The sequence below is a fragment of the Benincasa hispida genome, chromosome 8 (genome assembly GCF_027475165.1).
Source record: "Benincasa hispida cultivar pf3 chromosome 8, pf3_genome.v1.1, whole genome shotgun sequence".
In the NCBI taxonomy this organism is placed as follows: Eukaryota; Viridiplantae; Streptophyta; class Magnoliopsida; order Cucurbitales; family Cucurbitaceae; genus Benincasa; species Benincasa hispida.
Genome location: NC_143485.1, coordinates 13,167,147 through 13,239,235, shown reverse-complemented (window position 1 = coordinate 13,239,235; position 72,089 = coordinate 13,167,147). Strand labels below are relative to the sequence as shown.

At 34.6% G+C, this 72,089-nt stretch overlaps 3 protein-coding genes and 1 pseudogene across 4 annotated transcripts in view; 1 reads left to right on the top strand and 3 right to left on the bottom strand.

Moving 5' to 3' along the window:
- Nucleotides 1-2,445, top strand: part of LOC120083806 (Protein kinase superfamily protein) — a 3,439-nt gene extending 994 nt beyond the window's left edge. Inside the window, exons 2-5 of the mRNA XM_039039686.2 lie at nt 1-256; nt 777-966; nt 1,052-1,443; nt 1,858-2,445. The exon at nt 1-256 is cut by the window's left edge and continues 10 nt beyond it. Of these exons, the coding sequence (XP_038895614.1) occupies nt 1-256; nt 777-966; nt 1,052-1,443; nt 1,858-2,163 (1,144 nt within the window). The 3' untranslated portion in view covers nt 2,164-2,445. The remainder of the gene's footprint in view (nt 257-776; nt 967-1,051; nt 1,444-1,857) is intronic.
- A 1,333-nt stretch (nt 2,446-3,778) lies between these two features.
- LOC120083925 (uncharacterized) lies at nt 3,779-7,650 on the bottom strand. The gene is made up of 4 exons (XM_039039831.2): nt 6,761-7,650; nt 6,547-6,637; nt 5,349-5,891; nt 3,779-4,091 (listed from the first exon to the last, which is right to left on the bottom strand). The coding sequence occupies exons 1-4, from the start codon at nt 7,648-7,650 to the stop codon at nt 3,981-3,983; spliced, it is 1,635 nt and encodes a 544-aa protein (XP_038895759.1). The 3' UTR covers nt 3,779-3,980.
- Nucleotides 7,651-16,466: 8,816 nt separating this feature from the next.
- Nucleotides 16,467-63,086, bottom strand: NRPC1 (nuclear RNA polymerase C1). Of its 2 annotated transcripts, none has more exons than XR_016531199.1 (28): nt 62,529-62,920; nt 62,320-62,449; nt 57,651-57,800; nt 57,383-57,560; nt 50,736-50,899; nt 50,442-50,551; nt 50,128-50,227; nt 44,132-44,347; nt 43,674-43,822; nt 43,439-43,580; nt 43,210-43,350; nt 40,816-41,004; nt 39,385-39,598; nt 39,040-39,133; nt 36,892-37,126; nt 36,405-36,596; nt 33,315-33,413; nt 31,839-32,042; nt 31,435-31,740; nt 30,984-31,131; nt 30,712-30,863; nt 22,248-22,326; nt 22,051-22,167; nt 21,862-21,947; nt 19,269-19,473; nt 18,983-19,185; nt 16,851-16,949; nt 16,467-16,733 (listed from the first exon to the last, which is right to left on the bottom strand). XR_016531199.1 is itself a non-coding variant. In XM_039038390.2 (28 exons), exons 1-27 carry the CDS (start codon nt 62,600-62,602, stop codon nt 16,898-16,900), a joined length of 4,206 nt encoding a protein of 1,401 aa, XP_038894318.1. In that variant the 5' UTR covers nt 62,603-63,086; the 3' UTR covers nt 16,467-16,733; nt 16,851-16,897. The 2 variants fall into 2 exon arrangements, 1 of the variants encoding a protein (XP_038894318.1); XM_039038390.2 differs by having other exon boundaries at nt 22,248-22,403; nt 62,529-63,086.
- Nucleotides 37,629-38,095, bottom strand: LOC120082951 (uncharacterized; annotated as a pseudogene).
- Nucleotides 63,087-72,089: the final 9,003 nt, after the last annotated feature.

Genomic DNA, 72,089 nt, shown 5'->3' with positions numbered 1-72,089 from the left:
AATAAATTCAAGTTTGGCAGTGAAAAGGGATTCTGATGTGAAGGTTGTTGTGTCTAAAGATGACCAATTGGCTTTAGATGTTAAGGAATTGAATTTGAAAGATGAGGTTTCTGAGGAAGGAGAATCCAACGGCCGTGCCAAGACTTTTACATTCGAAGAACTTGCAGCCGCCACTGGAAATTTCCGGTCAGATTGCTTCTTGGGTGAAGGAGGATTTGGCAAAGTTTACAAGGGATACTTGCAGAAAGTTAATGAGGTAAGTTCAGTGAAAATTTTTAATGTTTATGTGCAGAGTCATCTTGCATTTCTAGAGCTCTCTTTTATAAATGTAAAACAAAATTCGAACTGAAAACAATTATAAACCGAAACTGCAATTTTCACATACGCTAATAGTATCAAGGTTAAATTGCAAATTTGGTCCCTATAGTTTGGAGAAAGAATTTAGTCCCAATGGTTTGATAAAATTATCATAGAGAGTCCCTACGGTAAGGACTATTTATGGGGATTTTATCAAACCATAGGGACCATCTATGAACATTTATCAAATCATAAGGACTAAATTCTAACTTCTCAAACAATAGAGATTAAATTCTAATTTTAACCTATGGGGACCAAATTTGCAATTTTACCTAGTTAATAGCTAGCTGGATGGTCATATAGTAGTGTTCTTTCTCTTTATCTCTCTCTTTAAGAGAATTTGTGCTTCTGTTTGATTTGTAAAGTTATTAAATGGCAATGCTTTAGTTACCTGACCCGTTTTTTTTGCCTTGGTCTAGGTTGTAGCAATCAAACAACTTGACCGCAATGGACTTCAAGGAATTCGTGAATTTGTTGTTGAAGTCTTGACTTTAAGTCTAGCTGATCATCCTAACCTCGTCAAACTTATTGGCTTTTGTGCTGAAGGGGATCAGAGGTTGTTGGTTTATGAATATATGCCATTGGGATCGTTGGAAAACCATTTACACGGTACCTAATTGATTGACCCACGAGTTATAATTGTTTTACCTACTACACATTTACAATTATTTTACATGTTCTCCACTCCTTGTAGATCTTCGACCCGGTGCAAAAGTAATTGATTGGAACACAAGAATGAAAATAGCAGCAGGTGCAGCGAGGGGATTGGAGTATTTGCATGAGAAGATGAAGCCTCCGGTTATATATCGTGATCTGAAATGCTCAAACATTTTGCTTGGTGAAGGATATCATCCAAAGCTATCTGATTTCGGGTTGGCTAAAGTAGGTCCTAGTGGGGATAAAACCCACGTTTCAACCAGGGTTATGGGCACATATGGGTATTGTGCTCCAGATTATGCAATGACAGGCCAGCTGACATTCAAATCAGATATTTACAGCTTTGGTGTTGTTTTATTGGAACTCATCACGGGCAGGAAGGCGATCGATCATTCAAAACCTCATTCAGAGCAAAATCTTGTGGCTTGGGTAATATAGCTCGACTATTTTTTTGTGTAGTCTAGCTCAACTTATACGATTGTATATTTGTTTCTTCATGAAGATTCATGCTTCGAAAATATTATTTATAAAACTTCAACATTTGGCTGGGTAGCACAACACTTTGATGATTTGTGCATGTGCTTGAGCAGATCGTTTCAAACATTCGGTGATATAAACACCATCTGAATTACATAAGACTTCTAGTAAGCTGCTAGATGCTTTTTTTGGTTAAGGCTCAGAAAACTTCAAAAATGTTGTCTTATGCCTGATGAACATCTGCAATTTCAAATTCATGGCATGATAAGAAGATGCTGGGTGTATTTATTTGCATATTTTGAATTCTGTGAGGCACATAAACATTGGTTCCGAATAAGCAAGCTTATGGTGTGTCTGATATTGCAGGCACGACCCTTGTTTCGAGACCGGAAGAAGTTCTCACAAATGGTTGATCCAATGCTCCAAGGACAATATCCTGTGAGAGGATTATACCAATCTCTAGCCATAGCCGCAATGTGTGTTCAAGAGCAACCAAATATGCGACCGGTTATATCTGATGTGGTAACCGCTTTAAACTACCTAGCGTCCCAGAAGTACGATCCCCAAACTCAACCAAACCAAAGCTCCCAAAAGAGACCATCTTCTCTTAAAATGGAACGGGACAATGATACGAGGGAAACTTCAGACAACGACAGGTCAGAGAGAGAGTGAGGCAGGAGAGGATACATTGTAGAACGGAGCTGTTCAGAAGCATTCTTATGAAGTGCCTAGTTATCAATTTTTGTGTCATAGATGATAACAGGTACCCTGCTAAGATCCTTGATCTTTCAGTAAATTGGGTCATAAGCTGAGAATTTGTGCCCTTCTTTTTTGCTCTTTTTTTGGTCCTCCAATGTAAATGTGAGCCGAGGTTCTTTTGTATGTAAAATTGCCTCTTTAGGGGAACCATGTTCCAAGTTATATAGTTATAGCCAGAAATTCCTTTCCCAATAATGACTTGGACTTTGCTTCTCTTTTCTTGCTTTCTGCAATATAAATACACACTACTAACACAGTTGTCTATGGAGCTCTTCTGTAAATTGTCAAGAAGATTTTTTCTTTAAAAAACATTTTTTGGGAGTTGGAAAATATTCCGTTTCAATCGGTGATTATCAAACAAATCAGAAAATGTTATGAAATTCATATTAACTACATCTAGTATAAACTCAAGGCACGTAAGGGTCCTAATCATATTTCGGCTTGTGATCAATCCATAGATACCAACAGGAAATAAATAAGCATTTATAACAAGTACATGTTCAGCATGATTGATCAACTCGTTATCAATTCCAGTTCATTTCAATATATTATTGGCCACTTTCATTTTAGTGACTCTTTTCATTTTTATTCCAAATCCTCGAATTAATTGCTTTTGGGTAAAACTTCAATTGTGCAGTGTTCTTATCGAGGATGTGGAGCTTGTTTATGTGAATTGTGTTTGTTTCTTAAAGGGACTAATCATACATTTGAGATTGGTTTTGAAATGGTTAAAATTGTATTTAAAAATGGTTAAAGTCACTTTTATAATATTCAAAATTACTTCCAAACATGTTTTTTATTATCCAAAATTAATTTTAATTGTGTGAAAACCACATCTAAAAGAGTTTGAAGTTAGATTTTATGACAAAAGTGATTTTAATAATCAATTTCTAAAATTCACTATTCCAAACCACAATATGGGCCAAAAGATTGTCCGTTTGGTAATCATTTTTGTTTTTCTGTTTTTATTTTTGAAAATTAAATCTACAAACACTATTCTCACCTTCAAATTTCTTACTTGTTATCTATTTTTTTTACCAATAGTTTAAAAAACTAAGCCAAATTTGAAAAACTAAAAAAAGTAGATTTTCAAAAGTTGTTTTTGTTGTTGGAATTTGGCTAATAATTTAACAAAGAAAGATACATATCAATGTAAGAAATGAGGAGAAAATAAACTTAATTTTCAAAAAGCACAAACAAAAAACGAAATGGTTACTAAATAGGATATAAATTATTATATACTAAAGTTCAATGACTAAATTATTACCTTCTTGTGAACGTTTTTATTTCTTCCAATCTTTTTCTATTTCTTAGAAAACTTCTTTTATTTTCTTTTCAAGTTTTGTACACAAAGCCAACTATTTCTAAAAACTCCTTGAATTCTCTAGCTATTTGAAAGAAGAACAATTCATTTCTTCATGTCGTCATTACAGTATTTCATCACTTTTCTCCCTGGCCCCTGCTCAGACATAAAAATATAAAAATAAAAATAAACTACAAAAAAAAAAAAAAAAAAAATCCTATAGCATTCTAGTTCCGATCTCTGTGTTGGAAATAACACTTAGAAAGTTAATCCAAATAGACGTTAAAAGCTAACAAATTTTGCTATTATGAGCATGGATTATCACCTAAATGAATTTGAAAAACTCTTGTGAAGTTGAGGCAAATTATAAAAAAAAAAAAAAGAAAGAAAGAAAGAAAAAAAAAAAGTCTTTGATTTTGATGGGTACTTATAATTGATCAACTTCACTAATTTCAGCTCCACGGCAGTTGCCGACTGATAAGTACAATGTGGAGGGCTTATGTGATGGAAGAACTCTGCAACAATCCCTTCTTGGTGACTGCAAATATTCAAACATTGTAATTCAGTTAGAGTTGAGGGACTAGACTGCAAAAATATACGTGTGTTTTAGTCTCTAATGGCTTGGCGTTTATTACATTTCGGTCCCTTACGTGATGATATAGCTAAAGTGTACATAACTCAACTAGGAGTGTTCATGGGTTAGGTTGGGTTAGGTTGAATGACTTTTTAGACTCAATCCAATTGTTCGGTTGTAAATTTTTTCAACTCAAATAACCCTTATTAAAAAATGAACTCAACCCAACCATGAAATATTTTGGTTAGGTTGGTTCGGGTTAATCGGGTCATTTATTTAAAATTTTATTCTATAAAGAAGCAAAACGTAAATATGTAAAAATCTAATTTAATTATTTTCATATAATGAATTAAGATTAACAACTCAATTTCAATTTATATAGTGAAAATTTTAAAGTGCAAAGAAACTAGTTGTTGAAGAATAAATTATTAAAAAATATTGGAATTAAATAAAATTAAAATCAATATATGTATAAATAATTGTGTTATAAGTAATAAGAAAAATATATTTTAAAGTTAATAATAAACTTGGGTTAGTTCGTGTTGATTTGGGTTATATTACGTGAACCTATGAATCAACCCAATCCATCAAATTTTCATTTATTTGAAACCAAACTAACCCATAAAATTTTTATTTATTTGAACACAACCTAACCCAAATGAGTTGATAACCCAACCCAAACCGTACGGGTTGAGTTGGGTTGATCGGTTTTTTCGAATCATCGGATTTTTTGAACACCCCTAAACTCAATTGATAATCTCAAGGTTAGAGGTTCAAAATCCCTCCTCACTTATTGAACTTAAAAAAAAAAAAAAAAAAGGAAAGATGATACTTGTGAGTTCATAAAATTAAGGAAAGTATGCAACTTCTCTTCTTGGAAGTTTCAAAAACTTCGATTTTTCTCTCTTAGATGGCTTATTCATCCTCTAATAATTATATCTTTTTGGTCAAAGCGAATATAAATGATACAACTAAAATGTACATAACTCAACGAATAATAACATATATACTATCAATCTTGAGGTTAGAGGTTCAAAACTTAGTCATCTATAAAAGAAGATGTTTTCTATCTTAGTTGGCTAATTCATCCTCTAAAATTTGGTCGGCTCACTTGTGTAGTGCGTCGTGCAATATAGGTATATTGTCATCAACCAATATTAAAGAAAAGAGGCTAAATTAAAACATGAATTATTGAGTGGAAATATTGGAAGAATGAATTACCTTTTGCCATCGGTAAGGATCGGGCCTCTTCAAAACAATGATAGAGTCGATTTTATCTGGGGAACTCATTTTCCAACGACAAAAAGGGTGGCGAGATTTATGACGAATATAAATACCAACGGTCTGCTTTTTGGTTCGATCGTAACGCGTGGTGGCCATGTAAAATATGAAGGGCTTTTGACAAGGGTGCTTGGTGACAGGCCTAGTGTTGAAAGCATATGCAGTGTAATCAGCTCTTCTGTACCAATTGAGAAAGGTTCTTGTCGGCATTTCCAACTCCCTGGGCGATATTACACCTCTTAAGATTTGAACAACATAACCCCATGATACAGAAATTGACCAGTAACGTTTCTTATCGTAACAAATAGACTGCTGCATTATGCTTGATGAGTCCAGTCTTGTGGATTGGAACAGACGTTCAAGGGCTTTCACTCGTGTCATTCGAGGGAAGATTGGTTCAACTACATCCAGGTGGTGTAGTGATAACAATGGAGTCACTGGATGAGCTCCTAAAAGTCCCAGTAGATCTCCATATACATCATACTACACAACAAATTACCTCTAATTAATTCTTCTCATCAATATATATTTACTAATTAAACACTCTCTTTTCTTCTTTAAATAGTTTCTTTTTACTCCCCGACTTTTTTTTTCCCGGTAAATATCAATTTATACTCTTTAAATTCACACTCAGATAAAATCAGTAGTCAAATTGTCTAAGTTAATGAATCCCTAGGTAGAACATTTAGTGGGAGGTACTTGACTATATGATACTTTACTTAAATCTCTTCACGTTTCTTCCTAATGTTTACACCGAACTTTAGGTATTGTATCAATTTAAATCCTAACTTAAATCCCAAACTAATGATTGTATCAATTTAAACGCTTAACTTTTATAAGTGTATTAATTTAAACCCTGAAGCTTTTTTATTTAGATACACTTATGAAAGTTAAGGATTTAAATTGATATATTTATGAAAACTTAGGGTTTAAATTCATACATTTACGAGACACGCTTATAAAATTTCAGGGTTTATATTGATACAATTAGTAGATTGGGGTTTAAATTGATATAAAGTCCAAAGTTCAAGGTTTAAATTGATACAATTCTTAAACAACTTTTGGGATAATAACAAGACAAAAGATATCTTTCTTTTGAAGAAAATGTATTATAGTAATAGTTATAGTATTTAAATACCTGATGAAATCCAGGTTCTCTTGTGAGTGGTACCCCTAGCTCAGCCATACAAGCTTGAATTCTATCATCACTCCCATACAATCCAGGGTACCTATCAATCGAAATATATCGTCTTAGTAGATAAGACACGTATATTATTATTTCAAAAGTTGATACGGTTAGATCTTCGATGTCGAAATTGTTAAACTAAATAGAGAAATAAAAACAAAAATACCTTTGAATACATCTATCTTGCATCTTCTCCAACTCTTTGGCCAATGGATAACTTATAGCAAATCCTCCCCCACCATAAGCCATTGCATAAGAAAAATAAATATTTTGAACATGGCTTTCAGATGAGCTCCCAATGTAATAAAATTGCCTATGATCATATTTAGACAAAACCCTCACAACATTTTCCACCATAAAAACTGTATCATCATCTCCCATCACAAACCATCTCACATCCTTCATCCCCAACCTCAATGTCTCCGAAACAACCCTCGAAATCCGCAAAGCAGATCTTTGTCCTTGTCGGTTCGTGTACTTGAACCTTGACGTGTCGCCCGAAATCCGAATTTCGGGTAACCCTTCGTTTTTTTTAGTATAAACTTTTTTATCTAACCAAACAACCCCTCTAGTTTCTTTTGGCCTCCACCATAATTTTATGTACTCTTTCCTCTTCGCCCATAAATTCGAGGACCCCGCGATCCCGAAAACGATGTGTTTCAGTTCTGTGTCATAGCGTTGCGATTTTAGAGGAAGAAGTGGCTTGATGATCATTTGTTCTTCCTCCTCTTCATCGTCAAGTTGGAGAAATTTGCTGGTGTTGATGTTGGTTGAAGAGGTGTTGGTGAGTGCTTGTATATGTTCTTCGGTCGAGGAGTCTAAGGTCGTTGAACATTCTTCGTGGCGATCGACGGTGAGGATGTTGGTGGAGTACAAAACATAGAGAATGAAGACAATGAGGAAAATCCAAACAGCAGTGTTTTTGAGTCCTAGAAAAGTTGTCAAACGTTGTTGTTGTTGCTGCTGCTGCGAAGTGGCTCGAGACCAAGGTGAAGAGCCAGATTTCTTTTCGGAATCTTCAAGTTTGTTCTTGTTATTGCTTTTGTTGTTTCCCATAGTTGTGGAGGTGGTAAAGAGGAAGTTGGATCTTGAATTTGTTTAATTGGGATCAAGAGAGTGAGAGGAGAAGATTAAGGGAGTGAGAGTTTTTTGATCTCAAAACCATTTGAGTTTGGACTTGGTAGTCTGAAAACAACCTATTTTGGATGCTGATAATATGGAAAGAAATTTGTTTTAAGTTTGTGGCAAGTGGCTATCTTTTGAGTCATTACATATGTATACCTACTAATAATAGCATTGTATGGTTTATAAAATTATTGGAAATAGTTCAAAAGAAAAAAAAAAAAAGTTGGAGCTTTTGTAAAAAAGGTTGGATGGTATATAAAATGATTAATAATCCCTAATGTTTTAAAGTAATATTCTCAATTTTGTGTTTAATTAATCTTTTAATATGCTCATCTCACACAATATTTCTAAAACTCTTCATTTTGTTTGCAAAAAACATTCATCGACAAGAAAAATCATCACACATAACGTCGTTAAAAGGAAATTGTGATGTTTTCTATTTGATTTATACAAGTTATTGTCTCTTAGAGTTAGAATATTTAGAAGGAACTGATGAGAAAAGCGTTGACATCATAAGAAAATAGGACAAAATTGCAATATTTTTACGACGTTTTATGCGTAGTTGGCACAACTTGTGACTATTTGTTGAATTGTTGTATAATATTGCAATGATATATACGAACCATTACTCTAAAAAAAAAAAAAATTATCGGGATCCAAGAAAATATATGCATAGGATAAACATTATATTGTAATAAATAACAAAATTAAACAAAGATAGAACCAATGTACACATTTACTAGTTTGAAAGTTATAACTTAAACATCCTTGATGTATTATAGAATTATATATTGTTATATTGACATATCTTTATATGTGCCACATGATGCTCGAGTAATTTTATTTCCAAGTGGCAAGCTTATGATTTCAAGAATTTTAATGCAAAAAGTTAGGTTGTTGGTCCTTCAGGTTTGGATAATGTTTTCATTTGGTTTTTAGTTTTAAATTTCTTACATATTTATTTATGAGATTTAGAAAATTTGTTCTATTTTAGTCCTTCGCATTAAATTTTTTTAAATACAACAAGTGGAGATATGAAGATCTTAATTCTAAATCTCGAAGAAGATTTTACATACCAATTAGAAAATAGGTTTTTTTTTTAAAAAAAAAAAATACGCAGAAGAAGAGAAAAAGAAGAAAGAAGACAGAAAAGTATGGTTGTAACCAACAATGATTGATTTGAGGAAGAAGAAGAAGGGGAAAGGAGGGAAAGAGAAGTGAGGAAAAGGAAACAAAAGTAAAACATATATATAATTTTATTTTAAAAATCATAAAACATTTTCTATTATAAAAAATAAAGAAAACTATATATTTTTTAAAAATATAGAATAGATGTTATTCCTGTCTTCTATTTAGAAATAATGTTATTTTAATATCTTGTTATGGATTAATAGTAAACTTAGTGGAAGGACCAATAGTACTATCAAATTTAAAATTTAAGGGCTAAAATGTCACACTGAAAAATTAAAGGACCCAAATACAACTAAATTCAAAACTTTGGGACAACATATATTTTTCTTTTTTTTTTTTTGTCCCAAATTTTATATATTTGTTTTTAAAAAAGTTCTTATTCGTTGGAGACATTGTTTTTTTTTTTTTAAAGGTCCCTAAATCCAAACAAATACTTATCTTGAAAACATTGAATACAAAAAATAAATTAAGCAAAAATAATAGAACCAACGTACACATTTACTAGCTTAAAAGTTACAAGGATAGCTGTTATTCGGGAAAAGGGGCTATATACATAAAAGACCTTAAAAATAAGCCTATATTACATAAATGATTTGAACAATCTATTTTTACAAAAAAAATAAAAAAGAAAAAAGAAAAAAAAGGTATATAACACTAATTACACTTTCATTGGGAGAAATAGCAAACCACGGAATTCTTTTGAAATATAACAATTTGCGTGATACACAAGTGGGTTAGCTTTTCGTTAACCCTAAAATACCCTCACTAGCCGTTTTAATTCTACAGTAGTTAATTCTCCATCTTTTTTAATTATACTATAATTAATTTATCAAATTTATAATGCAAACTCTATTGATTTTTTTTTTTTTTAGATTTTCACAAGATTTCATACAAAAAAACCTTGGTATAAATTTCGTGATTTAATTTAAAAATAATTAAAATTTGTATCTCAATGAGCTTCTATCTTCAAAAAAATATTTTGAATTTTTCTAAATTTTTTTCTAAATTGACTTTTTTTAATTTATATTCTACTTTCTCTTAATCCTAACTAAATCATCTATTTTCTAGATTGTTTTTATGATTATCTTATTTTGATGTTTCAAATCTTATACTATATTAATTTTTCTAACTAACATTTGGTATTCATTTTAGATTTTACGTTAATCCTAACTAAATCATAAGTTTTTAAAATTGTTTTAAGATAATAATATAATTTTGTATTAACTGTAAAATATTTGAAAACATTTTTATTTATTAGACTTATTTTAAACTTTTGAATCATATTATTTTTTTTTTTAAAGATTCCGTTTAGGAAGAATGACAAAATAGAAATTTTATCAAATTTATAGCAAATATACTCTCACTCATATGTTCTCACTTTTTTTAATCCTAAAATACTCTCATCTAGATTTTCAGTTACATTGTATCTAATTCGTGCCCCTTGCAGATTTTTTAGCATGAATATTGATTTTCTCCTAACTTATCTTCTACACTTCTCAAATTTTAAAAATCGAATCTAGTCTTCTTTTTCAAAAATCATATTTGATCTTATCTTCAATTTCAAATTTTATTTTATTTAATTTTTCATTTTTTTTTTTTACTGATTTTGTTTTTTGTTCTCAATTGACAATAATTGTCTATTATGGAGGCTTGACTTATTCAACCAAATCCACTAGTGCATAGATGAAAGACTAGCCTTAATCGACTATTGACCAAGAGTTCAAGTCGCAAAGTCTCTTTTTCCAAAGTGATTCCAAGTCTCTTTTTCCAAAGTGATTCCAAGTCTCTTTTTCCAAAGTGATTCCTATCGAGCTATTGTGAAAAGATAGGCCAAGCATATGCACGATGTTGGTATTAACTAGCCGACAGATTCAAGAAGGATGTGCCATAATCGAATATTGTTTGTTTTTGTTCTTTCATGAGATCTCTACAATTGAAATCAACACCACATCATCATAATTGGTTAGTAATTTTTATTGAAGATTTTTAATTGAGATTTTCATAGTCCAATCTAAATCGGTTTCTTTCTTCACAAATAATTATTTTGATAAAGTCTTTATCAATTCTGCCCTCACTTTCTAAACTAATATTTTGGGTCTAGAAAAAAAAATATTGTTACGGAATTTTGGATAAGTTCAAGAGCGATGGTTTGGTCAATTGATTTTCAATTGGCGTACTTTAGAGACAAATTATAGTGTATTTGTAAATTACGCAAATATCTCATCGGAAGTATCGTCAAGAACTTTCACAAGACCTTTTATGACTACAAAACCCTCGTTCCAAATTACAGCGTAACTAATTTTTTCTTTTGTACATTTCTTTTAGCATGGATCTTTATTTTCTCCTAAAATATCTCCTGTTTTAAATTAAAATCATATTGTTATTTTTTTTTTCAAATAACAAAACTAAACCCATTTTTTTTCATATATCATTTTATTTAAATTGTTTTGATCTTTTAATCTTTTTTCAACTTATTTTATGCTTTTGCATTTTGATTTTTTTAATTAGTTTAAAAATTTTATAAAAAAAGAAGAAGTTATATATATATATATATATATATATATAATGTGAGTTATTTTTTTTTTCCAAAAAAACTTAAGTTATTTTAACCCAACAGTGTTGCCGCCATCCCCTATTTCTTCTTTGTGTCGATGGATTCCTTAAAGTAGTGAGTGAAGAGTGAAGGTAGACCAATCACAATTTAAAGTAATAGAGTTGAGGAAATTATGGATGCAATGATAGATTTAGAGAGAGTGATTCTATTCATGATAGAACTATTGCTAGAGGTTGAGGTTGGCAACGGAGCCTGTGTCGAATGAGTTGAAATAGAAGAAGATGGAGCTAGAGTGATCACGGGTGGCTCCGAAGGAGCAATAAATGGAGCCAGTGAAGAAGGAGCCGAGGCTCATGATGAAGTTTTGGTGGAAGGAGAGGGAGCCACGCCTAATGAAGCAAGGGATGAAGACAGAATTGAAGTCGAAGGTATCGCCACGGTTGGTGGAGGAGCCGATTTTGGAAAGAAAAATGACGGCGAATTGGTTGGAGAAGAGGTCGATGCAAATGATTTGGTCTTATATATATATAAAATGTTTAGTCTCTCCTCTCCACTAGCTTCTCTCCCCTCGCTCCGGTTTGCTTAGGTGTTTTGGTTGAGGAAGCAATGCTTTTTGAGTCTTTTGTTAACTTCATACGGAAGGAACTTCAACTTCATTCATCTATTGAACTTTCAGTTTCATTACTCCGCTTGGGCAACCGCACCTGTCACCAGCCATTGTCGCCACCTCCCACCGTCATGGGTTTATTTGTTTGGTTAGTTTTTTTTTTTTTGCAAGGGTAATGTAATTAAAGTGTGAGTAGGAGAATCGAACGTCAGACCAGGAGGTTGATAGTATGATATGATATATACACTTATTTATATATACCTTTGTTTCAAAATTGATTTTTGGCTACTTGAATAGAATTTAGTCCAGTCTTAAATATTTGCAAACATCAAAGAGGTGGGGGATCGAACCTCAGACTACGAAGTTAATAGTATGAACAATGTGTCAGTTGAGACAAAGTCAAATAAGTCAGACCATCATATATATCAAACATGGGAGGAATATATTAGAGGCATACATGCGATACTTAATTTGAACTGCATACATATCAGAATACCTATTAAATATATCATATAATACCAAAAATCAAACGTAAAAAAACGAAGATGTCAGAAACCAACAAATTGTCGTGAAATGGAAAATAAAATTATATTAAATATATTTTCTCTCTTCAATTGAAAATGAAAAAAAAAAATCATATTAAATGTATTTTCAATCTCTATTATTAAAGGAGCTTTGTAAATATAAATATATATATATATATATATATATATATATGTAAAAATCTTAAAAAAAAAAAAAATATGCCATTCATGTCTTTCACTGTAATATGAAAACCCTAAAACCTTGAAAATTAGAAACTCTTTGGTGACCTGAACCTATAACTATAAATTTCTACCATTCCCAAAATCAATTAAGAGAAAAATTAAATATTGATTACCTTTTGATTAAAGACGAAAAGGTAATAAGAGTTAGAAATGGATTAAATTTTAAAGTTCATAATTATATTAAATAAAAAAATTGTTTAGAAATAAAGTATGTCACGTTATAAATTCAATTCATTTCTTTATCATTAAAATATATATTATTTGATGTATTATAAATTAAATAATATTATACAATTTTTTAAAAACATAAACATGCTCATAAATAATTTAATATTAGTTGATTGTTGACTAATCTTTTTTTATGTTTTCATTGTATTCAAATTTGAATTTAAAATTTTAAAATGTAAACTTGTATTAAATAAAGATAAAAACATTCACAAATACAATATGTCATGTTATAAACTCAAATCATTTTTTTATAACTAAAATATGTATTATGTAATGTATTATAAACTAAAAAATATTATACAAATTTTTTTAACATAAACATGTTCATAAATAATTTAATATTAGTTTATTGTCAACTAATATTTTTATGTTTTCGTTGTATCCAAATTTGAATTTTAAATTTTAAAGTGTAAAATTATATTAAACAAAGATAAAAATATATACAAATACAATATGTCATGTTATAAACTCAATTCATTTTTTAAAAAGTTAAAATACGTATTATGCAAAGTATTAAAAATTATATAATATTACAAAATAATAATTATACAAATTGTTTTAACATAAAACATTTTCATAAATATAATAGTTTATTGTCAACTAATATTTAGAGGGCAACTACGATTGATTTTATATTTTATAGATTAGTTTCAAACACATTTTAAATATTATTTAAATTACAATCTACTTTCTTAATATGTTACCAAATACATGTCTTAAAACGTAAAATACAACTTTAGCCTTGTTTGGATTAACTAGATAAAAAAGTGTTTTTCAAAAAAATTATTTTTATTTAAAGTCTTTTGATCAAAATGGTTTAAAATACACTTTAAAAATATTTCAAATGTTATTTTGAGTGATTGTCAAATACTTCAATTTTTTCGGAATGTTAAACTAAACACACCATATGTTTCCATTAAATTCATTATTTTTTAATATATGTTTTTTAAAATTTCCTACCAAGTAGACCCTTTGTTATTGCAACTTTTCCAAGCAAGTTGTCTAAGTTCTTGAATTGGCAAAGTTATTTATTTTTCATAAGCCCGTGATCGAATTTACAATTGATTGTGTTATGGGTAATTTTGGACCAAAAAGATAAATCTAATAAATAAGAAAAAAAAATGGGACCATAACCAAGACAAGATCATGACAGACAAAGGGAGAAGAGTCAGACCTTTGGGGCCAACTCTCCATCAGCCTCGACTTTCAAGGCCGAGAAGCCGAACTTTTGCACAGGGTTCTCCCGGCATGCCCCCAAGCCCAAGAATCCTACATAGGATCTGATCAAGGGAGAAGAAGACCTAGGTGAACCTCCTCTATAATTACATCATTATAACTCTATACATTGTAACTTGAATCCTACTCTCAAACTCCATAGCTTCTACATTCTTTTACTATCTGATTTAAGTATCGGAGTTTGTATGCCAAATTGGTGTACAAGTTTTCTCTTTTACAGGCCACACTCTTTTTCCCTTCAAATAAACTCATTATTGATATCACGTGAAGGTCATGTGTGTTTCCTCTGTCGAAATTAGGGCATCAACAAAGTAAGGCCATGTCATTAAATTGGGAGTTTGGTAAAATTGCCCATTTCACCTGGGTTTGTAATTTGCCTTTCCCATTTCACCTGCGTTTGTAATTTGCCTTTTTGTTTAAATTTGTTAATTTTCAATAAAAACCAAACACCCCTTTTCCCTTAATTTACATAGAAATTCTATGTAGGATGATATTTGAAAGCGTTGTTGTAGGATGATATTTGCAAGTGTTGTTTTCTTTAATCCAACAGGAGTAGGGAGATTCAAATAGACTTTTTGGTCGCTAATACATTTGTATATCAATTGAACTCCCTTCACTTTGGCGAGAGTTGGTCGAGTTTTTGTGGAAATTAGTCGTGCATTTGTTCGAGTTTTTATGGAAATTAATCGTGCATTCTCAAATTCAGTATAATTTATCTTAATATCGTGGTTTGAATTGACATTTAAATCAAATTATGATCAACTGTGCAATTTGTTTCAAATCAACTTATATGACAAGCTCAAATTACTCTAGCTTTAAATCAAAAGTCAAAAGTTGGATGAACCTCACATTTCATTTGAATCAAATTACCACGAGAATTTGTTATCAAATTTGGGCATACTCCAAATTTAAGGTTAGAACTCCAAATCCCATTTGATAACTCTTGTTTACAATGGCTATTTGGCTCTAAACTCGAGCACGTATTTTCTCCTATGATGTGTTAAATGAACTAAATTAAGTGTAAAAAAGAGTCATTTTTGAAGTACTTCAAGTATTTTTCATGGTTTTGTGCAAAATTCGCGAAACTGCCCAGTTGCAACTGCAAAGCATGCATAGCTCTATTTGGGAATTGCAAAGCATGCACAGCTCTATTTGAGGTTTATAAAAGCTATAATTCGAGAAGAAAAAGAAAAACCATGGAAGCCACTCAAGGAGCGAGAGCCCTATGATTTTGCTCATACCTTATTTCAACAACCAACCTAAATGAGAGTTGGAATTGTAAAAACTCGATTCTCCTTGATGAAGGCAGAAACGAGATAGCTTAGAGAAAATTTCTGAGTCTTTTAGCTAGTGTTTACTTTTTCTATTCTTATTATTTCTTTGGCTACTTTGTAATCATGACATTCATTTCAATGAAGTATTTTTCTCTTCCTACATTCATTATGAGTTAAATTCATGCTTATTATCTTCCTTGATTACCATATTTACCTTTTCTCAATCTCAAGTGTAGTTTGGTTTTTACTATTTTTCACCTCCATTGTTAACATAATCTTGTCATTTAGTTTTACATACATAGATAAATTCAAAATGGAAAAGATAGAGCAAAATACAAATTTCATAAAATCAATATGATAAAAAAAAAAAAAACAGAGCTATAAATACTATTTATTTATAAATAGAACTTTGTCATATGCCCCAACATAAGTTATTGGCTATAAAACCAAGATAATGGTTTGTAATCATCAAAATTCTAATTAGATGTACTGTGTTTAGAAAGATTTTAAAATCATCACAATCATTTTGTCATTTTTAGAATCACTCTTAATGAATCACTCAAATTAGTTTTAGATAAAAAATTTTACTTTTAAAAGTAATTTTCACATCAAAATTAATAGCGGATCAAAAACTTATTTCATAGTAATTTAGAAATAATTTTAACTATTTTAGGATTTCCCAAACATGCCCTAATTTTATATTACTTTGAACTCTGATTCACGGCACAATATTATGCAGTAATCATACGGACAAAACTAGATGAATTGCATCACCATTCAAGTTCAAATAATAAATTTTAATGTAGGTTAAATTCGACTAAACTTGAAATTTGGAATTAAGGAAAAACAAATTCAAACATGGACAATGTGTCCAAACTGACAGATATGAGTTTACCAAAATCAGTAATCATAAACTTATTATTAATAATTAATAACAAATTTCAAAAAAAAAAAAAAACACACACACACACACTATCAACAGTTACCATTATCTATCTCTCGCACCTCAAGACATAATTAATAATGTCAAAATTTTGCCCTACCACAACACTAGTTTGATAGGGTAATATGTTAACTATTTGCTCATAAGTCGAATACAAACCAAAACTCAAACTATATACAAACCTCAACTTGAAAAAGCCGAAAGCCATCAATTCCTGATTGCAAAAAACAAAATAGTAAGAGTTTGCTAAACCAAGTAACTCTTTGAAACTGAGCAAAACAAAAATAAATCGTTTTAATTTCTACATTATATTATATAAAATACACTGCACCTGAAAGGCCATGCAACTCGACCAAATCATACTCGATGTCGATGAACTCAAGCTAGAATTGCAGGTGGTCCATAATGCAATTGTTGTGGCAAAGAAACTCTGTTAAAAATAAAGCTCGATTAGCTTCAACATATGAAAAATCTCACTCACTCTGGATATCACAATGTTTGAACTTCAATTTAGGATGTCGTGACATTAAATAAGACATTGCCAATGATATCAACTCTCAAAAATAATAAAAAAAAAAAAAAAAAAAAATACATTTTTAGTTCCTAAGTTTTAGGTCTAGTTTCCATTTGGTCCATAGATTTCAAAATGTTACATTTTCAATCAAGTTCTGAATTTGATTTCAATTTAGTCCTAAAGATCAAAATGTTACAATTTTACCCTTACAACTTGAGTTTTGTTTCAATTTGGTCCTTAAATTCCAAAATTTACACTTTTAACTTCCAAATTTTTCACGTAATACTCACTTTCAGTATTTGGCATTAATGTCAATTAATTAATTTATAATAATTCTGGAGCAAAATTTCAAATTTATTTTAATAATGATAAAAAGGTGAAGATTAATTATAATTCTTTAAATTAATTAATAGACATTAAATTCAAATTTAAGGTTAAAAAGTGGAAATCTTGAATGTTTAGATCCTCTTTATTGCTCTTTTAAGTCTTTTTTGTCAGGAGGCACAATGAAAGTTCAAATCTTGAATGTGAACATTGAAAGTTCTCCATTTTCTTATTATTCTCTTTCTTATAGTCAGACAAAAAAGTAGTAGTCATCCACAAAAGAACATTTTGAATCCACAAAAGAACATTTTGAGTTCAATTCAGATATTTTGGAGGAATCTTGTACATGTCTCCTACTAGCTGATTCACAAGCGATAGACAATCCACATCCTTTGCCTTATAGTTCGATCTTTAGCCGATCAGTCATTAAAGTTTCGAGATAAGATATTTCTTTTGTAAAAAGAGTTTATAGTCATCCATCTCCTAAAGACACTCCTTCTGGTTACGATTCTAATGGTGGTTCAGATGTTAGTTTAAGTAGTGAGGATATTTGGATTCTCTAGCACAAGTTGCTTTTGTTGAGGATACTACAAAGGTTTACTTTGCCGATGGTTTTGATACTTTATTTGAACTTGATGAGCAAAATCCGCTAACGGAAAAAAAAATAATTAAAAAAAAGAGCTTTTTTTTAATGGTGAAAATGTTCAAGTCGAATTGTCACCCATAATTCATGCCAAGCTCTCCGCTTTGATTGAAAAATGTGGTTTTCAGATGGAATCAATCCCTCCTTGTTCTCCTTCAGTTAAAGCATAGCTTGGTCGTTTGGTTGTTTGGTCTAGGAATTGAACTATTTTTATGGATTTCTTGTGTTTATGCGCTCAAGCCTTAATTGTTGTCTTGAAGAAGTGTTTTTTTCTCTTAGTAGTTGTATTCTTGGAAGTGTCAATTTAGAAGTTGTTTTATGGTTTGATCCTCGCACTTCCAGCCTTATTGGACTTCTTACCTCGTCGGCTGATCGGATTTCTGTCGGCCTTGACTTTTTAATTTCTGTGCTCTCTAGTTTTTCTTTCCTTTATGGAGGAGGTTTATTAGGTTTTAAGAGTTTGCTTTTTGATGTCTTCTCCTCTTTGTATCTCAATAGTATTTTTTTTCTCCTTTTGTTTTTTTGCATTTCCTTCATCCTCTTGAAGATTATTGTATCTTTGAGCTCCCTCCAAAAAAAAATTATTGTATCTTTGAGCATTAGTCTCTTTTCATTTTATCAATGAAAAGATGTCTTCTTTTTTTAAAAAATGGAAATCTTGAAACTTAAGAACAAAATTGAAACAAACTCAAATCTCAAAGATAAAATTGTAACATTTTGAGACTCATGGACTAAATTGAAACCAAACTCAAAACTTAAGACTAGAAGTATAACATTTTGAAAACCAAAGACCAAATAGAAACTAGACTCAAAAGGCCAAAACCTTGGGACTAAGAGGTATTTTCCCCTAATAATAATAGAACCCTTGGGGTTACTAAAATGGAATTCAGGTTAAAGTACAGAATGGTTGGTGAACAACATAGTTAACATTTTACCACAATAAAATTAATTTAGCTCTGTCCCATAAGGAGGAGATTCATACCTTTGTCTGACTTTTAACATGCCAGTGCCTAGCGGCATTGGTATACCCATGATTACGCATTCACTAACTCCTTCAATTTTGTCATCCCTTCCATTCACAGAAGCATTAAAAAGATGATCCGCGGTTTTCTCAAATGAAGCAAGCATCAGTACACTTTTATCCATTTTTTGAATGCCAAATCTTGTGATTCCAAGAACTTCACCCTGTCACGCAGCCAAAATATTTAATTGCCTCAACTTATACACAACGCACGTGAATGTTTTGTAACCCAACACAACTTACTTACCCTGAATGTCATCAAATCTCCTAAAAGCATCATATGACGTATGTCTATGCTCATTCCATGACTTTCCATGGTATATTTGATCTCTTCAATAATACATTTCCTTGCAGCTTCAATGCCAAGTACTTGTTGCACTTCAATGATGTGATTACTCTTTGTGTTACACCCATCAACTCCCTCAGTGCCCATAACAGCTTGAAGTCCCGTTCTGATAAAAGATAACATATATATAGATTACCATTATATCAATGAAAAGTTTATTTCCATTTTTAAAATATGTATGTATATATATATATAAATCATCGTACCCTTTGCTCCGTAGTTATTGGAAGTAAGAAGGCTACTAAGAACCATGTAGACAATAGAAAATTAACAATATCAAAAACAGTATCATAATTTAGAAGATATCATAAATTGCACTTAAAAAGAGAAGATGCCTTCTCTTATCAATAGTACAGATGATAACAAAACCCATCAACAGCATAACAATAACTTCTGTGGATTGTAGATTTGAGAGTACAAAGGTTACATATAGTAATTACTAGCAAAGTAGGAATTGGGCTAAAAAGGGCAGTGGAGTGGGGCCACTATGGTGAAAGAGAAGGAGGTACATATTGCGAGGTCAAAGTAGAACCTTAAAGATCCATTGAAATTACAACTACAAACGGCAGGGACTTTTTCAACAAGTCCACATAAGACTATTACCATTAGTTGAATTAAGTACTGCTCATCAACGATGCAATGCATAAAGATCAAATTTCCGTCCGAGTTCCACAAATCAACTAAACTTAGACAAGACCCCTCAATTTCAGTTTTATACAACCAAAAACTAGCCCTCCAGACTCAATTGTAGCAAATAAGGTTTTCATTTCAATAACCCCCAATCTGGAATAGAAAGCATAAGCAATAATGTTAAATCACATGATTTTAAATAATTATATTCTTTGCTCTGGGTGTGCAAACAATAAAACATTACAATAGCATCCTCTTTCAGTCATAATTTATTTGGAAGTGATGAGGCTGCTAAGGGAGTGTCAACCTAGTTGAGACGTCCGGGTGCACCTCCTGATCCTTTTAGAAGACTTGTATTTCCATTTTGCTCATTGTATAACTCTCTTGTACTATGAGCCTTAGCTCTTCTCTATTTATTAATATAATGAATCATTTCCTTTTCAGTCATATTTATGAATGAAAAACTAATCCAATGTTAAATTAGTAATAACTAATAAACTTTAAAACATTTTAAAATCACAAGATCTCAACCATTTTTGTCTGAAATGTTTTAAGGTAAAAACAAATTTTAATTTCAAATGATTTGATTTTGGATGATTAAAACTAATAATAGGTATAAAATCCCATCCTGGTGTTGCCTCTGCCAAACAAACAATGAATCTGTCCAGCACTTATTCTTTGATTGCCCCTTTACAAAAGGCATAAAGTCAACTTTTTTCAAAGCTTTCAATTGGTCCCTGGCTTTCCCTAACGACACACAGAATTGGTTCCAACTATTATTCATCGATCTGCCTTTCAAAGATACTAAAGAGAGATTGTGGATTTGCATTATTTGTGCTTCTCTATGGAAGATACGGGATGAAAGAAATGCAAGAATCTTTTAGGAAAACAAAAAAGAAGAGCAAGACTACCGAAGACATCATTGAATCTACTATCTTTACTTTTTCTGTTTGGCGTAAAGATGTACCTACTTTAAAAAGCTATAGTTTATCTTTCCTTACTACAAATGGGAAACATCTTTTATACTCCCTATAATATGGGCCCTTTTGTACCTACGGATTATCCTGAGATATTTCATTCAATCAATGAAATAGTTTTCTATTAAAAAAAAAAAGTTTAAAATCATTCAAAATTCTGTGAAAACAATCATAGCAATATGTACACGAAGATAAAGGGTATGATCCCTTCATCTTCTACAATTCGTTTAGGCAGGACTCATACACCAAAGAAGAAAAGGTAAAGGAAAAAAGAAAGTCTAACACCCTACTAGCCAACTTCAAATCCCTTGTTTAATATGATGTAACTTGGAAGATAAAATGAGAGAAATCTCCAAGAATCAAATCAAAGTCTTTATTATCAATTAAAAGTTATAAATACAAGAAGACGATTTTTCTATTTATAGAGAATTATAAAACAAACTAATCTTAGTCCTAATTATTCAAAGACACCAATCCTAATTCTAATAACCCAGGGAAACTAATCATAATCCTAATCAATAAAGAAAATTAATACTAATCCTAATCAATAAAGAATTTAACCAAGATACCATAATTTACTTTGATCCTGCCACATCATAATATTTAAGAACCAGTGTGTTCAACAAGAATACTATATCTATAGCAGAACTTAAGAGGCCAAGTCTATGAACACAACGCTTCCCCAAATGGAAAATACTTTATCGTGAACATCTAGCTTCACAAAGGTACAAATGCAAGACAATTATCTTGACGTAAAAATTAGCAGGCGAGATAGTTCTAGTCACTTTAATTTATTTATTTTTATTTAACAGATTTTGGTCAGTGTTTATTGAATTAAAACAAGTACAACTAACCAAATTTGAAGCAGGAAAAAGTCATAAACTAACCCTTCAACCAACAAACTGAACTTTTTGGCGTTCCTTGCTTTATCTTTTTCCTCTTTGATGACGGCACGCCCTACAGTTTTTATACCCTGACATCCAATAAAGTTTGTTATGCATCTCCAAAACGTTAAAAGAACAAATAAAACAAAACATTGGTCTATACTGATTAAAAAAATTTTAGTAGGCTCTCACCTTTACAACAACTCCAGGAAGCATGTTTTTAAGAAAGTGTAGATTAAAATGTAGTTTACTCCTATCTGTGTCTTGAGGAAGAACTCGCAACTTTCTATCATCCAAAACATTAATATGCTGCGAAACAATGTGGTATTTGAGATAAAGTGAAATTGAAATTGGTCAAACAAGTAAAAGAATCAAATAATTTAGCTCACCTCATGCTTCAGTTTGAGTTTTGGAGTAACGAGAATTGCTTGTTTGACAACATTGGCATCTACGTATAGTTCTGCATCTCTGATTTTTTCCATGTCAAGTTTGATTTCTATTAAAGCTGATCTGGAACTCATTACAATTTGTATGCATTTTGCAATCTAATCAATATAGACACCAGGAAAGATCAGTAAAGATGAAAACCAATAGGCCCCACCAGTCACCACAAACTGGGGAAGGAAAATACTTGATTTGATTCCAGAATATAAAACAAAAAAAAATTCCGTCCCTCTCCTTGTAGTAAAAATAAAACTATTAAAGTGTTATAGATATTCAAGTGGCCATGAACCTCTCATCCACGATATAGCAGTAACCATTAAGTTGAAAGTTAATTATTCAACTAATCTTCTGAAGTTCCCCATGAATCAAATATTCTTGTGATATATTGGGAAAAACTGTTTTGCATGCAAAACGAGAAAAAATAGATCCTCTTGTATGTCTTCCATATATAAAACTTCATGGTTGAACAAGGATTTGTTGTCTTATTTTTAAATCTTTGCATCTTGACCATTACTCTCTTTTCATCATTTCAATGAAAAGTTATGTTTCCTTTTCGCACACACAAAAATATAAATAAATAAATAAACCCACCCCAAGTTTATCAATGATCTTCCAGTTAACCAAATGAGTTTTTTTGCCTTCCTCCTCACCTTCACACAGAAAATCCCTCATAAGCGTCTATTAGAATCTTACACACCACACTAGGAGCTCTAAAAAGAGAGAAAAAGTAGATGGAGATACCACTCAAAACCAAGCAAATTAAGGTAGTCTCCCTCGTTTTTGAGAAGAAACTTCTCTTCCAAGAAGCTAACCACTATCTCACTTTATCTTCCACTAGACTCCAAAAAGAAAGATGCCTCGAGTAATTTCCCAAAGGATGCCCAAGATACGAAGTTGGGAAGGTCCCACCTCAGAGCCCACCAAAGTCATGGTAAAAACATCAGATTAGTCATGATGTTTTACTCTTTTTTTTCTGTTCATTTTTGTTGACTTGATTATTAATTAATGTTTTTGACATTTGGATTACCATTTAGTGTTAATCTTTAAGGCTTTGACATGGAATGTGACTATATGTAAATAAATTTATGCTTTGTGTATATATGTTATTTTATTTATTCATTGTGTCTTCCTTCATCCAGGAGTCGCCTTTTTGTCACTTCTACCCTTGTGGTGCGCCTTGCACTTTAACACGAAGATGACCACACTAGACTTACATGGTTGTTTTTAATGAAAGAAAACTATGAGGTTACTAATGTTTTCGAAATTTTCTATACCATGATTCAAGCCCTCTTTGATACACATTCAAATCCTTCATTCTGCCAACGCCATGGACTATTTCTTTTTTTTAGAAAAGAATTATTCCATTGATAAAATGAAATATTACAATAGAGATTTCTAATTGGAAACTAAGTATGAAAGACTAAAGTGTTTAAAAGGGTGCTTATTCTTGCACCAATACAAAGCAGGAGACAAAACTAAGTCCATAAAACTATCAAAAACCGAACAAGAGTTCCTAAAACGACGTTTGTTGCGCTCACTCTATAAAGTCCAAAAGAAAGCCCAAATAATCGCCAACCAAACTGTCTTCTTTGATAATGAAAAGGATGACCCACCAAAAGAGAAGCAAGAATGTCAAACATACTATTAGAACAGACCACATACTATTAGAATAGACCATAGTCCAACCAAAAGCATCCAATATAATATGCCTAAACCGAGAGTCAAAAGAACAACGAATAAAAAGATGAGCATAGGATTCTGAATTGTTTTGACATATGAGACAAAGAGATAGACATGTAGGGCATGCGACGTTAAAGACAATCAACAGTATAGGCAGCACCAAGACTAAGCTCCCATAAGAAAATTTTTATTTTCTTAAGGAAATGATCCACCCAAATGACAATATAAATCCTTCACAAGAGGCTCTTCCGTACCCAACAAATCATCCATAAGAGATTTAACAGAAACTGAATAATGATCAATAAGACAGATCCAAGAATCAGGAGCAGAACAAAATCTGACAGATAATAGCAAATGAGACAAGGAAGCCCATTCAAGAGTCTCTAAATAATTACCACTTTAAGCAATTTTCTAAAAGAAAAGGGGATGCTTCACTTAAACACTTGTCTTGTCAATCCTCAACAAAAATAGAATTGCTGAAAGAGAAAACGGACACTTGCTAGAATTTTCTAGAGCACTAACGACCTCTAAAACTCCAAAGTCCCAACTATTTTTGGGGAGATGCTATCCTAACTATCGTCCACCTTATAAATATCCTAATTGTCGTCCATTCATTAAAAAACACTGATGTATCAGTTATAAGAATGTTTAGTTAGTTAATTTTTAGGTGTTGTAACTAATAGACCTTAACCAACTACCTGTAAATTTTATTTACAGGTAGTCTTTGTAAAACAGTTTGTTTTTAACCCATGCCTATAAATAATAGGTTGGGTCAGTATTTTGGAGATGATAAAATTATTGAGAATTTTCCTATCCTTTGGTTTTACACCATTTGGTATCATAGCAGAATTCTGGGAGCTGATGGCAGGGAAAAAGCCTACCAATGGCAATGATTCCAAAGCCACAAACAATTAAGCGGGGAGTTCCACTGCCCAATCACCAAGAACTTTAACAAGACGCATGCAGTCCATGGAAGAATCCATTGGTGGTCTTCAAAGAATGATGGAAAGACTGATGACAAAAGTTGATGAAATAGAAGAGGAGCTACAAATGATTAGACAACAACCACAAAACCAAGAAAATAATGCAAGAATCAACAATCCCCCTCAAGAAAGACAAAACCCCAATGTTCGACTTGGGAATCAACCAAGAAACATTCAATATTAGCCTGCATTACAACAAGAACGACCAAGAATGCCAAATTTTCAGCCAAGAATGCTTAATTTCCAAAGAAGACAGCGGCAGTACAGTGACTCTTCAACCGAAGAAGAAGGAGAAAATGAAGAACACTTAAGGCGTTGGAGGGCTGGGGGACACCAACATCAAGAACAGAAAGAATATAGAGCAAAATGATATTCCCACGTTTAATGGGAAAAGATACATAGAAGACTTCTTGGAGTGGATCAAGAATGTTGAAAACTTCTTCAAAAATGCTAATACTCCATAACATAAGAAAGTTCAGCTGGTGGTTTTGAAATTTCGTGGTGGTGCTTCAGCTTGGTGGGAGCAATTGGAAGTAAATAGGTATCAAAATGGGAAGAATCCTCACAAGTTGGGAGAGGTTGAAACGACTAATGAAGGAAAGATTCTTGCGTACAAATTATGAGCAGTTTCTGTATAATCAGTATCAAAACTTGCGTCAGGGAAAGACCTGAGATTTTCATTGGCTAGGTGCATGAACTAATCTACCTGAAAATGAGCAACACCTCATCGCAAGATTCATTGGAGGGCTATGTGCAGACATTAAAGAAAAGGTCAAGATTCAATCTTTGGGGTTTCTTTCTGATGTCATTTCTTTAGTCGAGACGGGGGAAGAAATGAATGATTCTCAAAATAAGAGAATTAATAGAAGAAATCAATGGGATTCTATAGCCATTAATGCTAGGAAAAACACTTCTCCAATGATAAGGATTCAAACCAACCAATCTCAGGGGAGTACTTCGAAATTGGAAGAGGTAGAGACATCCAACAACAAAGATCAAGGTCAAAGTGAAAACACAAAGAAGCAAATTAATCCTTATGGTCGTCCAACTTTTGGAAAGTGCTTTAGATGTGGAAAAACAGGGCATTTGTCCAATAACTGCCCAGATCGTCGAACAATAGCAGTGGTGGAAGAAGAAGATGCACCCGATTACACCTTAGATGATGAAGTGGAGGAAACAAATTTCTTGGAGCCAGATGTGTTATTCAAAGAATTTTCCTTACACCAATGGGTGAACCAAACTCTCAACAACACTCCTTGTTCAAAACAAGATGCACAGTAAAAGGAAAGGTATGTAATGTCATAATTGACAGTGGTAGCTCCGAGAATGTGGTTTCCAAAAAACTTGTTCAAACCCTCAATCTCCCATTAGAACCACACCTGCGCCCATATAAAGTGAATTGGATTAAGAAAGGGGGAGAAGCACCGGTTTCTCATACTTGCACCATTCAATTATCTATTGGCAACAACAATTAAAATCAAATAGTCTACAATGTTTTGGATATGGGCGTTTGTCACATCCTCCTCAGACGGCCTTGGCAATACGACTTGCAAGCAATCCACAAGGGCTGTGACAACACATGAATTCTCTTGGCATGGGAGGAAAATAATTCTCCTTCCACTTCATAAACCAGTCACAACAAATGCTACAAAGGAGCCTAAAAGTCAGCTATCTTGTGTCTTAAATGGCAAACAATTTATCAGACAAAAGGAAGACATGGTCTGGGGTTTAGTAGTGAAAGGATAGGAAGAAATAATTTCTACAAAACCATTACCTGCCACAGTACAACAACTATTTGAGGAATTTCCAAATATTAGTGACACTCCAACTCAATTACCCCCCCTCCAGGACATCCAACACCAAATAGATTTCATTCTGAGAGCCTCTTTACCTCACTTGGCGCATTACAAAATGAGCTCGGCAGAATATAAAATCTTGCATTATCATATTCAAGATTTGCTCCACAAAGGCTTCATCCAACCTAGTATTAGCCCTTGTGCAGTCCCAACATTACTCACACCAAATTAGGATGGTAGTTGGTGGATGTGTGTTGATAGTAGGGCCATCAACAAAACCACAATAAAATACAGATTTCCAATTCCTCGGATTAGGAACCTTCTTGAACAACTCGGAGGTGCTAACATCTTTTCTAAATTGGATCTTCACAGTGGTTTATCATCAAATTCGTATAAAACCTGGCGATGAATGGAGAACAACCTTCAAAACAAATGAAGGTCTATTTGAATGGCTTGTCATGCCATTTGGCTTCTCAAACACTCCGAGTACATTCATGTGCCTAATGAACAAGGTTTTTCTTCCTTTCCTCAATAAATTTGTTGTTCTTTATTTTGATGACATACTTATTTTTAGTAAGACTGTTCAGGAGCACTTGAACCATTTACACACTATTTTTTCCACTTTATCCAAAAATCAATTCTACTTAAACATAAAAAAATGTGTGTTTTTGGTTCATGAAATTTCTTTTCTAGGATTTATAATGGGAAAGAACGGAATCAAAGTTGATCCAAAGAAGGTAGAAGCCATTTCTAGTTGGCCAACCCCATCAACAATTAAACAAATCCCATCTTTCTTAGTTCTAGCATCCTTCTATAGGAAATTCATTAAAAGTTTTAGTAGTGTGACAGCTCCCTTAACAGTCTGCTTACGCAAAAACAACTTCAAATGGGGCACAGAACAGGCATATAGTTTTAAGGAAATCAAACACCTCTTAAGCCATAGTCCTGTGCTCAAACTCCCTGAATTTACCTTACCTTTTCAAGAGGCAATCGACGCATGTGGCATAGGAATAGGAGCAGTTTTATCCCAAAATCGTCACCCTATTGAATATTTAAGTGAAAAACTAAGTCCTCCAAAACAAAATTGGAGCACATATGAACAAATTATATGCCCTCGTGAGAGCTCTTAAACAATGGGAGCATTATTTTTTTAAAAGGAAACAAGTCTCTTTATTCATTAAGAAAATGAAGGGAGACTAATGCTCAGAATACAATGATACGATATGGATCAACAAACAATGGGAGCATTATTTACTTTATAAGGAATTTATTTTACTTATTGATCATTTTTCTTTGAAGTATCTTCAATCTCAATAACAAATTAGCAGGATGCATGCTAGATGGCTCTCGTTTCTACAAAGGTTAGACTTTTTTATCCGCCACCAAGCTGGTAAAGACAACAATGCAGTAGATGCATTAAGTAGAAAGGGAGAACTATTAACTATCCTAGCTAGTGAGGTTACTGCCTTTCACCGTATCCCTGATCTATATCCAAGTGACCCCGACTTTCAAGAGATTTGGTACAAATGCTCTAATAATATTAACTCCGGTGACTTCCACATTTTTTTATAATTTTCTGTTAAAAAATGACCGCTTGTGTACCCCTAGTACTTCACTTCGGGAATCTCTAATAAAAGATCTCCATTTTGGAGGCCTAGCTGGTCACTTTGGTATTTCTAAAACGATTGACCTTCTTTCAACTTGGTTCTTTTGGCCCCAATTAAAATGTGATGGTGATGTACAAAACTTTGTCAAAAGATGTTTCGTTTGCCAAACTGCGAAAGGAACATCTACTAATGTCGATCTCTACACACCTTTACCCACTCCAACTTCTATATGGGAGGATTTGTCTATGGACTTTGTCCTTGGACTACCAAAAACTCAAAGGGGACATGAATTGGTAATGGTAATTGTAGACAGGTTCAATAAAATGAGTCACTTTATACCGTGTAAAAAAATTCATGATGTTGTATACATAGCTAAATTATTTTTCAGGGACATAGTTCGACTTCATGGCATCCCAAAAATTATCATTTCAGATAGAGATGTAAAATTTCTTAATCATTTTTGGAAAACACTTAGGCGAAAGTTCCATACTTCCCTTAAATACAACACTACCAGTCACCCTCGAACAGACGGTCAAACTAAGGTTACTAATAGGACTTTGGGCAATTTAATAAGCTGCCTATGTGGAGAACATCCAAAACAATTGGATTTAGTGCTTGCACAAGCTGAATTTGCCTTCAACTTTATCAAGAACAGATCTACAGGGAAGTGTCCATTTGAAATTGTATATACTAAACTTCCCTCTTTAAATGTTCATCTCTCTCAACTTCCTTCTTCTGTTGATCCTAACAGCGATATTGAAGAAATGGCTGACAAGATTGTCCAACTCCATCAAGAAGTACAAGCAAACATCGAGAAAGCAAACACTTCATACAAAAAGGCAGCTGACACACATCTACGACTCCAACAATTTTAAATAGGGGATTTGGTTATGGTTCATCTTCGAAAAAAACAGATTCCCGACTGGCACCTATAATAAACTAAAAAACAGAAAGCTCGATCCTTTCAAAGTCCTTCGAGCATATGGTTCTAATGCCTATCGTTTGGAATTGCCTCCAAATTTACACACCAATCCAGTGTTCAACGTAGCAGACTTGCATCCTTATCATGTGATTCATGTCCCAGATGACTTTGACATGGCAACTTAAAACGATAGTGGATATGATGATAGTGCTAAGGGGGTGTCAACCTAGTTGATATGCCCGCTTACTGATCCTTTAATAATTCTTTTAGATTTTTCTTGTTTAGGCAAGACAACTCAAGGACAAGTTTTTTGTAAGGGGGAGGAATATGATGTATCAGTTATAAGAATGTTTAGTTAGTTGGTTAGTTTTTAGGTGTTGTAACTAATAGACCTTAACCAACTACCTTTTATTTACAGGTAGTCAAAAGTTTGTTTTTAACCCATGCCTATAAATAACAGGTTGGTCAGTATTTTGGAGATAATAAAATCATTTGAGAGTTTTTTTATCCTTTGTTTTTATACCAAACACTCTTCCAAATCCATGTGTTTTTTTTTTAAAAAAAAAAAAAGGAAACACAACATTTCATTGATATAATGAAAAGATCCTAATGCTCAAAATACAATGAGACATACAGTAAAGACAATAAACTCTACCAAAAAAAGTCCAAAAGATCCGAACACAAGACCAAAAACTAAACCTAGAAAATAAAAGGACTCCAATTCAAACATAAATCTTGACAGAAAAATCAAGAAAAAGCTTGGAAAGAGAACACCAAGCACCCATCCCAAGAATTTTATACCAAGCACCCAAACCCCTACATGATTTTATTTTATTTATTATTATTTTTTTATTAAATCAACAACTTTTATTGAGAAAGAATGAAAGAATACAACGACATACAAAAAAAGAAGCCCACAAAAACAAGTCCCAAAAGAAAGGGTTTCCAGCTAAGTAAGATGTTACCTAGAGAATAATTACAAAAAAAGAAAAATCAAAACCGAAACTCAAAACAAAACATGAAACCCCCCTACATGGAATTTTATTTCCACCCAACCCTTTGTATTGCAAGTTTAAGTTCAGACTTAAACAATATTTCTTTTAATAAAAGATTAGTTAATTAAACTTGAACGCATTTGTACAAATCACACCAAATTCTTTTGTCAATGTAGCTTTTTAATGATTTTTAACAATTGGGAAGGCTCTTCTTCATTAGTACTTTGGGGAGAGATCTTCTCAACCCCTTGTCCTTAGGCTGTCTTTTGGTTTCTGACGGGGTCTTAACCCTATTGTTGTTTCTTATAAAAAAAAAATGAAGATATTATACATATTTGATTACTGGCTTGGTCTCTAAATGACGAATTAAAAAGGAAAAAGCATAATACCAGAGTAAAAAGGCATAGTCCAAGTTAAATTATATACCTGTCCTAGATTTGTTTTCTCAATTCGAGCTTTTACCATCCGGGCAATATTGACATTATCATCATGCGTAAGTGCTGCAGTGACAATTGGAGTGCTGATCCTTTTGGCTCCATTTATAATTTCTTTGATACGTGGAACACCAAGTGTAACGTCTATCAACAGGTTAAAAGATCACAAGAAAAACTAATAATATCCAAGGACCCCCCAAATATTGTATAGAATACGTTATTGTTGAAACCAACATGGAAAAAGAAAAAAGAACCGAAGGATACTCATGCTAGCAACTCCTGCAAAATGAAATGTTTTTAATGTCATTTGTGTCCCAGGTTCTCCAATACTTTGAGCTCCAATGGCACCAATGGCAGTTCCAGCTTCTATTTTTTTGGTATGGTAGCGGGACAAGCACGTGTCCAAGAAAACCTATGATAAAACGCCAGTTACTAATAAGTAATAATAGTAAATATTTCTAGGATTGATCTATAATTATCCCATATCAAAAGTAATTTCCAGCCAAAGAGAAGACATTATAATCTTTCCTATCAAGAATACTATTATATGATGTAACATGTAAAAGAATTTGATGAAAGATGCCGACTTTTACAGCCAAAGTAGACTATTTAATGAATTTATATTTGAAGACCCAAGGTACAATCTGATAAACTACTCCTTGGTAGAACACGAAGTGACAATAATGAAGAAAACTATGCAAAATTATAAAACTACCTGAAGTTGTCTGTGTGTGACACCAGCTATGTTCTGGACTACCTTATTCCGAATCATAATATTGTCATTGTCAGAACTACCAATGATCCTTTTGCCTATATCTAATTCATTATCTGCCAACAGTGTCATGCTCCATGATTTTTTTTGTGCCTCAACGTATTTGTTCAGGAAAGTCTTAAGAGAACCGATAAATGCTGGAGAGCAACCACACTCAGGAGTAGCATCATGTTTTGAGAGCCTGTCTTCTACCGTCTTGGAAAATTCTGATGGAGACAGGATTTTGTTACCATCAGTTGGACATGTAGCCTGTAAACACAAAAATGATACTTTTACCATGTTGATATCCAAAATGTAACAACCTTGCAGAAAAGGAAAAATGTAGCATCTGAGATATGCTTCCAAACCTTGGCTTTCAGAAACAGCCGCTCAAAATTCAAAGGTGCTCCACTTTTTCCTTCCATTTGTGCTGGATCCATTCCATCATCTCCATAACAAAATTGAACTATACATCCACCAGCATTCCGTACAGAGCTGTCATAATGAATTGATAAGTCCTCCAGTGCCTTGATCAATCTACGAGACATATAACCAGTGTCGGCTGTTTTCACCTGAAAAGTACTATTCTCAACATGTACCTCAAAACTTTCCACTTACTCATGTCAACAATAACAAATCTCAAAATTCAGTCTAATACTATACTTTTCTACTCATCCCATCAGGAATTCAAGACTAACCCGAATTTTCTATTGGACAGGAAACAACCAACACTACTGCTCTAGCACTTTAAAAGGGCCCCAACACTCAGATTAGTCTTCAAAGATCACCCAGTTCTCAAAAGTTTAATTTGTTGACAAGTTATGGCATACAGACACTTCAGCTTTGGCTATGTGGCCACGTGATCTTGTCCTATGAGATACTCACATTTTCTTGGACTCAACACATTTGAATCAATTAATGTATTTAACAAAACATTATGTCTAGACTAGTGTCTGTGTCTTCGTTTGTGCTTCTTAATTTACATGTGTTTAGCTTCATCTTATTTGTAAGTAATATTTAATCTAATAGTCCTACTTATGCGACGTATTTAAATAATATTCTTTAGTTTCAATCTTGAGGATTGGCAAAATAGTACAGGCTGAGATAAGTTACCAAATACTAATTCATCAAGGTTACACTGACCAACTTGATAAGAAAAGTTTACCTACAAGAATTTTTAATGTGTCAAGCGGGAGGTTTAAATTGTTAATTAAAAAGAATTGGTTAATTCAAGAATTTTAAGGATATTCTTTCTGTTATAGTGTATACCTACAAATAGGAGTTTATCAATCTTTTGTCCTTTATTCTCAATTTATTACTTTTCTTTTAAGTAACGATAAAACCTGCAAACTATCAGTCGGGTTTTTAAGATTGTCATATGTTTTGTGGTTCCCTGTTTCTTTGTATTTCTCTCTTTATTTTTTCCTTTTTCACTCTTTTTTTTGGAATTTGTATCTTTTGAACAATAGTCTCTCCTCCCATATCACGTATTCAATGAAAAGATTTCTTTGATTAAAAATAAAATAAAAAAGAAAAAGAAAAAAAAAAGTAGCAACAAAAATCAATATCGTAAATTGATTACTAATTTAGCCCTTCCATGTATGCCATGTATATAAAATAAGATGCATTATTCTTCCATACTCCCTTTTACATTATTGTAGCACTTTCTAATTTGTTATTATTTATGACACAGTCAGGGTCAACATCCCATTGAACAATTTATTTGCTCAGTTTGACATTCTTATTTCCTAGAAACAAAGGGAAAATAAAAGGAAAATAAAAATGTAAAGCTAAATTTCCCATAAACATTAAGTAATTATAATGCTAACAGATATTAGCCCTACCGCTGTATCCACAAGGCCTTCTCGTCCTCCCATCGTATGAAAGAAAAACTCGGTAGCTGTCAAGCCACTGTAGAAGGAATTTGCAACAAAGCCTTTGGCCTGCATTATAGTAATTTGTAAAATCATATATAAAATAAATAAAAATTTAAAATCCACACCACTTCAAACATACAATACAACTATCTTACATAATGTAGAAAACTTGACCATTTAGTTATATGTTACATATCTATCAATTTGTCAAAGGAGCTGAAGAAAAAATGTAATTGTTAAGAGTCTCTTAATATCTTTTGTAATATGTTTTGTGTATCATGCATAGTTTTATCATTTATATTTGTAGTATTTTTTCTTTATTGGTTGATGGTCGTTCTACTATTAAGAAGACCTTGTATTTGATATAGAAGATAGAAGAAAATATAATAATTTACCTTTCCAAAATTCCAGTACAACATTATTTGTTCACTTCTTATTGCAACTACTCAATACTGCCTCATAGGCAGATAACGAGCAAAATGATCTTGGTAACAAAAATGAAGAACTCAAGTGTATAACACCCTCCAATGCAATCAATTCCTATAATAATATATTGCTTTCTGTGCTCACAGAATGTATAATGTCCATATTAAGGCTCTTCTCTGCTTTTACTTGGTAGTATTTTGCCCAAGTACAATAGTTGAAAATGTCATAGCAACCCAATGTAACAGAAACTGATCGCCTAAAGAAAACACAAAAGCTGAGCAACACCCAAATCTCCATTTCCAAAGAAAACATGGAACTTCAAAAACAGCACACCATGTTCAGGTGATCGGTCACAGTAGATAAGATATCAACCTAAAACCTAAGTGTGGATGACTTTTCTTTTCCACAACATACCAACAGCACGTCATCGTAACCAGCATCATCTTCAGAATATCATGCACCACAAAAAGATGCAGAAGGAATGAAGGATAACCATAACATCAAAGCTAATGTCAACTACTGTCAACAGAGCTCTTCAAACCATTACATTTACATTATAACCAGTCGGTAGTCTCTTTCCACACTTGTACAATGACAGAAAACTCATGAAATGTGAACTTTCTCCAAAAACCGTTAATATCTGAGAACTAGAACCAACTATCGAGAGTATTTACTAAACAGATGTGCAATGGAACACTCAAAAGGACCACAAAATTCTACTACATCCTCAATTTTTCCGTCTCACTTGTCCTCATCGCTTTTTCTTCTATTTTCTTCCTTTTAAACATTTTTCTTCTCCTGTTTCCTCAATAGGAGGGTCAACTTCTATGGCAGCTCAATTCATTTTTCTTTGCAGTTTTCTGCATTGAAAGAAATAGTGGGGCTGGTTGAGTGTGTCCAGAATTCAGAGGTTAATGTGGGAGATATAGACAAAATTTTGCTAGAGAGTAACTACTTCGTATACAGATATGGAGAAAACAATCAAGAAACACAACCAAGGAAGTTATATTATTGGAATAATTCACCAAGAGATGGGAACCTTCCATATTCTAATATGATTCATGATTGTCAAAGTTTTTGGTATAAGGGTGAGATGCTAATTTCAAGAAGATAATCTGGATTGATAGCTGTTAAAATTTGCAGGATACAATATAAATGATAAATTTCACAGGAAAAAAAGATGGAAGTTCCATTTTGTATGCAACCACAGGCTAGGACTTTGTTTTGGTGGGAAGAACAAAAGCTCCCTACCTGACGCTTGCTGCAAATCTAAATCACAACTGATGATATTTCATTCATGACTCAAGATGGGATATCCTGTCAAAGGTTCTTTAGCATTGAAACAAGGGATTAAAGTGAGGTAATTAAATCAAAGCAACTATTAGCATGTTGCAAACTATCCGGTTGGCAAACAATGGAATTTGGTCATCAAATGAAAGAAAAATGTTCACCTTTAGGTTTTAGTCATCCTTTTAGGGAGAAAGGAAAGTTTTTGTCACTGATTCTATATTTTCCCGTGAGCTTTGGTTATGAAGCTTTTTTATAGTTCTCCGCTTAGTTTTATCTTCCTTGCAGGAGGAGTTTCTTTTCATCAGCCTCCGTTTTACTACAGCCTCTATTATTATCATCATTATTATTATTATTATTATTTTGGTATGCTCTTGCATGCTTTCATTTTTCAATAAAAGCGTGGTTGTTCAATAAAAAATATAATTAAAAATAAAATATTAAATAAATGAAGCTTACCTTTTAGCCCTGAACTCATCATCTGTGGTACTTCTGGGAATGAAATTAAGAACTTTTTGCTCAAAAGAATTGGCAAGGAGCAAGGGATCATGATGATGCAAGGAGGATCAAAATTCTTTTCAATGAAACATTAACTAGGCAACTGCCTCTTCCATATCCTATTTCAAAACAGCTTCTTCATTATGAAAGTAGAGAAGTCCAAAAGATTTTAATATTCTGCTTTGGATTATTCTTGCACTAGCCTATAACTCGGTTGAGGTTCTTCAAAGAAAGTTACCATCTTCATATATAATACCCTCCATTTGTCCTCTTAGTTTTGCAGATGGTGAGGTGCATAATCGTTTGTTTTTTGGGTGTTCTTTCTCACCCACATGCTGAAGCAGTCTCTTTAATATTACTTTAATCTACACGGAAGGTGTTTTCAAATAACCCCATATGTAATATTGTTCAGCTCCTCATTGGGATTTCCTTGCCTCTGAGATCACAATTACTATGGGTCACACTGCCCAAGTTCTTCTTTCAGACAATAAACAATAGCATTGGTTTGATCCATTCGAGTCAACTGGGTTAAAGGTGTCTCATTGGTGCTCTCTACTCATTTTCTTGGCTTTTCATTGTAAGATATTTGTTTGATTGCGTCAATCTTTCTTTTATAATTTGGTTTTATCTCCTTCTTTTACTCTTTTTGGATATTTGTATCTTTTAAGCATCAGTCTCTTTTCATTTCTTCCATGCAAATTTTTTTATTTCCGGTTAAAAATAAAAAACAATAATAATAATAACAACTAAGAAGTTTTCCAAATATCTAGAATGAAAAAAAAAAGGAAAAAAGGAAAAGAGAAAGAGAGAAAAGGAGGAGAAGAAGAAGAAGAATGCAAAACTTACGGCCGGAGTTTTTGCTTTCCTACGAAAATGGGGAAGGCTCCGATCAATGAATCCATCTGGCGCACGGCGGCCCCCAACTGACTGCTGACCAACGCAAGCAATCATCTGGCTGATGTTAATAGGAGATCCTTTGGAACCACATTGTGACATAATCAACGGACTATTTCTCCAATGTAGGTTTTGCATACACACCTGCAGAAGAAAATTCCAACATTAGATCTAGTGGGATTGCATACAAAACATGATTTAAAACAAACTTCAAAAGAAATTACAAGTAGTGATATAAACAGTCAACAAATTATATGAAGACAACATTCATCCCCCAGAAACAATTGCCCGCTCATTGAGATGGTGCACAAAGGTCCATATATCTGTCATTGCATGCATATGTTCATCTTTATACACTGTAAGATTCATTGTTGACATGATGACATCAGAGAATAGGACTTGTAATATAAGAATGGAAATCAACCAATCAGAATCTTACATTTGCAGTGGCTTCCCGAATACCATTTAAAATTTGAGTTATCTTAGCCTCCAAACTTTGAGCAGCATCACAACCAGCTTCAGGAGGTAAATTTCCTGTGTTGAATAAGTTGATCTGCTTATCACAGTCACGGTAACCCTCCAAAATAGTAGTTTGTTTTTGTTTAATCAATTGATCTCCCGGTTGGACATCATCGATTCCAATAGAGAAACCATGGTTACCTATCCACCGAGCACTGCATTCATGCAAATAATTGTATGGTTTTTAGTAGTGTTATTAATGTCAACAAAATTACTACATTTCAACCATCCACTTTTTACCTGAAAACAAGTATAATTGCTAATCGAATGGCAAGTTGGCAACTACCTCTAAGCAGTCAAACTTCAAACAAAGACTGTACTTAATACCTATGAATAACTAGTTAATATAATTTTTAAGTTAACTTAAACAAAATGGATTCATTGATCTTGCAGATGCAGCAGCTGAGTGTTATGTACTATTCTTCAAGATGAACAACTTCCAACTACAAATAACACAAATCAGAATTATTAAACACCAAATACTACTAGACTAAAATTACTGTCAAGAAACATGAAGAAAATGGAGAACCATCCTGGGTTGGCCTAGTAGTAAATAAGGGAATATCCCTTTGATAAAGAGGTAAGACGTCATGAGTTCAATCCATGGTGGTCACCTAACTAGGATTTAATATCCTACAAGTTACCTTGACACCCAAATGTTGTAGGGTCAGATGGGTTGTCCCGTGAGATTAGTTGAGATGCACGTAAGCTAGCCTAGACGCTCACAGATATAAAAAAAAAAAAAACATAAAGAAAATAGTGGCAAAATCATTAGCGATAGGATCGAAGAACAGATCCACAAAAGTTACAGATGAGGGCTCTCCAGGATTTCCAATAAAAGGGGACATGACAGAATCTCCAGTCACAGTATTCAGATCGACTACCCTGGCCCGTTTGCCTCACCTAGCAAATTCCAGATGCTGGCCTACTCCGTCAAACCCTCTGCTTCTAATCCACCAGAGAGCAAAAGCAAACCATGGAGGTCATAAGAGGAAACTACAGCTTGGTTGGTGGGGAATAGCGTTATGTACCATTGGGTACTTGGCCGATGTCAAATAGTAAGACGCCTGGAAAGTAAGAAGCAAAACAATTTCCTATCTAAGGGAGGTAGGCTTACCCTTATAAATGCTACTTTAAGCAATCTTACCATCTACTTTTTATCTCTCTTTCCCCTGCCTTGTGCTTACAGGAAATTCTTGTGGTTCTGGATTAGGGTAAAGAGCTCTATCACCTCCTAAAATCGAATTAGGTTAAAAAGCTTTTGTTGGAAGGTGGGATTGGCATCATTGACTTGAAGCTTCCAAACAGGGCAGAGTCCCTTTTAAGGAGCTATGACTATGTTTTTTCGATTGAGAGCTGCTTCTTTCAGGACTTCAGTTTTCATCTAGCCCGAACTAGAAAGTCTAGCTCTCTGTTTCTTTTCCATTTCAAAAGGAATACAGCAAACATTTTTCATTGATAAAATGAAAAGAGACTAATATTCAAAAGTACAAGGAAACAAGATTAAAAAGTAATAATAAGAAATGAAAGAACATTACGACATGATTAAGTTATGAGAGCAACATAAAAGCATTATTAACCCACTCTTGGCATAGCTCTCTGATTGCAGAGCTCCTTCTTCACCCACTCTTTAATGACAAGAGATGATTTCTATGGCTTGCTGGATTTGTGCAATTTTGTGAAGCCTTTTGGTTGGAAAGAAAGGAAGAATGCAATTTTTAAGGGATTGAGAGATCTAAGGAGAAGGCGTGGTCCTTGCTAGGTTCCACATCTTCTTTTGGGCTTCAATCATTTAGATCTTTTGTAATTACCCTATAAGTTATATTTCGCTTAATTGGAGATCCTAATTGTTTTAGTTTGGCTCTCTCTGGTGTGTGCTTTCCTTTTGAATGCCTCCTGTACTCTTTCAAGGAAAGGTTTGGTTTTCTCATCAAAGATCATTAGTTTGGTCCTCATTGTAATAAGAAAAGCTGAGGGGGGAAAAATTAAAATCCAACACACGCAAACAATTTACAGAATGGGCTGCAACATGTACAGTGCATGGAACCTGTTACAAGTTACCAATTACCTCAGCTTAGCAAGACGATTCATGCAAACAGCAGCAGCATGCGCCTTGTAGTCTCTAAGTAGAACAGAATAAAGTCCATCCTTGTTGCCATTGCCTGAAATAAGTACAGACAACTTGTAAACATAAAAAATGACTTCACCAAGAGAAAGAAGTTGAAGTTCTAAAATTGTGAAATAAACTTAATAGTGTTCCTCAAACGCTACCAAAGTCAACCAGTCTTAATTAAACATCCAATAAGGAGGCAGATGAAGTAAAGCTATAATGAGATATAGCATGAGCAGAAATATCCAGGGATGTTTATTTTTGTTGTCGCTTTAGAAACTATGATTTACATAATAAAATTACCTAAAGTAGCCTTCCCAACTTGGCCTGATATTAGCTCACTATTACGGAAGTAGACAAATCCATCATTAGGGCACATAGTTTCTCGTTCTTTTTCATTTCCTTTAACTTTACTGTAGCTTTTCTCCTTAACTGTAAGATTAAGATAGACCTTCATACTTGCATGTGGGCGAACCAAGACACTAAATAATTGTTTGCCAGTCCAAAGCTCGATAGGCTGCAATAGATACCAACCTAATTTAGAAAAACTACCATGTTCAGGTGGAAAAATCTTGCTAAGATACCACATTTATATTTTGTGGTTGTATGAACAAAAAATCAGATAAATTCAATAGCACAAAAAATAGAGAACCATTTAAGAGGCACAAACAATGATATAACAATGAGTTATATCCTAAGTTAGGATAAGGATATGACATAATTATCTCTTTTTAGAATTCAACAAATGGAGGTGGGGATTCAATCCTCTAACCCCTCTTGGTCAAGAGTATGTGTCTTAACCAATCAAGCTTATTGAGCTATATAAGAAGATTTTCATAAATTGTAGTTGTCTTTTGATTAAATATTTTTTTTCAGCTCATAATAACTAAACTTGAAACTTGAAAGACAATGAGATTGAACTCATGAAACATACAACATTTCAACAAGTCAAAGAAACTAATCACATGCTCAAATAATTTAATACATTCTGAGAAGATTTGAAGGAATATTAAAACCAAATAAATACCCAATTTCTTTCATCGGGGCCTTCCCCTTATACTTATCAATAAACAGTTTATTTTACCAAAAAACCAAATAAATACCCATAATATAATATATTAAAAAGAAGCATAGGGGAGAAACTTTCCATTTTCCCCTTTGCTTCTGATTGTAATATTTATTTCTAAGTCAAATTATCAAGTGAATAGTGTCAATTCTTTAAACTTTGTTTGATTGTAGAGCCAAAATTTAGTTCAAAACATCTGATTGGATAAAAAAAACAATAGAAGTCAATGTTTCACTTTCAAATTTCATTGATGGACTGGCGGTAAAAGGATTTACCCAAACATGAATGAGGTGGTACAAGTTTCTTAGCAGGGGAAAAATATATATACACACACATACAAATATACAATGATACATACATTTCAAGGATTTCTCTTTTTTTTTTTTTTTAATTTTTAAGAACTATACAATAAATGAGGGAGTGGAGGTTTGAACCACCAGCCCACAGGAAGGAGTAAATGTCTTAACCATAACACTAAGCTCATGTTGGCTACAGTGATGATCGATTCTTGCACTAGAATACAAGAATAACAACTTTTAATTGAAATATCCGCAACAAAGATTGATAACACAAGTCAAACTACACAAATAGTAAACTGATAATGTAACATGAACAAAAACATCTCTAGTCACTGCTATACAAAAGGTAACAATAAATCATCAACTCACTTTGACTAGAGCAGGTGTAGGCAAGTCAACCAAGTCCATGCCATCTCCCATGTAAGAACACATAAGAGAAAATGCTGCACGGTCATAAAATGTGTCTTTTCTTGTTATGAGAAAAGATGATGTCAAAAAATCTTGAGTTGAAGCAACTAAAATCTCCCCATTTTTGGGAGTGCATAGATTATTTTGCACCTGCACACAGAAACTACATTCTTTTAAAAAAAAAATTGAGTGAAATACTGAACCAGAGGAGGGTAAACAACTGAAATACCAAAAAGAAAACTATTCGATAATAAACAGAAACACTCAGATGATTTGATCTTATCCATGAAAAATCACAAAACTGCAGAAATAATCTCAAAAGGTCCAAGTAGATAACAATGTTCATACACGGCATATGGAAAGTTGATCACATCATTGGATCAATAAACCAACTTGATCCAAACAACTGGATGTAATGAAAGCTTGGAAAGCAGAACATGACATGTCATAGCAGGTGAAAATGACAACTTAAAATTCTCTCTTAATATCATAGAGCAGAGAAGATTTGGGAAAGAACATTTTCCTAATTTACAAATTACTTTGAGTTATTTGAAATAGGAGTCCTTCATGATCATAGACAGAGAAATGGCTTCTATACATATACTTCAAAACTTTGGAATGGGTACATCAGTCACGGCAACTAGATACGTACGAGACAGATGATAGGAAATGCACTAAGGATGCTACATGGTAAAGAAGATTGTCCGGTATAAATGCATATATAAGCTCCTAGTTTCAACAAGATGATCCTAGAGAAAAAACCCATGTATATGGGATTCATTTAATTTCATATTAACAATCTAAATGTTAGGTCTTGCAAATCACATATATAAGGAGTATTTAAAGATTAAATTAAAATGTTTAAAATTTAGCCTAATCTAACTGCTATGGATTTCAGATTTTAGGTTTAGGAATGATTTTCCTTTTTCTCTTCTATTCTTCTATAAGAAGCATAACACTTAAAAGAGACGCGAAATCATTGCATGAAGAGTCTTCAATTGGTCATTAAGGCCAAAAATTTTAACAACCAAGTTCTATTTAAATCTAATGCACAATTATTAGAATGGAAGGAAACGATCATTTTACAGTCATCAATCTCATAACCAACAATTAGGGGCAGACAATAAGGGGCTGTTGGGAGGTTAGAATGTAATCAAGATTATTGGAAATCAGGGGAGTGTTGGAATGCGTGAGGAATCGAGGGTGAAACGGAAATGGGATCGTAAAACGTGAAAACGGTGGGAAAGAGGGTCGGATTAAAAATTGTTGGAACGAAATGAGTTTATTATTACAAGTTGAGCCCAAAACGCTCAATCCAAACATGATTTTTGAGTTACATTACAATCCAAACCCATTTCATTACAGACCCCCAAACAGCTCATAAAACCTATCAAACCGAAATAATTGACAAAACCGAACCGAAATGTTTATATATTTATATATTATATATATTTCATATGTAAAACCAAAAAAGTTCAATTTGATCTATACATTAATTGAAACTTTGCAGTTCGATTTGGCCAAACCAAACCAAGCCATGAACCCCCCCCCCCACCAAAAAACCGACATGTAATTCAATGAATCACAACATCAGCAAAAAACACACTTTATAGTTCCTATAATAAATACAACTGTCATAGGGAAGAGAACCTAAATGACATGATAAAATTGACTTGAATATCACAATCAATGCCAACATTAAGGCTTAGTTTGGGATTGCTGTAGCTTTGTTGAGAATTGGCCTCTTAAAAAAATGAGCTTAATATGATGCAAATTGGTGTTTGGAAAACTTTAGTTTTTGATCTGAAAGTTGGTTACAGTGCTTGGTAAATAAATATTACATTATTTTTTTTAGATAAGAAACATTTCATTGATGAATTGGTAAATAAATATTATATTATTGTGTTTCAGACATATTAACTCAAATAAACCTACTATTAAAATTTGCATTTTTCTTTGTTTTAAAAAAAATAACTGCAATTTTCTTTATAATTTATAATTTTTAAATAATAATTTAAAATGTTATATTTTGTTTTCTCTAGATTAATTGTTAAAATATTAAGGGAAAAGGCTTTAATTTTTTTTCAAAAATAAAAATCGATATGGTATGATCCTAAAAAATGTTTGCATTAAACTATGAAAAATGAGGGTGTGTTTTACAAGTGATTTTCGAATCAACCATTTTTTAAAAAATGGTTGCATTAAACTATGAAAAACTATGGAAGTGGTTTTTTTCTTTTTTCTTTTTTTTAAAAAAAAAAGACAGATTCATTGAATCTCAACAGAATTTACCCCCCATCAATAAAAAATAAAAATACATAAAAATAAAAAATAGTGAATTCCATTTGAATTTACCCCCATCAACAGAATTGCCTCTGTCCGAGCCTCCTCTGTTTGTGGAACATGCATATTCATCTCATCACCATCAAAATCAGCATTATAGGGATTGCAAACAGATTCATTGAATCTCAACGTTCTCCAAGGCATAACTCTCACCTGCAACCATGACATGGTAAAATCCAATACCACAATAAGTAAATATCAAAGAGTGTTCATTCAAAAACTTCTGAGACATTTTAGTCACCCTATGACACATGATAGACATTCGATGTAGACTAGGCTGTCTGTTGAAAAGAACAACATCTCCATCTTCAAGATGGCGTTCAACTATTTCACCATATTTCAATTCATCAGCAAGGCGCTTTCTACCTGAAATCATCAATGACCTACAATGCAAATAAGAGGACATTGAACATCCCAGACAACTAATTAATAACAAAGTTTGCACATGATAAAATTATGATCCTAAAATCTTTAACCTCATAGAACCATCGAGATGCCTAACCATCCTTGCACCGGGATATTTATCGGGACCATTGCTGACACATTGTCTCAACTTTTCTATATTGTGACTGGTAACACGTTCAGGATAAGTTAAAATTCGAGCCATGTGTATGGGAACTGCAACCTAGACACAGTGAACAAAAATAAGTTGAAACAATAATTACTAAATAATCCAAATGTAATTATTTTTTATAAGAAACAGATATGTAAATTCCACAAAAGAAACCAAAAGAAATAACTCAAGGGGCGAAGAGTAGAGATTACCCCTCCCCCTAAACCTAACAAAGGAGAGCGTTCTAATTTCCAGTAATCATTAAGAGACTAAATTTACAATGTCATAGGTATTTCATATAAAAGTCAGAAATATGCCTAGTTTTCTTTTGACATGGTACCCTTCCTAAGGAATCAAAACTAAGCATATAATAATCTTTACCTCTGTAATTTTCAGATTAGGATCAGGTGATATGACAGTTCTGCCTGTAAACTCAACACGCTTTCCACACAAATTTCCTCTAAAACGTCCTTGCTTTCCTTTAAGACGTTGAACAAAACCGGCCAACGGTTTGCTAACTTGCATTGTAAATGGTATACCACGGACATCACTATTTATTAGTTGTGCAACTTCACTTTGAAGCATATCCCAAGATTCCTAGACAAGAAAAAGTATTGCATGAGATGAAGCATAATTATACCCTTCATATGAATCTCTACAATATTACTTAGATTCCAAGTTAAAATAAATAGCCACAAATAAATTCAAGAAAAAAATACTTTCTTTTAATTATAGTGATATTTGATCCTTTTTTTAAACCAGAAATGAGAATTTCTCGTTCATGTTTGAAAACTAACCAGCTATAAACTTCCTAAGGAATATGCAAAAGAGGAAAAGAGAACTCCTCTAGACTGTACACATCTTGCAATCTAACGACCCAACGTGCCTCCTCAGCATACTGGATGCACTTTGTAGGACATTTTACAGGCTGGCTTGGAAGGAAAAAGGATTCTTTTCCATTACTATACATATTTCTCTCTCTCTCACTCCCATGTAGAGTTTGTAATTTAAGCATTAGTCTCTTTTCTTTTTTTTTTTTTTCAATACAAGTTCTGTTTCCAGTAAAAAAGAATTACTATAAATTTTTCTCTTTCATCCAATTGGAAAAGTTTTGTGTAACTCCCTTGGAATGGGGTTTTCACTCTTGACTTTTGTAATTTAATACCATCAATAAATGCATTCTCAAAAAAAAAAAAAAAAAAGAAACTGAGCTGTCATTGAGAAAAATGGAAGGATATAAAAGGATATAAAAGGATATACAAGAAACTAATCCACCAATTAAATGGATTCTTATTTGAAGGATTGGAAGGATTGAAAGGAGGCATGTATGTCGAAATTGTAAAAAACTCATCTCTATTGGGTTTTATTTCTTGGTTGTATCTTTTCTTTTTCTCTTCTTTTGGGAGTTTGTATTTTTTTAAAAAATGGAAATAGAACTTTTCATTGATATAATTGCTCGATCTCTCTCTCTAACATCCTGATTGTTTTTTAATTTGCCCCTTTGCTAAGGTAACAAATCCACGCTACCAGACTCGGCAAAAAAGAGCAAAGATCCACAACACCCTTGTCATATCAAATACCAGTGTTTTCAAGGCACATCCGGGCATTCGCCTCAGGCAACAGGCAATGCGATATGAGGCACTTGCGCCTCTTGTAGTAGCTAGGCGACAGACTTCAAACGGGCGCTCGCCTTGGTGGCACCTCATTGCACCTTGGCTTTTGATGAAGATGTGCACCCGGGCAAGTGCTCTATTTTTTTTTTTTTGTGATATCCAAAAATTTCAATAGGCAGATGAAGATTTCTTCAACTTCTTCTTGAACGTACGACGCCTTGGCTTCTTTTGCAAACGAGCACTCTTCTTCAACTGCAACGAGCAACTCTTCTTCTCCAACTTCTTCTTGTACGAGTCCGACTCTTCAACTTCCCGACTATCTATTGATTCTCTTATGTTTTTTTTTTCAATTTTTTGAAACTATTGAATTTGAATCACCAATTTCTTTCCTTCTTTTGTTTGAGAAGAAATTTGAATCATAGATTTTATTAAATGGTTTGAATGTACATTTGATATCCCTTGTCGGTTGGTTTTGTGGTGGGTCACTGCTTTTTATTAAACTATTTCTATTATAATGGTAAATCTCCATTTTAAATGAGTTCTTGGTGAGTTTTTAAATAATAAAAGTATATTATATTATACATAATAAATATCATGGGTTGAGATATTTTTATAAGGAATCAAGAAAGGTATACACAGGACAAACGCAAGGATAAACGTTTCATTCAATACTGAATGCATTGGAATCAAATATACAAGACTAACTCTTACAAAAGATTAATTAAATTCACAAGACACGACTAACACCTCCAAATTCCTATTGAGGTGGGCGCATCATTCCTGCGTTCAGGTGCAGGGTCTTCATCCATGAAACGTAAAGGATTAACCAAGTGGGCAGGTAGAGGGGGCAAGGCGAACATTCCCATTAGGACTTGGTTAATATACTAAGTTGTAAAGTTGAACTGATCCCGACTTCTCAGCGTTTGCTGGCGCATGTAATCCCTTAACACCACATTCTGGCGCTGCAAAGTTGCCATCTACATGTGGAGTGCTTCCATGGATGCGACCAGTGGTCTGATTTGATCTCTGATGAACTCTTTTAGCTCATCCATGTTGGTTTGCACTGGAGGTGAGGCTTGGGTCTCATGCGTTTCCCCAACTGGGTCTTCTGAATGTTGGGTGTTGCTAGTTCCCAACCCAGTTGGTTCATAAACAGTGGATGGAGGGATGAAGGAGGGCAGAATTAGGGATCTTAAAGGAGAAGGGCAGGGGCGGTGGGTCTCACCAACTTGATCCTCATTCATTTCATTGTGATGCGTTGGATCAAATAGGTCATTGACTGGTGAGGGCAAAGTCAAGGCAGGGAAAGGCCGATTTAAGTCAAGGCAAGCTTCTTCGTGTTCCAACGCCAACTTCACTTTGGATTCTTGCTCATTCATGGAAGCATCATCACTGTGTTCAAAATCTTGGATGCATCTTCTAAGGTCATGTTGTCGTGGTTTTCGGAGGTAAGGCAAGTTGGTTAGGTGAGCCATGAAGCAAACGCCTGATCAACTTAATGTCCATGTGACCATCAACTTCCTCATAGTCATCCTCCAGAGGGATGCCCGCGAGTTCACACAGTGCACAGATAAGCCACGGGAAGTATAGTTGGTTACGTGGCCTCCCCTTGACAGCCTTGATCTGGTCCACTATTATCTTTCCAATATCAAGGAGAATGCGTTGCATGATATAGTAAATGGCCAAGATGCATTCTCTTGAGACCGTCTCATCATGCGTTGTAGGCATGAGACCCAAGCCTCACCTTCGGCGCAAACCAACATGGATGAGCTAAAAGAGTTCATCCGAGATCAAACCAGACCACTGGTCACTCCACATGCAGATGGCAACTTTGCAGCGCCAGCAAACGCAGAGAAGTCAGAACCAAAGAAGATAGACCATTCTTAGAGAGACCATAGAACTTAGATCATAGTTACTCTGCTGTTGCAAGAAGAGATAGGAGGAAAAGAACCATTGTCATTTGATCAATTGTCATTGTTGATCAAAGAGAATTATTGAAGGCCAAGCTCGAGAGAGAATTCTTCTTCATTTCTTCACCAAGTTGGTTGTACACGCATTTGAATCAAGCCAAAAAGGACAAGAGATTGAACTCTGCGGCTTGACTCTTTCTTTTTCTTTCACTTCATTTCCATTTTCCATTTCATGCGATTAAGTGTGATTGTTGTAAAGACAGTTTTGATTTTTAAAATTCAATCCTACATTTGATCCATCACTTTTGCCTCTGTTTACATTCTATTGTGTGTGATTGATGCATCTATGACTTGTTGCATGCTTAATTTCCAAGCTTTAATCATTTTGATCATCTGGTTGAAGTTATAACTCAGTTAAAACTATTCGAGATAATAGGATAGCTAGAAACGCAGAGTCAGAACGCACAGTAGATTTAGAGATAAAAATACTTGTGCTTCATTACTTTCTGCAGCCAACGCATGCACCCTAGAAATAGGAGCATATATGGCATTCGCATTGAGAAATGTTGAATAATATGATCAGAGAAACAGAAACTTAACACATCTACATACATTTGGTTTGTAAACAAGCATCCCTGTCATCTTCATTTCACCCTTAGACCTACACACGTGTTCATCTTACTTGGAATCAACGCATACCCCTAGCGTTTAGCACCATTCATTCATAAATCCCTTTGTTTCACTTGAACTCTTATGTTCTCTTGCATATATGCATTGAGATTAGTATAGATAAACCTCTCCCGCATTTATCTAGGATCTTTCTGCAATTGCGGCAACGCAAGACCTGCGTTAGTCTATCATTAATCCCTGTGTTCGACCCTGGACTTACTAGGAACCTGAGTTAGATTTATACTTGGATCTGATTTAAGAAAAGCTTGTACGCATTATAGAAAGTGTAACGCAATACCTCAACACATCATCTAATCTTCTCACCTAGAGAAGTGATTCATCATTCATCTTCATTTACCCCAATCTTACTTTACATCTTTACTTATATACACTTTTAAACACCAATCACGAAGAACAAACAATAAACTTATGTTCTACTTCTACATATATTATCTATTTACTTGTTTATTTATTTATTGTATCTCGCTTCGTTCAGGCGTTGTCTTTTTGTCGCCTCTCGCCTTGAGGCGATCAAGGGACTTGTCACCTTAAGGTGCGTCTTATGCTTTGAAAACACTGTCCAATATAAAACGAGATTTCAGAGATTACAATAGATCCAAAATACTTGATTATATTAAAAAATAAAAAATAAAAGCATTCCAATCGAGGCAAATATCCTGAATAGAATAATCTTCAAAGAGCTTGGTCTGCGAACGCCAAGAAGAAGCTAAAAGACGAACCGAACCCCATCTATCAAACCAATTTTTATAATTATCATAGAAAATTCTTTGATAACGTTCAAACCAAAGCTTTAACTGCATTTGATCATAAAATCTGAGCTCTAGAAGAATTTCTTGAGAAAGAACAATCAAAGAACAAATGCTGCAAATTTTCTCCGTTGGCTAAACACAGTGGACAAATTGAGGGTGAAAGATGTTTACTCCCCATCTTATGTTGCAAAGTAAGCAATTAAGGGAGCCATAGAGCAGAATCCAAGAAATATTGATTCTTTTGGGACTTTTTGATTTCCAAAGGGCTTTGGACTTCACCTTTTCAAGAGTAGAAACACTCAAATATTTTGATAAAGATTTCACTGAGTACCTTCTTGAAGCATCCAAAGACCATAATCTCGAATCTGGTAAAGAAGAAATTTTAGTGCCCTCGATTTTACACAGCAGTGGCTGAATATCAACAATCTCCTCTTCTTTTAGCCACCTACGGAATAAAAGGTTCCAAGAACCAATAACCAAGTCCCAATGATCATTGACACTGCCTTTTGGAGAAGAAGCAATGCGAAAAAGCTTAGGAAAGCAAACCTTCAAAGGAATATCAGAACACCATGAATCTGTCCAAAAAAGGATATTCCTTCCAGTACCAAGCTTAAACTTTGCAATGGGGCCAAATTGACTCCAAGTCCTTGAGATGCAGATCCATGGACTTCTCAAACTTAAACCAAGCTTACCCTAGGCGTGCCAAAGATGTGGATCAACTCCATGAATGCTTTTAACAATTTTGCACCATAAAGAGTCCTGCTCCTTTTGGGAGTTTGTATCATTTTAATTTTTATTCAATTTCATTTACATCAGTGGGAAGTGTTTCTTGTTTCAAAAAAATGGATTCTGATCATAATAAAGAACCTTTTTTTTATATATAAAACTAACCACTTTCATATCATAATAAAGAACCTTAAAAGAAAATTTTAAATCATTTTCAACACGAACATGCTGCTTCCTTTGCACATACTTCCTCTTTTTTCCTTCAAATTTTCTTTGACAATCTTAAATCATTTCCAAGAATGAGCCATCCTAGTTTGTTTTGGTTTTTTCACCAATTGAAGTAGAGATTAAAGAAGCTTCACAAAAGATTATCTGAACCAACATAATGTAATCAACTACAAACCCAAAAGCTTAAGCTGATGGATTAAATTTAAAATTCTTTTAAACTCCTCTCACATGTGGCTTGAAAATTTGCCCAAGGAGCAACAAAACCACTGTCTTTTTTATAAAAATATAAATAAATAAATAATCCAAAAGCTCAAGCTAAGAGGTCACAATAAATTTAAATACTTTAACATAATGTTCATTATTTGAAAAAAAATGCAGAAGTAATGAAATAATATACGTGCGTGTAGATATATAGATATATATATGCATGTAAAAGAGAAGTACCAAAGTCCAAAGTGTACCAGGCATTTAGGTTGTGAGTTTGATGTTGATAACTCTTGGCTAACACTAGCATTCTGTTGAATAATTCGTTTTAACCTCTCAGTTATATCATTTTCATTGCTGCAGCATGAAAATATCAAATTAAATAGAATCATTTGTAAATACCACCTTCAGATGGCTTACAAAGTCATTGCAATATGATGTTTTTCTTCATTAAAGAAAAGATTTGTTTCCTTTGGAAAAAAGAATGATGACTTCAATTTGAAAAAAAAAATTACAAAAAAGAACATAGATTTCATTGTAGTTCGGTGGAGGGGAATAAAAAGAAAAGAACCTTTGAGAACCATCCATAATTACAGAAGGACGGATGGCTATAGGAGGCACTGGAACATTAGTAACAATGAGTTTCTCGGGTCTATCGGATAGAAAAAGTAACTCACAGTCCTGCATAAAAAAGAATGTCATGAGAATAAAAATGGAAAGAACAAAAATAAAAAGATAATAACATGCATCACATAAAGAGGTGTTATACGATACACAACTCATTGCAACGGCCACCACATCCCAAGCAAGTGCCTTGGGTGGGTGCCTAACCATAAACCAGATACTAAAGATCATCAATATATACCTCATCTGACATCCTTTTAAAAAGAGAAAGAACTCTAAAAGGGTTCAGAATATCATTAGACACATTATAGGGTGCCCTAAGATCCTCCGACACCACCCCAGCATCCTTGGATCTTGAACGATAATGCAGTATACCCAACATAGATACAGCCTTCTTCACCGAACCTACAATAAATCATAAAGCATAAATTCAATAACTATTGATATCAGTACCTTACAAAAAAATATGAATATATATAAACTTATCAAAAATAAAATAAAAATTGAAGCCAACACCAGCACCCATAACGACTTTAAAATCTCACCTCAATGACATGGTCTAATATGTGTTTTCTCTAATGCATAATGATGGAAACACATAACTACGAAACCCTCCTTTCATCATAATATAACCAAAGACCTAGACTAATTTAAACATTTCTAGGACATCTTGACGTCCAACTCCAATGCATGTTGACATTGGCAAAGAACTTCTACATATATACATAGAACTGAGATTAAGAGCTCATAAAACATTTTAAACCCAATTCTAATCAAGTAAACAATTGTGTTTCTAATAGAACTTACAAAAGAAATATCAGATCACATATTACTTGCAAGTGAGGAAGTAAAATACAGCAGAATTCCAAGAGGTTTACAAACTTCTCACTTCCCAAGACTTCAATCATACTCATTTCCATCCAAGAACATTTTGTGAATCCCCTAAACTATTAGTGTTTTTTGGTTCAATCAGTAAATATTTTCTAAAAACAAAACATACAAATTGAAAGTCAATGAAAAGATTTTTTTTTAACAAGCACCAAAATTTTCATTAAATTAATTAGGTCTAATACTCAAAGGCATCCCAAAAGGGGGGCGAGACAGAGAATAATGAAAGAGAAAGGGGAACTAAGTAGAAGATACGGAATTTTATGCAAAAAATGAACCAGTCAGGTTTTTTAAAACTTTGAATAAAGGATTAGATCAGTCAAAGCATATGAAAAACAAGATATATCCCATCATGGATAGCAATAACCTCTACCACTCTAACACCTAAAAGGAGGTAGACAGCACTGGGGCCAACTTTTCATTCCGTTGGCCTGGCACCAAAGACTAGCAGTAAGGGTGCAGAGGCAGAACGTGTCCTCAATTTGATGTGTAGCTATTGAAATTACTAATCGAGGGTTTTAATCATGGCCTTAAGTTACTATTATGTCTGTTATTGTTGTTTAATTCACATATTTATTAGCTAGTTATTTTTAGCCTTCACCGAGCCTGTAATATTTCAATTTTAGCCTCATCCTCCCCTCCTTTTGTATCATTCTCTTTGATGATGAATGTTATGTTTCTTATAAAAATAAATATGTTTAACTTTCTTAGTTTATTGTTGTCATTGGTTTAGTTACGGTTGCCAATGACACTAAATCTGGTTTGTAGCCTTATTTCTCTTGAAAAAGAAACAAAGTTTTTCAGTGATATAATGAAAAAAGATTAGTACTCAAATTACGGTTTGTAGCCTTATTTAGGGGTCCCTAGCTTGTAACTGAGGCATTATTCAATACACAAACTAGGTTCAAGAATCCTCCAAGATTTTCGTACACTACATGCTTGTCTTCAAAATCTTTTATGGTTTGTTGGGTCACTATCCAACATCTTAAGGTCATTCACAAGAGCGTTGTGTTTTTTTTATATCCGTGAGGGTCTGAGCAAGCTTACGCGCACCTCGACTAATCTCACGAGACATGCTGAGATTGACTTTGTGTTAAGGTTTGTTTTCAGGGTAGCTCACCATATGTATGCGATGCCCTCTTATCCATATCTAGTGATCTCATATAGTCCTTTATGGCCCTGGCCTGTAAAGGTTCTGGAATTCCATCTGACGTTGGGGGTTTCGGTGACCCTACAACATTTGAGTGTCAAGGAAACTCGTAGGAAATTAATTCCTAGGTAGAAGGCCACCCTAGATTGAACCACAATAAGGTGGTTTGTGGCCTGCCATGTGTCACAATCGCACCTTCGTAAGGGTCTCCGGTGATTGTGCGGCACTTGTTTCCGCCCTCGAACAAGTCAGCCAATCCAAATCCAAATAGCCAATGGCATAATGGGCGTTTCAAACAACCTCCGGGTTCTTCAGAAAAGGTTTTTAGAAAACGGGTTTAGAGGAAAAGGTTTTCGCAAACGTTTGAAAGCATGTGTAAACAATGAACATTAGTCATACAGCTAGAAAGCAATAAGCAACAACACAACTTTATAGCATACAACTCGCTAGTATGAGGATACGACGATTAGTTTTACCCCCATATAGTGCATTTTGAACAAAAATACATCTGTCATCCTTGCATATGGAAACGGGCGAGTGGTCACACATTAAGAAAAGTACATAGAAAGCAAACTACCTAGCAAAAGGAAATACATAAGATGAAAGCATAGTAAAAAGAGGTGGAGGCAGACATGCGGCCATGAGCAACACGCTCTGGACAAGCATAGACCGAGGTGGAGGCAGACATGCGGCCATGAGCAACACGCTCTGGACAAGCATGACCGGGTCCCCCACTCAATTGGTTGACGTTCTTGTCAACCGACTCTGCTCGAACTCAGCAAATTGTTGAGCAGTTGCCTTGAGGACTTCTGCGCGCTCCCAACGAACTTCTCTGTCTTGGAGGGCTTTCCACCTCTCCAGGAACTCTTCCCGGCTTGGTCCTGGTCTTCCAACTTTGTCACTTCTCCCAGCAAGTCTTTCATTGACTTCTTCCTCTGTCATTCTCTTCGTCGTGCCAGTCGGACGGGTCACCACCCTACATCGCTCCTTAGCATGGTCGAGATGACAGGGTTTCAATCTACTTACGTGGATGACGGGATGAATCTCCATCCATAATGGTAACTGCACCCAATAAGAGGCTTTCCCAACCCTTTCGATGACTTCCACCGATCCTCTAAAGTTGCTCACGAGGCAACGTTCTCTTTGTCCTCGACTTCGAAAATGTCCTAGGCACATGTTTACCCGAACCTTGTCCCCGGGTAGGAACTCTCGGTTTCTAAGCTTCCTTCTTCTTCTTCTCCTCCTCTTTAGAGGCAGGGACTTGTGTGAACTATCCGGCTCGACAACACGACACTTCTCCAAGGCACATAGAATGTCTTAAAGGGCCTTCTCTTCCGTGGTTTCAACTGGCTCATGGGTAAGGGCCTTCTCCAACTAGAGGGCCGAGATCATCTTTATCCCTTTCGGTTGTTTAATCCCGACATGCACAACGATGAGCATGGACCCTGTGATCACTAAACATTTGGCGAGGGGTATCGGTATTACCTTATGTTCAAGCAAGAACTCCATCCCCAACACCACGTCAAAATCATCCATTTTAACGATCACGAAATCGGCAGGGTCACTCTAACCCCCCAACTTCACGACTGTTCTCTTCGCCATTCCTGTAATTGACAAGGCCACAGAGTTCACAGCTCTCATTTTACCTGCGCCTCCTTCCCAACGGAGATTCACCGTCTGGCTTCTATTTCGGACATAAAATTATGGGTAGCTCCCGAGTCGACCAAGATACTTTTGACCGATCTATGGTTGACCCAAGATCTGCGTACATCAGCCCGCCCCTTTGGGGCTCATTTGTTTCTACCGTATTCTTCTGGAGGGCAGCTAAAAATCTTAGGGCCTCGACTCGCAGGGTCTCATCTTCCACGACTTGTACATTCTCGTCCTCCACCTGAACAACTTTGCCTTTCCAGTCCGAGGCTAATGAGGCTTGAAAAGCATTAAAGGCTACTTGTTTCGAACGTTCGCTCGCCTTGTGTTGTCCTTTGCATATATAACAGGAAAGGGGCCGATAGAAATTCTGTTGATTCTGCCCCCGCCACGTATTTCCAGTTGTCTACTGAAGTGGTTTTTCATCCCCACCAGTGTCTCTCTCTCCCCCACTATTCCTCTATGGACTCGAACCGTTGCTCTTTCTCCCTCTATTAGGGGATCTCGAGTGTTACCTCATCTCTTAAGATTCATCGATTAAGTCGAACAATCGTTCAACAGCTTAAGCGGTTGGGAGATCCTGTATTCTCTGTTCATACAGTTTTGTCTTTGCCCACAGTTTCAGACCTTCGACAAAACAGAAAACTGTCTTTTTCGGACATATCTCTTATGTCCAACATCAACCCAACAAATTGTTTCACATAGTCCCTAATGGTGCCAATATGTTTCAATTCCCGTAATTTACATCTTGCCAAAATCTCAACATTCTCGGGGAAGAACTGAGAACATAACTCTTGTTTCAGTCTTTCCCACGTGTCGATGGTGCACCGACCCTCTTAGACGTCCATGAAACGGGACCTCCACCATAACTTGGCATCCTCTGCTAGATGCATCGTCGCTAGGGTGATCTTCACCTCTTCAGTCGCTGTGTTCGTAGCTCTGAAATACTGATCCATGTCAAAGATAAAATTTTCTAGCGTTTTCGCATCGCGAACCCCATAGAAAGACTTAGGCTCGAGTACCTTTACTCTATTCAATTGGACTGCACCCCTAATTGGGGCTTGATTTCCCACCGCTCTCATGGTGAGGTTAACTCTTGCACTAATGTCCGCAATCTCTGCCCGGATGACATCAATGGTGGCTCAAAAGTCCTCGGACAATTCAGTCACCATCTGAATTATCGCTTTCTGCGAGTTGTCTAGTTTTTTGACACGCTCTTCCATAAGGGCAACAGAACCCGGCGAACCATCCCCATGCTCGAGAGGCCCACTTCTCGTAGCTTTTGCCTCTAGGGTTTCAACCCTTGTCAACAATTCCCGGACGGGCATCCCGTCTAAACGGCCAGCCACCGCATCAATTTCATCGGTCTTGTCAATGACTTCTTGTAAATGAGTTTTTAGGAACCGAACCTGATCAGGAACTTCTATTAGATAGAGCATTTGCTCTTCTATCTCGACCAATCGGTCAACATGGGACTTGCCCAACTGCTTTGTAGCAAACATGATCACAGCTTCTCAAATCCGCAAGCCGACTTGGCTCTGATACCAACTGTCACAATTGCACCTTCGTAAGGGTCTCGAGGTGATTGTGCAACACTTGTTCTCACCCTCAAACAAGTCAGCCAATCCAAATACAAATAGCCAATGGCACAATGAGCGTTTCAAACAACCTCCACCCCCATTATTTAGAAAAGGTTTTAGAAAACGGGTTTAGAGGAAAAGGTTTTCGTAAACATTTGAAAGCATGTGTAAACAATGAACATTAGTCGTACAGCTAGAAAACAATAAGCAACAACACAACTTTATAGCATACAACTCACTAGTATGAAAATATGACAATTAGTCTTACCCCCATATACTGCATTCTGAACAAAATACATTTGTCACCCTTGCATATGGAAACGGGCGAGCGGTCACACACTAAGAAAAGTACGTAGAAAGCAAACTACCTAGCAAAAGGAAATACATAAGATGAAAGCATAGTAAAAAGAGGTGGAGGCGGACATGCGGCCATGGGCAACACGCCCTGGACAAGCATGACCATGACACCATGCATCAACTGCAAGGGAATGATTTTAGTGGTAACACGGTATAAGGTGTTTTACCAATATTCTACCCAAGTCTCTCATTTAATGTCTTGATTTCTTAGAAGCAAAGCATCCCAAGTATGTCTATATCAACAACGTCATACAGACAGCCATTGTGCTCTGCTTAAGATAAGTCCCTTGCGACTTGACTAGCTCTGGCAAGAATATACACATGAAAGCAGTGAAAGTGGTCTCGACAAAATACTCCATGTCTCCTTATTCCCTCTAATAAGGAAGCAATGTAGCTTCGGCTCCTCCTTTCAACACAGAAATTAGCCATCCCTTCCACCAATAGTAAATAGCAATGAAGTCCATAATAACAATTCCCAATAAATTCTCAACCCACTTTCACAAATGTAATTTGACTTCCATTATGTTCTCCATTATCTACTCACCAGTCTCCACATGCTTCCCAGATAGAGCTTTGATACCAATATTGATAAAACTCACGAAAGAAAGAAATTTGGGATTATGCAGATGTATGTAATCTCCTCACTTCCCAAGGTTTCCCATATCCATTTTTCTAATCTCTCATAACACTACTTATATCCTACCTTCCAAAAACATTCTCCAAGACCTTCACTTCCTAGCATAAGTTAGGCAAAGTGGAGATCTCTCAAGCCCAATCACGAGAGTCAGCATTGGTTTAGCCTAAATGACAAAGGAGAGAATTCAACAAGAAATTTAACCCAAAGGGTTTTATTATGTTTCAAGCAAGTAATACAAGAGACTACCCCTTTAAACAGAGCACAATTACAAGCCCTTTATGATGTGTAATTCAACAAAACTATAAGAACATATGAAAACAAAGTGAATTGCCAAAAATGAACACTACTGTTCCCAAAAATGAAAAACCACTGCATCATACAAGAACACATGAAAACAAAGTGAATTGCCCATTTTATAACCAGGTTCCCAATCATGCATGCACATTTGCAAAAGTTTTACAGTTGAAGATGAATTCCCTTGTCTTAAGACAATTTAGGTAACAAATAATAGAAGTATCTAAGGAGGAGAGAAGTCTGCGAAGTAGAGGTGAATAAATTATAAATAACATATAAATGGGAACAGCTCGAGTATACATCAAAATAAAAGATGAAACTGAAACCCAAACCATTTAAATATCCACATCTGGAGCACTTCGTGCTTTTATTGCCAGTTGTCAAGGTAGAACACTTCTTTATGATTTTTTTCACAAGATCAGACTTCCGCAGGGGTTCCAATTTAGGATTTCTTATCTTCCTCAAGAAATCTTTATAAAGCTTCTCTTCCAAAAGTATACGAGAACATGACTGTAAAGAAACTTCTAGACATGAGAAATAATGTTCCAAGAAAATACACACTAACTCAGGGAAAAAGCAAATAACTTGTCTGTTCAATACCTTGCAAATGCACTTTAGTATTTCCAATATTGTAGTAAAGTAACCAACATTAAAAACAGGGAGAGCGAGACTCAAGTATCCATAATGTCCTGGGCAGTCACCAAAATTGGCATGGCATGTAGTACATTTACAGCCCTTATTAGCAGGCCCCTGAAACACAATCCCAAGAGAAAAGGCAAACATTTAGTACAATATTTTTCTGGTAAAATAATAGGCAGAGAATGAAATATTCAATAGAGAAATTTGCATTCATGGCCCCAGCATCAACCAAAAACCTTTTAGGACAGATGATGGTAAGTTCAAGTTTTCTTTAAGAAGGACAGACTTCCATTAGTGAAAAAATGAAACAGTCAAAAGGTAGGAGGAAGATCAATCCCCCATTTAAGGTCTAAATTAATCAAAAAATTGTAATTATAAAAATCTCCATCGACATGGTTTGTTGGGCCGGTGGCAGGGGAGATGGGGGTGGGAAGGGGGTGGGAAGGGGGTGGGAAGGGGGTCGGGAGAAGGGGGCGTCATAGAGTGAGTCCTGCTCTTCAAACTTCATTCAAGCCGATGTCTAGCTAAAGATGATATCTGTCTCCAATTCAAACCCATGGGAAGAAATAGTGGCTTACCTTCCCTGCAAAAAAGATCATCAAAGAAGCCCAAAATTTCTGACTCAATAGCTGCCAGCTGGTTTATTAATTTAAATTCTCTCTGAGCATTCATCATCTCTTAAATAACTGATTTTCTCCTCTTCTGCAAGAAATCTATGGAAAAAAAAGCTTGTGTTCTCATCCCCTCCTTTTTTTTCCTTTTTTTTTCTATTTTTCTTTTCTTTTCTTTTCTTTTCTTTTCTTTTCTCTCTCTCTCTCTCTCTCTTTTTGATAAAGTTCCATACTTCCATTGAGAAAAAAAAAATGAAATAGTACAACTGTACAAGGGCATATAAAAAAACTATAACTTGCACTTCCTTTTTTTTGGATAGGAAACTATAGCTCACACTTTCAGTGTGTTCTCATCCCCTCCTTAAGCCAATGGACCTTTTAGACTTTTCTGAACCCTAAAAAAGTCTTTCTTTCTTTGCTTAAAATATTTGACATTCAAGGGACACTTCCAACGTCGAGCAGAAGCTTGCTCTACCCACATCATAAGATTCCTTTAAAGTTTAATAAATAATGAGAATCCTTTATTTTAAAAGACAGATTTCCTAGATTATCTGGCCTTGTTGATGATTTAGATGCATCGGTTTTCTCTTATCAGGATGTTGCCACACTTTCTTGTTATTTTATATTCTGATGACCTCTAAAAGATGATGAAATGGAGGACTTCCAAGAACTATTAGCAAGCCTATCTTCTTTTTTTCTCTCTATAAAAAGAACGACTTTAGTTGAGAAAAAATGAAAGAATAAATGGGCATAAAAAAAACAAGCTCGCAAAAAATGGGAGCTCCCTTTACAAGAAGGCACTCCAACATGCCTATAGTATAATTACACAAGATCTTCGAGATCGAAGCCCACAAAGAAACGTGAAAACAAACAAGAGACCAAACATCCAAAGGATCCTTATCCACTCCCCTAAACACTCTACTATTTTGCTCACCCCATAAAACCCGTAAATAACGCACACCCCCACACACCATAAAAAACGGCCTTTCTCCTCAAAAGACGGATTGAGGAGGAATTCCTCAACCATGTCACGTCTTTGTAACGAGTATACATCATCCCAAACATCTGGAAAAAAGAATCCCTAACACGACTCACATAATCACAGCGCCAGAGAATATAGTCTAAATTTTCCTCCACCTTTCGACACAGAATACAACAATAAGGCCCAGCCAGAGAATATTAGCAAGTCTATTTATGTAAGAAGAATGGAGTTAATTGGGTAATTGGGTAATATTCTAGATTAATTCCCTTTTTACCCCCACTTGTAATAAATTTCTATGAATAGGAGTCTTCCCCCTCATGTATGTACAATGAATAAATACTTTTTCCTTCAAGAGTTCTCAAGATTCATAGTCTACATCAAATTGCTACCAGAGCGCCTTCGTGAAAGGGCCTAATGGTCGTCAAGAACACCAACAAGAATCCCGATCTTCCTATCATAGATGCGGCAGCATCATCTCCTTCCCAAGTGATTGACCGCCGGCTATCCCTAGTAGATGACTCTTTGGGTGATGTGAAGGTTAGCCTTTTAGAAGTCCAAACTAATGTAGTTGGAATTTTTTTCAACCTTGGTCAGAATACAACGAGCTTTCGATCATCTCAGTCAATAAGTGGGTCGACTATCTACAACCCACCCCGCAACCAAGACCCAACCATTAATACCCTCCCAAGACCTCAAGATCAGGAAGGTAATAATTCCCATGTCCAAGAACGTGCTATTATCCTTTAAGAACGTCAAGGTATTCAACCACGTTTCCAAGAACATGCAATATTTGGCAAGATCTCCAAGATGGAAGAAGACAACCCAGAAAACAAAGACTTCCTGATATTCATCCTATTAATGCGGCCAGAAACCAAGAAGTTGAGCATTTCCATCCAAGAGTAGCCAATGTTGATTTGCCACACGTGAACTTCAACCAAGGTACAGGGGTCAAAATCAACTTCCAACACATCCCATGTGCCAACAACAAAACTTTCCTCTCAATCATTTTATTCAAATTCTTCGGATGATGAAATCATGGGCAACCAATTTCAAGATTATCAAATTCAATATCCCCATTTTCAAGAAACTTATCCAACTTATCATAATGATCAACAACATCACCCACCGTTTAGACATAATAACCAAGACTATCAAGATTGGCAAACCAAAATGTGAATCGTCAATCTTGGCACCAAGATTTGGATTACAGAATGAAAATTGATTTGCCTCATTACAATGGCTGAATGAACAATGAATTTTTTTGATTGGGTTAAGAATGTAGAGAGCTTCTTTAACTACATGAGAACACCCGAAGATAGAAAGGTCATGTTGGTTTCCTTTAAACTTCAAAATAGTGCTTCGGCTTGGTGGGATCAAGTGCAAAACAAAAGACAAATGTTTGGAAAACGGCCTATTCAGAGTTGGCCAAAAATGCTCCATGTGATGAAGAAAAGACTTGACGAACTTAATAGAAATTTTATGTCTTGGATTTACCTCTTTGATCATAATTTTTTTATTCAAGATGTAGGAGGTTAGATTGGTCATACTCCGTTGTACGAGTTTATATTATTTCTTGATTATTTAATTTTTTTCAAATAAAAAAAACTCAAGGACAAGTTTTCTTTTTGGAGGGGTAGAATGATGTAAGAAGAATGGGTTAATTGGGTAATTGGGTAATATTCTAGATTAATTCCCTTTTTACCCCCACTTGTAATAGAACTCTACAAATAGGAGCCTTCACCCTCATGTATATACAATGAATAATACTTTTTCCTTTCAAAATTCTCCAAGATTTGTAGTCTATATCACCTATCTTCAACTTTACTCTCAAATTTGGAAGACAGTTGCAGTTGACTTTGGTCTTTGAAGCCATTGGGATTATATTCAGTGAAGTCTTTATCTAATCATTTAAATTATTCACCTCCCATTGACAAACTTTTATATGCAGCTTTATGGAAGTCAGAGTCCCAGGAAAATATCCTTATTTGGATTATGGTCAATGGAAGCTTGAACACATCAAAGATTTTCTACAAAAGAAGCTTGCAAGCATTATTGCCATCGGAATGTCCTTTATGTTTCAAGGACAGAGAACGTCTCATTGCTCTTACTCTCAATGCTACTGAGTTTATTTTTCTTTTGATATCCATGAGTGTCCAAACCAACTTACGTACACCTCGACTAATCTCACAAGACAACCCACCTGTCCATACAACATTTGAGTATCAGGGAAACCCGTATGGTATTAAATCCTAGGTAGGTGGTCACCATGGATTGAACTCATGACCTCTAAACCCTTTAGCAAGGTCATGCCCCCATATTTACTGCTAGGCCAATCCACGATGGTTTGGTGCTGGTTTAATTTATTTCATTTGTACTATCTCAAGTGGGTCTTTTCCAACCGTTTTGGAGCCATCTCTCAGATTGAAAGTGCATTTAGTGTGGACCAATGCAGTTAAAGGTCTATTGTCTTCATTATGGAACAAAAGAAATCAACCCATTTTCCAAGATTTCCCCCAACCCTTTCTAGGGCATCTAAAGCATATAGAAATTGATTTTCATTCTACATAGATCTATATTAGACAATATCAAACGATTATCCCATACTTTTGCCAATGCACTCTCTATCTTGGGCTAGATAACTTCATTTTCTTTGTGGTAAGATGGGCGTTTTTAATCCTCGTTCCTCGTCTTGAGAGGGAGCATTAGTGTATATAATTTTTTTTTAAAGAAACAAATTTTATTGATGTATGAAATCTACAAAAAGGGACCGGAGAATTACAAAACATTTCCCCATTAGTGTATATAATTAATTGTCTTCGTCGTGAATACCAACTAGATTCAGTCGGTAGTTTGTAATTATAATTGATAAAGCCTGGAAGCTTATTTTCCAAGGTTGTATGAAGAGTGCATTAATCGTGAATGAAATTGAATTTCCTCTCCGGTGTTTTACAACCGTGATAGTAAATAGCAAAGCAAGAAAAAACTACGGTCAATGAGCATGAACCTTCAATCCCCCATGAGAATATAAGAATCGTACCATTCGAGGATCCAACAAGCCGCCATCGATAGGTTTTCGAGTAGTATCATAATATAAACCTTTGTACACCTGAACTTCAGCCATTTTGCTAATTTCAGATCCGGAGAAGGTAGTGAACTGCATGCTCTTGCTGCAGTAAGAGCAAACAAACAAAAATAGACAATCAGAGACTAGTAAAAACAGCTTCTTAATACACAAAGGAAACTTACATTTTACGAGGCCCAACATCCTCAATGTATGGTTGTTTAGTAAACACCAGACCTTCCGCTTGTGCTCTATTCATCTCCGATCAATGAAGAACACAACAACAAGTAGAAAAAAAACAACTAAAAGATTTGAGGAGTCCGGCGGTAAAACGCAGACCCCTGAAGCGTTGTAACTGCGTCCTTCCCCAGTCTCGCCGTCATTCAAATTACTTGAAGAAACTACGCGCAGAATACTTAACGAAGAGACTGGTGGAGCAGCGATGGAGAGTGGAAAAGAGTTTGAATAACAGAGACGGTAGTGAAGGACCAGAGAACTGGCGGGGCATCAGAATGAAGAACCACGAAAGAGAGTGAGCACTGAGCCGAATAAACCAAAGAAAATAGCGACGAGTAACGGTATTGTAGAATGAGCCCTAGGTGGGGATAGTCGGTTTGGCCAACCGGTAACTGGTCGAACCGGACCGGATCGATGACTGTGTTGCCAGCGCTGAGACGGCGGTCTCGCTAGGACCCTGCCGGCGGCGCCGGAGAGAGAGGCGTGAACGAGGGCGGAGGATAGGCAAATTCCCTCCTTTGGAAAAAGAATATTCAGTGTTATATTTAATTAAAACCTTAAACTTTCGTAAATATTTATATCTGACTATTGATTTCTTCAACTAATATGGCGTAAAACTTATAATTTGAATCAATTAAACTCATAAAAGTTTTTCATAAATCAATCAATTTAAACCATTCATTACAATTGTATTTGAAAATCATTCATGCATTAGTTCTCAAACGTGTATAACTTTCTTCAAATGTCAATTTAACAAAATGGACATTAGAGTAAATGTATGGACAATTTTCAAAGAAATTTTTTCTAAAAGTCTAAATTAATTCCTTCATGAACGTTTATAGGTTTAATTGATATAATAATAAGTTCCAACCGAGATTTTTTTAAATGAAAAGTAATTGATGGTGTAAATTACTACATTTACAAAAGTTTAGGGTTTAAATTGATGTAACTCTTAAAGTTATGAGTATTAATTAATTTTTTTTCATTTATTTCAAAAATATATTTTATATATTGTATCAAAATATATATCTTTTTAGTACAATTGGGATAGAAAAATTCAAATCACATAGCTCGTAGTTCTTAATATGTTTGTATGCCAGTTGAGTTATGTTAGCTTTGGCTATATATATATTTTGTATACAACTACATACTTTTGGAGTTAATTTTTAGGTTGATATTAAACAAGTCATTCAACTTTAACAGAGTTTTCAATAGGTTCTTGAACTTTTAATTTTGTGTCTAATAAGTTTTTAATGTTCAAAACTGTATAATAAGTTATAAGTTTGTTATTTTGTATCTAAAGAAGCCTTTAAATTTTCAATTTTATGTCTAATAAATTTTTAACTTTTAAAATTGTGTAATAAGTTATGAAATTTTGATTTTGTATCTAAATAAGCCTTTAAACTTTCAATTTTATGTCTAATAAGTTTTGACATATTTGATTAGCATCGCCCACCCTACATATTGTATATAATTTTTTTAAAAAAAAAAAAATCATGAATCTCTTGGGCACATAATTGAAAATTTAATGTTTATTAGATACAAAATTTAAATTTAAGTTTAATACATTTGTTGATTTTATGAAATGTTGAAATATGAATTGATTTTTTAGGTAACAAAATTGAAAGTTCAGGATCTATTGATATTCTCAAAGTTCAGGAATCTATTAAACACAAAAATTGACAATTTAAATACCTATTAAAAACTTTAAGGTTTAAGGTCACGTTAGACACAAGCATGAAACTATGAAACTTCATGATCTAAATAAAAGTAACATTTTTATTTTTTTTACAAAATACACTTTTGATCCATGAAATTTAAATTTAGGGTGTGTTCATGGAAATGAGCTGAAATGGGAATGAAATCAATTGAAATCATAATTTGCATTTGTGTTGTTTACCTTGGAGTTGTTTGGAATCAAAATCATATTGTTAGTGGGTTTGTGTTTACTTCCATTTGGCATTGAATGAAATATAAAGAATTACCCGACTATCCTTTTAAAATTAAAGCAAGTAATTTTAAAATATAGATAACATGTTAAACTTCTCTTCCTTTCATTTTCTTATATGTTCCTTGATAGCACCGAAAATACGTTATCTTCTTCTTCTTAATTCGGGGTCATTGGTCTATTTAATGAGTTTAATTTATGATTTTACAGGTGTTAGATGTCTAAGAGGTAGAAAGAGGTTTTCAGTACAAAAAGGTATTAAAATGGTCGAAATTGGAGCTTGAATGCATCAAGTGAGAAAGAAGACTAAAGAATTACCAAACTGCCCTAGAGGGAGCGTAGCGATGTTCGACAGAGCGTAGCGCTACGCTCAAAGGCAGTGAGCTTCAGATTCGAGATTGTTGGGTAACATCGTGGTGCTATCTTGTGGCGCCGCAATGCTACAGATTTGTCCACGTGCAATGTAGAGCGCTGCAACGCATGTGATGACCACCCTTCTGTATTGTGCGTCAAGGGCGCCACACTCTGCTATAAATGAAAATTTTGCTCAATTTGAATGGGGATCACGTTGTTTTTCCTCTTCCATACCTATTTTCTTCTCCTCTCCACTACAAACACTGGTTTTTTGCCATTTTAGTCATCTTGGAGCTTGATTCTTGTATTTTGAGGATGATTAGAGGCTAAGGTAACTCTTCTAGCTTAGGTTTGATAGTTTCCCCTTTCTTAGGTTATTTGTGAGACTTTTTCTTCGTTTGCATTGTTCATAATCTCTTGTTTAAGGACTTCTACACTAAATATTCTAAATATGAATGATATTTTCATGTATTGATTGACAACTAATGCCTGTTGATGTTATTCCGTGCTTGGACTTATCATTGATTAAGGTAATAAATCACAAGATAGTGGTCAACCAACAAAGTTGGGGGTGACAAACAGAGTGACAACGATCAACTCTGATCATGGATGATTAAGCCAGATATGGTCAAGCAATTGGCCTTACAAATTTCAGTTTATTAGAGGCAACTAGGCATCAAAATTTATTCGCTTTCCTATATTAGTTTTCTTTTATGTAATTTTCCCTTTATCTTTGAGCCTAATTCTTCTAATCGATCTTGTTTTGTTAGGATTGTTGGTGGAGAGGAGCTTGAATCTAGGGAGCAAAATCCTTCTTTCATCCCATGCTTCAGGAAAATTTTCTGATCCCTCTTGTTTTCACTTCTATCATATCGAGGATAATGTGTGTTTTAAAAGTTGGGGGTGTGGTATTCGAATTTGGCGTATCTTTTTCACGATCATATAGTTTGGGATCCTATAGCACTGTCCTCGGACAATGTTGATTGCATGCATGTTCCTTGCTTTGTTGTCTTGTTCCTCACGATGACTAGTTGATGATGTACTATTTTTAATCATGTTTCATGAAGTTAGGTTGGAAGAATGAATTTATGATTTTTAGGCCTTTTTTTTTAATTTTTGTTTCATTTCTCCCATGCATTTTTAGGTTATCTGTCCATCTATTTTGACTAATGATCGCTTAGAATTTTATTGTGAGGTCATAGGTTTATTGTCACTCCAAAAGGCCCCACTGATTAGAGAACGTCTTGCATTATAGGTGGTAATATGATACTGAGGAAGAAAATGTGTGATTTATATGCCTGCTAAAAAAATAAAGAAGAAATAGTCAGCTGACAGGAAAAAAAATTAGGAATTAAAATAATATCAAAAGAAATAAGATAAGAAAATAAACTTGTAATATGTATGCATGACTAGAGATAAAAAGAGTTTCGTGATCAATTAGGACACCCATGGGAAAATAGTGGGTACTGTTCCCTACGGTGGAAATGTTAAAGCTATTGCTCCTAGGTAAAAGAAATGCAAGTTTAGGGATCTCATGTGTATTTCAGGTACCTTGGTTGATATATTATTGTCTTGTGTGTTTTGAGGTTTAATGGTTGTGCTGAAGCAAGAGTAGAGAAAAACGAATCGAGGCTTCATAAGTCTATTCCAGGTTTGCTTGTGCTTAAAATAGGTAGCTTATAACTCATTCATGCGTGAGGAGATTTGAAATGAAATTCCAATTTTATCTTGAATTGATTAAATGTTTATGGATAGCTTAATTGATTGTGAGCATGATTTTGGTTGACTGTTAAGACTAGAGTTGTTGGATTTTATGTCCTAAAACTCATAGTTTGTAAATTAATAAATATATTCTGTTTTGTTTTTCGATAAATTTGTTATTGAAATTGTAATATTGAATCCAATAAACTAAGGTCCTGAGGCTATTTAATGTAGTTTGAAGTTTATGTAGTGACATAAAGGTGGATCAAGTTCAAATATATAGCCAAAATGGTCTATAGTATATGAATAAGGTTGGGCGCCTTATTCTGGGGACACTATGGATGCGGCCCACTTTGTAATTAGTACAAACGATGTGATCCTGAATCGTTCATATAGAGATATGTGAGTGGGGGCATCCTATGTAAAGAGTTTACATAAGACTGAACCATGAAATAGTCACTTTTTACGTTATAAATACTGTTTTATGTATAAGACTGACTATTTCGTTAATTGATGACCTAGGTGACTTAATCTTAATCCTGAGCTAACTATGAACTCCTGTTCACTCATAATTATCTTTAGATCTGCATAGGTGAGGGCAGCTCAATATCGCTGGTTCAATAAGCCTCCCATTTCAAGGGTAAGATCGGGTGGATAGCTGGGAATATAGGGTGCAAGACGGAATTCACTTCTACCCGTTATAGGGACAGTAGATAGGTTGTTCCCTTTAGTACTGAATCCAGGTCTTGAACAAGGGGCCCCACCCTCTCCTTGGCCCGAGAGGGAGTCAGTTTATAGGTTGGACCTTAAACCAATTGTTCATTAGAGGATTAGTGGAACTTAAGAAACAAGATGTAGTCTTGGGGGTAAAACGGTTTTTATGACCCAACTGAGATTACGAACAACCTGTGAAGGATTAACTTACTAATCATGGTTATATCAAATGGACACAAATATATCTATAGTGAGGGGAGTGCAACTACGGGACTTTAGTGGAATGACCCGTTAGTTAACGAATGTTGATTAGCTCTATCTAAAGAGTCTAGCTAGCTAATCTCAGATCGTTGGAGCCCATGATCTATAGGTCCATTAGGTTACCCTACTAGCAACTTAGAACAGTATTATAGAATAATTCGAATTGTTCGAATTAGATAGAGAGAGAGAAACCGACAAGTATATGTGATATAATGGTCGGGTTTTTCAGCTTAGAAATACAACTTTAATATTTAAATGTGATTTAAATATCAAGAATATGAATATGTTCATATTCAGAAGCTCGGAAATAATGAAAATGGTCAAAGTTGTAAAAAGTCAAAGAGTTGTTTTTTGACTTTGAAAATTCAAACTTTGACCGACCTTATATTCAAATGTGATTTGAATTTTGAAAAAAATGAATGCGGATTCATGCTCGGGAGGTCAAAATTAGTCAACACGGATAAAATCATAAAAAGTCAAAATATTGACTTTTTGGTCAAAGTTTGGTCAATTTTGCCCTTTGACTATAGTTAATAGGAAAATCCAAACTTTTGTTGGATAATTGCACTAAAAAAATAGTGGGCTAGGTATTGGCTTATAGTGGAGACATTAATCCCGCTAAGTGAGTGGATTCTAGGTGTTGGGTTTTTGTGAAGTTTTTTCATGCAATTGTTGCATGCCTTTTTTTTTCTATAAATTGGGCTTTTCAATTTAGTTAAAAGACTTTTGCCATTTTGAAAATTAGTTTTTTGATATTTGGGCTGGAAAATTACAACTTTGTGAAAAAACAAAGGAAACATCCAAACCTACTCAAAATTCCATTCCTTATTTTCATCTATTTTCTCTCTCTCGGTTCTCTTCATCCATCGAGTCCCACAACTCAGTTCTGAGTCCAAAGGATAGTAGGTCAACTCTAGTGGTGGTCCAAAAGAGTTCGGGTCGAGATTCAACGAGGAGAAGTGACTTTCGGGAGCTTCAAAGGTAGCATCTCTACACTTTTAATTCACTGTTTTTCCTTCAATTGCATGCTATTTTCATTTAATTTAGAAGCAATTAGAGTGTAATTAGGTCCCAATTCCACTGCGTATGTCTCGTATTCCATCAAAAGTAAGGGAACTTGGTAACTTAGTAAGCTGATCTTTGTGTGATTGTATGTTCTACCTTGGTCGAGGATAATTAAGAATTAAGTTGAGGGTGTTTGACAGCATAAAAAATGTGCCATCTTCCTCTTCTTAATTCGGGGTCGTTGGTCTATTTAACGAGTTTAATTTATGACTTTATAGGTCTCAGGTGTCTTAATCCTGTCTAAGCTGGAAGTATTTAAGTTGACGATTCACGAAACACCTTCTACTTGGGGATTATAACCGAATAATTAAGCGTTGTTAACCCGATTTTATGAGCATGCATTAGTGATGTAAGGTTTTAAAACTAGTTTATCACCTAGACATTAAAGGTTAAATTCAAATACAAATGTTATACTTGAATAATCACCCAGACTTAGGTTATTATATTAGTCAGAATATACCTAAGTAAATGTTTACCCAAAACAAATAGAACACTTCAATTAGAGATTAATAACATATAAGATATGTTGTTCTTAGCTCTCACGTCTTTAAGAGTTCACACAGTGAGATTCATGCTCAGCTTCGTTTCACCTTGGAAGTGACCTCCATTCGGAAAGTGTTTACATGGGTCAATTGTGTGGTGAATAAGGGAAGTAGTTCATAGTAAGTGGGTGAAGGATGTGTGGTGAATAAGGATGTGCGGTCTCTTCCATTAGTTTGGACCATGAGATTCCTATGTTGCGCCTATTTGTTGTTTTTATGTGACCTACGCTAGTCGTTTTACAGTAGCTATCCCTTCGGAGGGTTGTAACATGGGATCAGAAAACTCCAAAAATGGATAGGATTTCTTAGGTCAATGCCCAACCTGACTCTCCAATTCAGTAGCATCGTTGGGTCAACCTCTAATGTCTGAAAATGGAGGGTTACACTTACAAGAATTACTAAATTTTAGTAAGTTCTTGACCGAAAACAATAACTAAATGACTATAGGAATATGAGTTATTATGAAATTAGTATTTAGCATCTATTCTGTTTCACTAAAGTATCGTTGCAAATAAAATAATGAAATTTGAGTACATTTAAAAGCAATTCACTAATAGAATTTGTTTATACTTCAGAGATTACTAGCTCATTAATACAGTTACTGGCTTCTGAAAAACTTAATGGGGACAATTATGCTACATGGAAATCAAACTTGAATACAATACTAGTAATAGATTATCTGAGGTTCATTTTAACTGAGGAATGTCCTCCTAACTGGCTCAGACGAAAACCGAACTGTTCGGGAAGCATATGGCAAGTGAACAAGGGCAAATGAAAAAGCCCTAGCCTATATTCTTGCAAGCATATATGATGTTTTGGTAAAGAAACACGATCGCATGCATACAGCAAAAGAGATTATGGAACCTCTGCGGGGGATGTTTGGACAACCTTCCTTCTCCCTTAGACATGATACCATCAAGTACGTTTATAACTGTCGTATGAAAGAAGGGACCTCTGTTAGAGAACATGTCCTGGACATGATGGTCTATTTCAATGTGGTAGACGTAAACGAAGTTGCCATAGACGAGAAAAAATTAGGTCTGTTTTATTCTAGAGTCTCTTCCGAAGAGCTTCTTACAGTTCCGCAAAAATGTGATGATGAACAAAATAGAATATAACTTGACCACTCTTCTTAATGAGCTTCAGATGTATCAGTCTCTCTTGAAAACTAAGGGATAGGAAGTAGAGGTAAATATTGTCACTGTTGATAGAAGAGGATCGTCCTCTAAGATAACGTCTTACTCTTCTTCTTCTTCTAAAAACAAAATATTGGGATTGGTGTCCTAATTCTCCCAAAGTCTCGTTGTTTTGTAAAGATACACATTGTTCAATGAATAAAATAAGTGTTATAATTCTAGCATTTACTCATATCCAATAAACAAAGCTCCTTGGTTATCTTATGTGAACTTAAGCATGTATATGTGATATACAAGTGGATCATGCCTTAAGTGATAACCTAAATAGGTCTGTAGTATAAGGATTAAGGTGAGATACCTGATCCTGGTGACACTACGGATACGGTCCGCTTTGTAGAAGTTTGCAAGTGTTGTAAACTACTACAGATGGTAGATCCTGACCATTCACGTGAAGACATGTGAACGAAGGTGTCCTATACAAAAAGTTTGCATAAGACCTGGACCACGAGATGACTAAACTCTGTATATAACGTTGTTGATAATAGAGACTTACATCTCACCTAAACGACCATAGGTGACACGACCTCAATCCTGAGTATTTTCGGAACTCCTGCTTTTGAGGGCGATCCTTTGATTAGTACGGATGAGAGTGACCAGATTGCCAACTCAACATGCCTACCTTTTTGGGGACTTGTCTGATCTGGCAGCTGGAAACTCAATCCATAAGATGAAATTCACTTCTTTCCCAAAACAGGGATAAGTAGAAAGATTACTCTCTTAAGGGCTGATTCCGGGGCTTGAACGTAGTGGCCACGACTTCTTTTTGGAAAAGAAGACTCAGTCATAGTAGGACTATGACTTATGTTCATTAGAGGGATCAGTAGTACTTAAGGTGACAGATGTAACTACAGAGGCATAACGGTTATTGGCCCAGCTGTACTTACGAGCGATCTGTGAAGGGTTGTCTCATTGTTGATTGGTTAAGATGGACACATAATATATCTATGATAAGGAGAGTTCAGCTGTCGGTCTTTAGTGGAGTGTCTGGCAGTTAACGGATGGTGGATCCCATGACTAAAGAGTTTAGTCAGTTATTCACGTACCGTTGGAGCTTCGAGCTACAGGTCCATGAGGTCCCATTGGTAGCTTAATAGATTCAGTTGAGGATCAGTCCTTGGTGTTGATTTGAAATGTTCAAATTGACAAGTGGTATTTTGATTATATATCATATAATCGGTATGATGTATGAGATCCATCTAGTGGAGGATTGATGTAAATGAGATTTACATTAAGTACCATGGAATAGAAAAAGAACTATGGTTTATATGTTTCATGAGATGAAATATTAAAACTATAAGTTATAAATATAGTATGATAAGTTGGTTTTATATTTATAATAACATTAATTATTGGACAATTAATTCTTTTTCTTTAATAACCAAGTGAGTGGGTGCTTATTGGATTCATGGTAATCGTGAGTTTAAAAGAAAAGTGGTTTTCCTATTTTGAAGATGATTTACAAACTGTTGAAGTTTTCATAATTTTTTTTTTGAGATTTCTCTCGGCGAAAAAGGGATCTCATGGTAGTTGTCAAGTAAATACGGGTTTACTAAACGACAGCTGGGCGAGCTAAACGATCATGCAGTATTTAATAAACGATCGCATAGTTTACTAGACGATCGCTTACCCAAAGTAAACGATCGTGTAGAGTCTGTAGGTGACAGACCGAGCTAAACGATCGCATAGCTTTTGTTAGACGATCGCTTAGCTTTAGCTAAACGATTGGGC

Excerpts from the sequence above, each read along its gene's own strand:
- NRPC1 (XM_039038390.2), bottom strand. The coding sequence starts at position 62,602 with ATGAATAGAGCACAAGCGGAAGGTCTGGTGTTTACTAAACAACCATAC. Across the intron at positions 43,581-43,673 it reads CATCTCGATGGTTCTATGAG|GTCATTGATGATTTCAGGTA; the intron begins GTTAAAGATTTT and ends TTTGCATTGTAG. Across the intron at positions 22,404-30,711 it reads AGAAAACAAATCTAGGACAG|ATTGCAAAATGCATACAAAT; the intron begins GTATATAATTTA and ends TATATTGATTAG.
- LOC120083925 (XM_039039831.2), bottom strand. The coding sequence starts at position 7,650 with ATGGGAAACAACAAAAGCAATAACAAGAACAAACTTGAAGATTCCGAA. Across the intron at positions 6,638-6,760 it reads CAAGATAGATGTATTCAAAG|GTACCCTGGATTGTATGGGA; the intron begins GTATTTTTGTTT and ends TTCGATTGATAG. Across the intron at positions 4,092-5,348 it reads ATCCTTACCGATGGCAAAAG|TCACCAAGAAGGGATTGTTG; the intron begins GTAATTCATTCT and ends GAATATTTGCAG.